This window comes from Magallana gigas, chromosome 4 (genome assembly GCF_963853765.1).
Source record: "Magallana gigas chromosome 4, xbMagGiga1.1, whole genome shotgun sequence".
Taxonomy (NCBI): domain Eukaryota; kingdom Metazoa; phylum Mollusca; class Bivalvia; order Ostreida; family Ostreidae; genus Magallana; species Magallana gigas.
The window spans coordinates 35,799,595-35,858,639 of record NC_088856.1 but is presented as its reverse complement, the minus strand read 5'-3'; the positions used below and the strand labels follow the sequence as shown (position 1 = coordinate 35,858,639).

General features: G+C 34.6%; 5 protein-coding genes and 1 long non-coding RNA gene across 6 annotated transcripts; 3 read left to right on the top strand and 3 right to left on the bottom strand.

The window, feature by feature from the left end:
- The first annotated feature begins 23,730 nt into the window (after window positions 1–23,730).
- LOC136274273 (uncharacterized) lies at window positions 23,731–25,209 on the top strand. The gene is made up of 3 exons (XR_010712547.1): window positions 23,731–24,174; window positions 24,536–24,702; window positions 24,898–25,209. It is a non-coding gene; the product is annotated as an uncharacterized lncRNA (long non-coding RNA).
- A 2-nt stretch (window positions 25,210–25,211) lies between these two features.
- Window positions 25,212–26,077, bottom strand: LOC136275054 (uncharacterized). Its single transcript, XM_066083331.1, has one exon. The coding sequence runs from the start codon at window positions 26,075–26,077 to the stop codon at window positions 25,271–25,273; it is 807 nt and encodes a 268-aa protein (XP_065939403.1). The 3' UTR covers window positions 25,212–25,270.
- A 3,530-nt stretch (window positions 26,078–29,607) lies between these two features.
- Window positions 29,608–36,570, bottom strand: LOC117685884 (uncharacterized). The gene is made up of 3 exons (XM_066082267.1): window positions 35,947–36,570; window positions 34,899–34,946; window positions 29,608–34,140 (listed from the first exon to the last, which is right to left on the bottom strand). Exons 1-3 carry the CDS (start codon window positions 36,548–36,550, stop codon window positions 30,335–30,337), a joined length of 4,458 nt encoding a protein of 1,485 aa, XP_065938339.1. The 5' UTR covers window positions 36,551–36,570; the 3' UTR covers window positions 29,608–30,334.
- A 7,486-nt stretch (window positions 36,571–44,056) lies between these two features.
- LOC105339633 (P2X purinoceptor 7) lies at window positions 44,057–45,704 on the top strand. Its single transcript, XM_011445259.4, has 3 exons — window positions 44,057–44,493; window positions 45,161–45,382; window positions 45,545–45,704. The coding sequence occupies exons 1-3, from the start codon at window positions 44,330–44,332 to the stop codon at window positions 45,702–45,704; spliced, it is 546 nt and encodes a 181-aa protein (XP_011443561.3). The 5' UTR covers window positions 44,057–44,329.
- Window positions 45,705–45,747: 43 nt separating this feature from the next.
- LOC105339632 (uncharacterized) lies at window positions 45,748–51,130 on the bottom strand. Its single transcript, XM_011445258.4, has 9 exons — window positions 50,493–51,130; window positions 49,059–49,220; window positions 48,631–48,929; window positions 47,892–48,432; window positions 47,478–47,664; window positions 47,140–47,382; window positions 46,776–46,947; window positions 46,461–46,609; window positions 45,748–46,281 (listed from the first exon to the last, which is right to left on the bottom strand). The coding sequence occupies exons 1-9, from the start codon at window positions 50,862–50,864 to the stop codon at window positions 46,109–46,111; spliced, it is 2,298 nt and encodes a 765-aa protein (XP_011443560.3). The 5' UTR covers window positions 50,865–51,130; the 3' UTR covers window positions 45,748–46,108.
- Window positions 51,131–56,619: 5,489 nt separating this feature from the next.
- Window positions 56,620–57,684, top strand: LOC117692445 (uncharacterized). Its single transcript, XM_034480231.2, has one exon. It carries the CDS (start codon window positions 56,620–56,622, stop codon window positions 57,682–57,684), a length of 1,065 nt encoding a protein of 354 aa, XP_034336122.2.
- Window positions 57,685–59,045: the final 1,361 nt, after the last annotated feature.

The window sequence follows — 59,045 nt, the reverse complement described above, 5'->3', positions numbered from 1 at the left end:
CTTATGTATATATGTTAAACCTATGAATCGTATGGTTCTTGGTAATAAACAATACAATACAATACACCTGGCACCTGTGAGCGTTTTAATTACATAATTTGAACAGTGGTTATTAACACTAATTATAATGATTGTTACCTGTTCGTTTCATTTTTATCCACGCCCATAAGTAATTAAATATCCAATTATATTTTATATTTCGGGATTAACTTTATGGGCGTGACTTTGTAATTATCGTCGAAATAAAACCAAAAAGCCAAACGCAAATTGTCACCTTTGACATTTGCGATCTAAATTAATAAACTTTATATTTTGGCCTTATTTCAATATTTGGTTTTATTTCGAAGGTAAATATATTTTCATTTTATGTTATTTTAATTGTCAATTTTAAGAACTGTTTATATTGTGAGTTTGACCTTTGACATTTGCGATCTAAATTAATAAACTTTATATTTTGGCCTTATTTCAATATTTGGTTTTATTTCGAAGTCCCCGAAGATCCCTTATTCCCCGGTACCTCAGCGAAGCGAGTACACAGGAAAAACCCTTATAACAGAAATATTATTTTAAAAATATGCATGAATCTATGTCACTGATTGCATACTTGCTATAAAAAGACTATATAGAGAAAAAACATTTAAAGTGGAATAACACACCTGGAAAAAGTCACTCAAATTAACAGGAATTTTTTTGATAATGAAAGATATTATGAAAAATAAACTGTACAAATGACAAATAAGCGAAAAATTTGCAGTTCGCGAATAAAAAAAATGAATATCTAAAATAAGTATTCCAGTAAGTAATAACAAAACCCCTGTGGGATTCGAACTCCGGATGTACGGATCACAAATCCGACACTTTATCCACTCAGCTATGGAGTAAATTGAATGTTTCAGTCCATTAAATTCTTTAAATAAAACGAAATGTCGTTTCGATCAGCGGTCAGCCATTTTCTGATGATGTGTTATTCCACCTTAAAATATATCGAATCCATATGGCAAAAATATTTATTAGAATGGAAGGCGACTAAAGGAGGGTTGTAAACATTTTTTTTTTAATTGTATTAACCACTGCAAAGCCAGACTTGATTTTTGAATAAAAGGTTTGTTGTTAAATTTTACATTATTAACATCAAGAACGCTGATTTACTTCATAAAATCATGCGACTTCTGGCTGTCGGTAAAATGTCTCTTAACACATTTAATATATAACGACCACATTTTGTCGTTTAAATAAATGGTCCAATTTTTTTATTCTTGGTATCATTCTGAAGGTTTATCATATAAATATATTGTTCCCTTGAAATTTACATTGAAGTCAATGATCAGCGCTTTTTTGTTGAATAATGTAACAAATGAATGTTACTTGATTTTCATACAAATCTTTTTGTGAATATATGCATAAACCCTTTCTTTTTCAAAATATGAGAAAGAATGAATCATTTACCGCAATATTTTTGGAGAAAATGGTAAAATTCATCTTTTCTTCAAAGAAGGTTAACACTTCAAAAAAGTCTAAGGTGTAAACTGGCCTGCTTATTAATATATCTTTTAGAAGGATGTCAACGTGTAATTGAGAACTCGACCATCATTTGGTTATGTCGATCATACACTAATATTTCTTAGTCGATTGCTCGTTATAAAATAGGTAAAAAATTAAACATTTCTTATTTAACGCATCTATTTTTGTGTTAAAAGTTTATATACAGCTTTATTTTTGGGCATTTAGATCCATAAATTAAAATGCGGTTTCTTCTTACCACTTTACCACTTACCGCACAATATAATCATTTCATATTTTATTTGATGAAAATCCTCATCCGGTTTTGACTTATTCCCCTTTTAGTTTAAAATTAACGACTTCTTTTGTCAGATGGGTTTAGCTTTAACGATGACTGGCAGAGTCTCAAAGATGGGCTGGTTTGAAAGCTGATACATTGAATAAGTGCAAAACATATTTCATTTGTTATTTAAATGCAAATAAAGGATTGCTATAGGTGTTGAAACAAAGGTTACAAAAAAAATGCAAAAATTTTTACGCATTTTCCGTTCTAGTTTTCTACCTGATAATAATTTGTTGTAAGATGTAATTTAAAAATTTATGGTCTTACCGAGACCTTTCATTCATACAGAAAAAGGGGCTGGTCTCTATAATTAGGGAGTTAGAGGCGTCAAAAGTTTTTTGTCAATAACTTGTAAAGGAATAAAAAATTTCTAATGCATTATTGAAGCAAAGTTGTAAATAAATTAAATCCAAATTCTTCCATAGTATTCATTTTAATGGTCTCGTAATTTATAGTCAGTATTTGAAGAAACAATTTTTGTCAGTTCGGTCCATTTTTGTGGGGGTGTGCACGTTTAGAAAGTTAGGAAAGGGCTTCTTGTAATGCACTACTGACACATGCAGCGCATAAAGATGATTCCACATTAAATTCCCAAATGTTTTTATTTATTTATATGTATATTTTCATTTCATAAAGATTTGACCTTATTTTTGTTGTTTGTTTAAAAACTGCGCCCCTCTTTATATTTAGATGCATTACGAGACTCAGGTAACCGATCGATAGCAGAGTCGCTAGCTGAATTCAGGTCGTCGCCCAGACGACAGTGCATGTGTTTGTAGAGCTGGACGTACACATGTTTAACGCCCCATTGTTTTACTGTCGCGGAGACATTTTGATTTGTTTCAGTACTGGGAGATATGTTAATAAAATGGTTCCAATGCATGGTAATTAAACTCAACTTTTCTACAATACACGGCCGTCATATAAAGCATAATGTGTACTACTGACATGCCAAATGTACGATGGCAGTTTAGACGAACACGGGGTCGCTTCCGATAGAACATTTCTTTTAAAGCAAAGCAAAATACTGATTTACGATGAAGATAATATTATCATCGTGGAGATGATTTTAAAAAGTGAACTTAATATTCGCATACGATAATATTTGAACTCAAAGCCGCTTTTTTTAAAGTTAAGGTTATTAGAGATATTAATTATGACTTGCCCCGCGTTTTGCGTTTTTTACTTTCAAAATATCTAAAAAATGAAAATATCAAACAACCTTCAGCAGCAATTTATTAATTTTTTATGACATACAGTGTACCCTTAAACAAATTGTGCTTTGTACTTATACTCGCTATCTTCCGTGTAAAACAATTGCATGGAAAAAATGTTCAATGTTATCAAATGCGCTGTAGCCTAAGCAATTGAAAATAATTCACAAACTGTATATTAATAGATTGACACATTAACAAACATTCAGACACGCAATGTGTTTTTACAATTTCTATCAAAGGTAGACTCAATGACTGAATTCTTTACCGTTTTCCGTTTGGGGTATTTTAAATAACGTGTGTACTCTATTTGTATATCCTTACGACCTATTAATTTAAGACGAATGAAATCGTCCAGCAGATAGAGAAAACAAATCTCCCTGGCAGTTTAGTTCTTCCAGTTAACTTTCCAGACTGCATGTTATTATGAATTTATGATTTTGTTTGTTAATAATAATTCGACATCAATTATTAATTAACAATGTACACTCCATTACGCTAGTACACAATCTTGTTGCGATGTCACCCCCTCCCCCCACACCGGCTATGATACCTATTTTTAAATCAGGATTACACACATGCTTGCATGTGGCAGAAGACAAGATGGAACTTAACTGTTAACTATTTTTTCCATGCAATGTTTCGGATAAAGCAATGAAGAGTAGTATCTTGAATTTTATACAAAACTTTATTAGACCATTAAATTGTAAAATGCTAACATTGAAAATTGTGCCCGATTGCTTTCCTTTTTTTTAAGGTTAAACTTTATTGATTAAAAAACTGACTCTTTGAGACAAAATAAATTGACATTATCAATAAGAGTTTGACAATCTCTAACTGCAGGTCTGAAGAATAGTCTGAAAAAGAATCGGATGGACGACCTAGGACCCAGATCGTCGATCCGAATTTCTTGAATATTGCCATTTCTTTCGTACGCGGACGCATGTTGGCCAAATACACAGAGACTAAATTGTTCGTATTTTAAGTTTTAACTGCGTTTAAAGGTAATATTGACATTCCGATAATTTTGAAAATGATTAATTAATTAAAAATAATAAAATTACTGTAAAATTACCGGAATCTGTCTCCTCCATGCGCGGTTCTTTAAGGGAAAGGGGATGGTTCCAGACACCACCCCATCCCCACCACCGCAAAATTTCTTTCAATTACATATACATTATAAAATTACCAAACATATGCCCCGGACATCCCCTTTCAAACTCTGATAACCGCTAGACTCTCAACCTCTACTCCCGGAAAAATTTTCTGAATCGCGCATGTTCCCCCTCCTTAAACAAAATAATTCTTCAAAACCCCCTATAAAATTTTCGGGATCTCTGCATATATATTTTAAGATTCACTGGCGCTTGCGTTCGATAAAAAATGCGTGTAAAATGTTTGGTCTTTTTACCTTCATACCGGGCATAACCACTGTGTGAATATAGTCGTCGTCCATATTCTGTCTACAAGTATATTAACTCAATTAGGATGATTAAACAAGTTTCTCAAAATAAAATGCACATGCTAAAAAAAAACATGCGACGAATCAAACTATAGACAACTCTTTGATATCTTTATTTGCTTATATACATGCTGTATAGTCACAAGTATGACGCAGCTACGACGGAAGACCTAATCGTTTCTTGAAACGAGCTCGTCTTTAGTTTTGAATACAATAATTGGGGATTCATATTTGCATGTAATTGAGGAGACAAATTTGATGTTTCTATTGATGCCAATTATAGATTCATATAGTTATAAGATCAAATGTTGGCTTGATTATCTAATTATGTCAATAATAATAACAAAGCATTTGTTTTTATGAAAATCAAACTGCAATTGTTGATTAGGCAGGAGACAATGAATTCACATAAAACGTTTGATTTGTTTTATATGATAGCTCTATTCTGTAACAGCGTCACAAGAAAAAAGAGATTTGCTCACGGATATTTAGATAAAATACTTCAATTTATATGAAAAAAAATACATAATATTATGTTTTATGTAAATATGATTTAGAGTTTAAGATACGGTGTATGTGTCCGTCGCACTAATTTGTTTGAAAAGACAGGTAGTTTCGAATAAATCAACGAGTACTCGACTATCGCGAGAATAAAGCCTCCGATTAATCGACTCAAACTGACATCCCTAGTTGTTATTTATGTGAATTTGATGAATTTCATTTTTATTGTTTTGTACCATGACTTTTTAACTAACTTATAATGATTTAAACCATTTATTAACACATTGAATAGCGCAAGGAAAAAAACGCAAGCAAAGGTTGTATTTAATTCTATTATTTAATTTTTTTGCCTAATACATGCAAACTTTTTTATCTTTTATTTTATAGACAAAATGAATGAAAATGTTTTTTTTGTCTTTGTGTCCACTTCATTGTATTTTTATCGATTCATTGCATCTGTACATTGCAATACTGTGTTTATGTGTCATTATGTACAATAAATATACGGTGAGTAAAATGTTGAAAAGAAGTATGAAACACATCATAAAATGATAAAGTGTATGTTTTCTGACAATAAGACATCATTTACACTTATTCATAGTGGTAGCAGGTTACCACTAATTGATAGCGCTGAACAAATAAGTAAGAGAATAGGAAATATATATTTTTTCTGAGCTAGACATTCAAAAATCGTGATATATTGATTAGTGAATTGTCAGTACCGCAGAACCAACGATCTCTCAGAAAATGATGGTAGTGATTGATCACTGGTTATAATAGATTCACTGAAAATGTGATTCCTCGTGAAGACATCGTTTTTACCGGGTGCATGTTTATTTTAACATTTAAATGTGCATTTTTAACTATATATCGAAAATTAGTGTTGTTGCTACCTGAAAGTGCACTTATTGGTTAATAAAAAAATCGTTGAAATTACACATTGCAAAATTAATTGTTATTTCATATAATTTGATTTCTTCATATTTACCATTTTTTTGTCATATTTTCTCACAGTTTACTGTAAACAAAGTAAGTCGTTGAATCGGGATCGACACTTTTCCGAATCTACATCTGTAAATACAAAAGAGATAGAGTAGTCTTTTTTTAACAGCATTGCCAATTTGTCAGTTTTTGTCAGACATTAATGAGTCCTCATTCTTTTCCTCCAAATTACACTATACCTATAATATTTCTAAATGTCAAGTAACGATTTCGATCGACAGTTTTGGGTTTGGGATTTGGTTTTATACACTTGCAACTCACTAGGAATCGGTGTATTGAGGCAAAAAACCGGCCATATGTAACTGGTTTGTAAATGTATGTTAACTTTGCTGATTAATGTAAACTATAACCCTTGTTAAAACTAGTTAAGTTAATATAAAAAACATTCCTTGATTTGTTTCTTTTTTCCGGAATGATGTTCTGAGTACTCAGGAATACGGCATTTCTATACCTCGTTTGTACTTTAAGTCACTGCGCCCAAGCATCAAACCCTATATGCCAACATTCATTCAACCCATTTGTTATGCACAATAGGAAGTAGTTACAACAAATTAAATTTGTTTTAAATATACTGATTTAATGTCATAGTGTGGACTGAAAGTATATCCTTAAGCGTAACGAATAATAGATAAGTGCACATTTTCAATAGATCTTTGACAGTGAAAATGCAATGGTTTTTATTGACTTATGCATCATAAAAATTACATCGTATAGAATAAAAAGATGAACGAAAATGGAGTACACATCAGGGCGAAAGTGTGGTGTACAAAATTAATATATCCATATTTGACTCATTTATCTTTTTTTGCGGTTTTATTAATGGTATAGATTAAAAAAAGTAATGGTTGACAATAGATTTCAATATCACTTTATAATATTTCTTATATTCTTCTTTTTTACGTTAATACAATTTTGAAATTAAGCCGATATTGTTGAATTGTAGTAATTGGAAAGGCCTATGTGATTTTAAGTCATCAATATTAAAAAACTACTGGGAACATCTTATCATAACTACTAAGCTAAGGTAGAATACTAACAGTGTTTCTGAACAATCCCACACTACATACCGAGTTGGTAGAAAACTATTACTTTTACGATCGACATTTCAATCTAATAACCATGAAACAACACAAGTCATGTATATCAAAAGTAAGTGCATGTGCACTGTACATGGCATGATAAAGGTGAGCAGGCCTTTTTATTATTTGAGCGAGAAGGAGACTCATCTGTGGGAATCCCTAGCTCCCGTGAAATTTTGCAAAGGTTTGTTAAGAATTTTACCGGAGACTCCAAAAAACTTCGCTATATCCGAGAATTCGCTATATCCGTGTTTCGTACTAAACGAGTTTTTCTGTAACCTAAAACGCATTGTAAAACATAACAATTGAAAAATTAAATTTGACTAAAGTCGTGACCATATATGCCCCTTAAATACAATATGCGAATGTTTTGTAGATTTTTTCATCAAGATTAGTTGGTGTGCAATCAACTTATTATAAATTACACATGTTTGTATACCACTACACCCTTGTCGCCTCAGCCACTTTCAATAATGCAACCGAAAGTAAGTGTGAAAACTTTCTGGCCATCTTTGCTATATATTAAAAGCTAACCTTCTTGAAAATAACGGAACAATTCGATCTCAATGCAAACATCACTATCCTAAGTTACAAGCACATCGATCCGTATTTTGTCAACCCCGTTCCCAATATAATTTAACTGTAGCACATGTAGTGTATTTATTTTTATTGTTGCAGCTTGAGTGACGATGTACCAGCTATACGGGTTTAATTGTGATTTTTACCTTACATTTTTGTTTGAATTGTTTTTATATTAGCAGTTTTAGAAAATTAAAAAATAAACTAGATGCTGTGATTAGACAGTAATACCCGCATCAAGTGTTTGCCTCTAAATAACACTGTTTTGTACCAGTTTAATTTATTAATGAAGTCCACATGCAAGACTTTAGTTCCAGTAATACACCCAAAAATTATAATTTTCAGAAAGGATGAGATCCCTTACCCTATGAAAATACACATGAGCGACACTTAATGTTCAATTTGGGATTGAACTGTTTGCATGTGAATTTTAAGTTAATTAATAATCCTAACATTACAAATTATACCAAGTATAATGGTCTATATGATTATTGCAAACGGTTACCTGCTTTAGATGCGCTTCCGTGTGCCTACATGTACATCATCGTGCTCACAGATTTAGAGAAGGTGTAAAAAAGTGGGGTCCAGACCCCCACCCCCAACAGTAATTCAGCTTTATCGTAACATAATGTAGTAAAATTACCAAAAATACACCTCGGATCCAAATGCCTTCACAAAAATGTAAACGCTCTAACCCATTGCGCTTCACTGTTAGGTAACATTTTTGGGGGAAAATATTATATTCATACTTTATTTTTTATTTCAATAGGGAGTATACGTCACAATATGCAGGTGTCCTGTACAACTTTAAAGCTGAAATGTGTGCTTTACAAATTTATTTACCCAATAAAATAGTGCAAAGGACTTTGAGGATAGGTCATAAAAATACATGCATGTTACAAATAACTGATACTTGTCTGAAGTTACGAACACAACACAAGTCTGCAGTTCGCATTATCGGATACTAGTTTTACCCAGCTCTTTGGTTAGATGCGTTTCACGTTGTGTACATACCGGTATATGTTTTCCATATGCAGAAAAGGATAAGTTAACATGCATAAACGTTTCTTTTAAGATGACCAGCTAAAGGAATTCATATTGTGCTCTTTCTGGATTATCATTATGATGTTGAACAATTATATAGACAAGCATAATACATGTATATTAGCACAATATTATGAGACATCGGTAGGTACATAACTCTTACTTTCGCTTTTTAACAAAGAAATCACCCGTTGTCAGCATACAGCTGTAACATCTTTTTTTAATATTGAAACAAGTAACAGTTTTCCAAAAAGCTTGCCTGACTAAACAAATTTATTCAATGGAAGCCTGCATGTTTCAATTAGGCTATCTTATAAGAAATGAATTTTAATTTTTCGCTTCTGATCATAAACGCTAGTGTATGTACATGTATATCACTAGATATGATATTAATTTATTAAATTTCCAACCATAGGAAATAGGAAAGGATATTCAAGCACATATTGTTTTTGAAAGTGTGTGGGGGCAGCTTCAACCAAAGCATCATGACAAGCAATTGATAAACGGGCAAATTCTCAAAATCATGAATAAAAATCCTAATTGTTACTTCAATTTAATTAGATTCCTTATTTTCAGTTTCATTTATTACATTTCCCGACAAAAGTACAGGGGGCAAATTAATAACATTTTCATGTAAAGTTAAGACAAGTGCTAGTATAAAAAAAGGGAATATGATATTTTCCCCCAAAATAATGTTACCTTACAGTAAAGCGCACGCAATGGGTTTAATAAGAGTGATAACTATTGGTCCGTAAGTAAAGAGTTCAAGTCCTGCTGGGGCTTTTCTATTTTTTACTTAAGTTTCAAAAAATTTAAAACCTTAATTTCTTTTGGGGCCAAATACAAATATTGTAAAATTTTAAAATTCTAATACATCGTCATGAAAGAATTTTGATTATAACGCACTTTTACCCACATAAATATTGGCATGTGTCTTATACCACTTTAAATCAGTAATGATATCTTTGTCCTGTCCTGTCCTGGCAGTTCTGCATTTAAAACCATTGCACAATATAATTACATGTATGTCATTTATATATTTTGCACTGTTTACAATCTTGCTTGTTGCATCTACATGTACAGGCTTTCGTTATCAAAATATTCTGATGTATATTTATTCATCCATGAGGAGTGTGGGGGAGGGGTGGGGGTTCATAGTAATACCTGGAATTGTGTTTGCAGTTGGGGGGATTGGGGTCCTCGGTGTATTTTTTGGTAATTTTACTATTACGGTAATATAAAGTAATTTTCAAGGGGGGGGGGGGGGGGTCTGGACCCCTCACTCCCACCCCTTCTCTGAATCAATGCAAACAATGATTTTGGCACACAGAAGCAAAGCTAAAGCCGGCAACCGCCGAGGGGAGGGGGCATAATTTTATTTGGCTTGTATTAATAATATAGACATTCACATTAATTTGCAAACAGTTCAACCCCAAATCGTACATTAATGGCTTCTCATGTGTATTATGGGATTGGATCTCATCCTCTATGAAAATTATAAGTTTTAAAATTACTGGAAATTGCATGTAGCCTTCGCTTCTACTGAAACTGGTACTTTTACAAAACAGTGTTGTCTTGGGGAAAACAATTGTGCGGGTATTACTGTCTAATGACAGCATCTAGTTATTAAGGAAAACATTCCTTTTATATCAGAAACTTTTTGGGTCATTCCCAGATCGCAATGATATCAAACTTGGCTTCGCATATTTTGCCCACCTCAACTCATTTAGTGTCCTTACGATATTAAATATTTAGTGCTATGTTTTATTTTATTTTCTGTTTCAAAATGTGTTTTTGATGTGCACCACTTTCTTCTGCTCTTCTGAAAATATCTATGTCGATTTTTACTTTTCTTTATCTCGTTGTATAAATGTATAACATTAAAAACAGGCATTTGTACAGAATTGATAAAAACGCCAGTTTTGGAGAGTGCAGGAACTATGATCATATTCGTATTTGAAAGGAATATTTTTTTTCTAATAGTACATTTTCCATACAGTTAACACGAAAGATGCAACAGGAAACATAGTTAACATTATGCAGTCAATGAACACATACAACATGCCGGCTTTAATTAAGCAGTTATTTGACACATACTATTATGGGTTTTTTAAAATTCTGTTTTGTTGCTGTTGTTTGTTGTTTTATTTTGTTTTCAATGGGAAATATCTTAATTACTTTTCTATTAACAATAAAGGATTTTTGCCTCTTATTGATGTCACTCAAACTGTCATTATTTATGCAAATCATCTTTCCGATCATAAACTCTTGTTCGGTTTAGTAAAATATAATTGTCCTGCAATTCCAACGAAGTACATGACAACAATGTGTGCAAGGGTTGATCCAAAAGTAATATCACTATGCACTGCACTTCTTGTAAAAAGGATACATCAAAAGTTTCGTATCAAAAACTTTAACTCGAATTAAAAAACAACCAAATGTCATTTAATAAATTAAAAGATATTAAAGTTTATGACATGATAAATATATGGCATCGCCGCGTCATGTATAACGTCTTTTAAAGCGGTTTTTTTTTATCAGAATAGAGATGCTCCAAAATTGAACAAGCTCTAAACAGCACACGACAGCGTTTTTTAAAACAGATACAACATAGATTTTTTTTAACTGTTTTTAAATTTTAAGGAACGTTACATATTAAGGAAAACTACGCAGTACCTTTTATCTCTAAAACAAGTAATAACGTGGCCGAACATGATGTTACACTTCGATAGATGAAAATAACTTGAAACTGTTATGGAATAAACATATCAACCTTAAGTGATTTCCGCGGTCAATAAATAAGTAAACAATCACTTATGTATTAAACAATGTATATTATGTATAAAACGACTACAAAAGTCACACACAATCACCAGCAGACCTTCTCGTGGCTTCTCTAACCCCCCCCCCCCCCCCCCAATACACTACATAATACCCCCTCCCCATTTTGTGGAGGAATGTCTCGATTTCGACTAGAGAAACCACGGAAGTTACAAAAATAAACATTATACAATATATACATTTAAAAAAACAATATACAAGACAATTAACACAGTTAATAAGAAAAGTCCAGGATGACCCCTCCAATTTCCGTCCTGTCGAAGTCCTAGCTCTTCTTTCTCCACACTGGTGTTCCATGGTGATGTTCCTCTGGGTGGCATTCCATGAACCACGGCACCTGAGCTTCCCTTAACTGTTGACCGAACATTGCATTAAGTTATGTTAGCATTTTCTGCCAGCCCCGCCAAACTCACCTGGTGGATCTACGTCACTCGGCGGTAAAAATACCTTATTTCCTCCTGTGGTAACTCCCCTGGGGCCTGCGCTCAAGAGAGTGCTATATACCTAACCTCAATGCTGAAGTTCTGAATCATTAATCAGCTCCCTAGACCCCAAAGCCTACGCTACTACCAGTGTGCAGTCAGGGCAATAGTATGTGGACAACTCCCGGACCTCCTTATCTCCCCTATCAACACAGATGGGGTGGAACCAATCGTTACACTGGTCACACTGTACCATAAGACCAACGGGGGTTTTGGTCTTACACACACAATACTCATATCATTTGCTTCCCTGTCTCCTGCGCCCCTGGCTCTCCGACGCCTGAAGCTGTTGCGATGTTTCAGGGGAAACCGGAGTCCGGCTCCTAGTCCCCATAAACGGCGCATTTATCGGTCTTTGACAATATGGATTCTTCGCCACGTTTGTCGTTTTTCTCTTGTGACGACTGTTTCGATACCTCCCCTGGTTCTTTGATGACACGCATACGGGCCTGATAGGCAGTTCGCGTGCCTCACAGATTTTTAGCTTGTCGTGGTGCAGAATAAGCACATCTCGGCGAGCTCGCACCTCATAGATGGTGTCAGACTTCACGGCTATCACAACCCCGGGGCCCAGCCATACCGACTCTACTTTCTTGAACTAAATCACAAACTTTATACTGCCGTTCGCGAATGTGAAAATCTTAGTCTCTCTTCATCGATTTTTGAGCGGCGCGCAATTTTGCCCTGGCCAACTCGTGGGACTCCCTGAGCATTTTTTTCTAAATTAGCCACATAGGTGTTCACCTCTCCCTCCCTCCTTATTTTGATCCGATTCCCCGGGTGAGGCTAAACTGCAGAGTTGAAGGGCTATTTACTTCGCGTCCTAGCATTAGGAGATTTGGGGTATGTCCGGTGTGTCTATTTATCGCAGACTGTAATGCACCCGCTAAGATACCCAAGGTGCTTGCTCAAGACTTTACCTGATTGTCTACGTAACAACGGACTGCGTCCATCAGGGTGCGGTTATATCGCTAGATCTGGCCGTTGCCGGAGGGTCTCGATGGGGTCGTACGCGACTTATGAATCTGCAGAAGACTACAAACCTTTCGGAACAATTTATTTTCAAAATTTCGTTCCTCATCCGTAAAAATTTATTCAATCCTGTGGTGTTCTCCATACCCTCTTGGCTCAACACCTGGCCGCTGCCCCTCAACCTGCCCCTGCCCAGGAGAACCACCCCCATGAGGGCCACCCTCCCCCATGCTACATGTACCTGGTGTCACCCGAGCAGTGCTCACAGTGTTTTCAGCCCTTGGAACGCTAGCATCCACTAGGGGGTGCCCAGTGGCTACACTCCCCTGACCTACAGACCGCGAGCTCACTCCTGCCTCTGGCGGCAGGTCATCTTGTGCTTTATCCCTGGGACTTGATCCCTGAGAGCGAGTTCCCCCCAAGGACCCTGACATCCCCACCAACAGTTGCGTAATCTGGGCTAACTGGGATTCTATAGCTCCAACCCGTGCCTGCAATGGTCCCCTCGGGTAGACTCTCTGGCTTTAGGCCTTGCCATAATTACAGGGTTCCTCTGTCCTGGCCCGACATTACCCTGTTCTCCCTCAGCTGTCTGCAATACATTTGTTTCCCTTACAGCCACATCTCTGTTCATCTCCCTAGTAAGATACATATATACTTCCGCTACCACAGTGCTATCTTCAACTGTCCGGGCCTGACGAGTACTGTAGACCGGTGGCCTAAATGGGGTCACAAATCCGAACAGTTGGTCAAATCTGTCAGGTACAGGGCCCCCCATGGAATCCATATCCTTTCCCTGGGCCCCAGCTAAGCCAGTCGGCTTAGCTCCCTTGCCCCCCGGGACACCCATGGCACTTCTTTTTCAGGAACCGCCCCTACCTAATCCAAATGACCCCTGACCACCCGCCATTTTCCCCCACAACCAATATCAACAAATGTATGAATAACAGCTAGTCACTGCCGTTGCCTAGCACGGCTATTTACATAAGCAAAAATACAATTTAACTTTAAAAAAATTAAACATTACATATAATTTACAGAAGTTAACACATGACCAAACCGCGCGGTCTCCCCTAGGCACCGCGCCGGTCCAAACTGACTGCTAGAAATCCTACCGGCGACACCAATGAAGTGATTTCCGCGGTCAATAACAAGCCAACAAATCAATTACATGTATGTATAAAATAATATATTCTGGTGATTAAAGACAAGGATTTACAATATCTGATTATCTCTGGTGGCTGCTTGTAGCGAACCACTCGGCACACCTCGGCCGATTCGTATCTCATCTAACCTCGGCTGTATCACGGGAAGCGCCATTGGAACTACTTTTCCCAGCAGTATAAAACCAAACTGGCGGCCTCCAGTACACCGGTGAAATGCTTGTACTTCTCTTCGGATATTCAAGCTTGCGTATTGTGTGCAAAGAAATTAACTAAACGATTACACTGCTTAGCTAAATTTAGATCAACAAAACTGAATTATGTCAAAATTATTGAACAATTCACAGGACTTGTACTTGATCCGTCTTTATTATATAAAATGTATGTATGCAAAACGTGTGTGGGCAAGTGTCAAAGTTTCATGGACTTTAAGCGAAAGTGTGTTGTCAGTATCGAGAATTTCGAAAGTACACACAAACGACTTAAACGTTTACCCAAAACTCCACCGTCGTCATTACGACATTCAGTGGCAGAGCAGATAGAAAGCTCTATTGAGAAATTGAGAAAGTTAGAGTTAGGTGGGACAAAAAAATCAAGACAAAAACTCTCATTTGAGTCGTGCGGTGACACCCAAGAATGTACTCAAGACTCCAACAATACTCCTGCACCCGACCATATTAATTACTGCAAGTTCCAGCCAATGCAGATTAAAGAAGACGATGCAGATACTGAGACCAACCTACTAGATTTCTTCAATAGCCAGGCATTATCGTCATCATCACCTTGCAGCATGACTTCAACTATTACGAAGTCCCTTGAAAATGTGTGCAAGGGAAGAAACAGTATTCTTTTCAAGAAAGACCCATTTATGTTGATGAACAAAAGCTGGATGAGAGAAGTTTCCTCAGAGATGAGTGAGAAGTGTTCAGAAATTTTCCAGATATTGTTTGCTGCTATTGGTATGTTTTGTTTATTATAAATTATATGAAGTATATTAAATTCAAATGCTTAAATATCAAGCATACTGTGGAATTGCAGACTTTGTGGAACAAATTTAATTGTGAATTAAGTCGATTAATGAGTACACTTTAGTGTCCTCACAGTTTACTTACTCAAAAAAATGAACTGTCTTCTTTTGTTATTTTGTGAAATTTATAAGTGCCAGTCCCAATAAATATATAACCTGTCAAAATAAGCAGCCCATGATATTAAATTGGACCCACAAATTGTCATTATTTGTAGTACATAAACAGAAATGTATAGGATTGTATTGTAATCATTATTATAGAAATAGATATACCCATTAATAGATATTCTTGTTTTTAGGTGACCGAGTTTCTCCAGCATCAAAGCTAGTAACAATCTCCACAATATATGGAATGATCCTACACTGCAGAAATGTGAAAGCCTGTGCTATACAGCGTATTTATTCTACCTTATGCATACGGTACCATGCAGACAACAAGGTATGCATTTTAACTTGTATGTTATTGTTTTTGTTATTTACATTTTACAGAATTTAGTTGTTCGTGTATTATGCAATCAGTGTTATCAACATTTTGATGTTGTCAACTACAGCAGCTGTACAGTGCATAGCGTTAAATTAAGTTTGTCACCTATTGTTATCAAGTTCAGTGTATATTCATCATGTTAGTACCTTTTATTTTATTTGCTCAAGTGTAAACAGTGTATGACCTTAAATTGCTAGTATTAAATAATGACCACTATGATATTTAAGTGTACCTAGGTACTGCGCATTGAATGGTGTTAATGATAATTAATAGAATGATCTCTGTGAATCTTGTAGCACTGCGTAGTATTCCTAATTGATGTTATAAAACCGGGCAAATGATACGGGCATAATAATATCCAAATTGAGAGTTTAAAAACAAGTAACATATTTGGCGATTCTGTGTCTGCAACGATAGCTCTGGTACTCTATATTGAGTCATGTATTGTGTATTCTATATATTAACCTTTGTAACCTTTTATGCCATGTATGAATGAACGTATTATGAGTAAGTGATGCCTCATACTAAGTGGGGGACTCCGATACCCAGGACTCGGAGACTCAAATCCTGCATCCGTACTCTTTGATTGGCAGTTTTGACAGTTTTGTTACTTTATTTAGAAATAAAATATTAATCTTAATTTGAACACTAAATGTTCACTCATGATCGTCGTAAATGGGCCGAACTAGTCAAAACTGTCCATCATATGTAAAATGTTATATATACCTATGTAAAATGATGTTGAGCAGTTAGATTCCGAGACTCTTGATTTGGGCTGCTTTAGATTGTTGTAATCTTAACTATACAATCACGATTAATAAACTATTGTTCAAAGGAGTACTGGACTTCGAGTTGAATATCATCGCCAGAAGAAAACAAAGTCTGAAGGCTTACAAAGTACATGCAGTGTTATTGAAAAAACGTGCTGGCCGAACAATAATTTCTCCATTGGTATGTTAAATAATCTATGTGTTTCAACAGTTACTGTAACCCTCTTTCGTATTCTAATCAAATAAATCACTTCAATAAAAGGATATTAACATTAACGAACATTAAATTATTATAAAATTAAAAACAAGCATTAGGATGTGGGTTAATTTTCTCGCACTGATCTTCTAAAAGTTCATATTGGTTTTGATAAACATAACTAAGGTATTCTTTTTTCACATCATATTTGTAATAAGCTAGTTGAAATTTATTATACATCGATCTCCATTATTCATATATATAAATCATATTCGTTAGGGCATAGCCCAACATACTAGATAAAAGGTAAATCTGCTGCATACTCAAAAAAAAGGAAAATGCAATTGCTAGGCGATGAAGTTTATGTCATATTGGATAATTCAAACCTCCCGATTTTTTTTTTCTGTGATAATTATTGTCTTATGAGAAAAGAAAAAAAATTCTCATCTAGAAAATCAAGTTACCTGAGAATGCAATGAGTTCTTTTTTATTAAATATATCACATTAAGCTAAACAAAGTTAAAACAATAATTTATTTACGTGTGTATAAAACTATCAACTATTTACACTAAACCATGAACCTTTTTTTTTCAAAGTGCGTTTATATCGACGATATCAACGCACTTTGAAAAAAAAGTATTTTTTTTAAAAGTGCGTTGACCTAGTCCCAAAAGTGCGTTGACCTAGTCCCAAAATTAATAAAATGCGTAATTTTTCAAAGTGCGTTGTAACAGAAGTTACTAGTATTTGACATAGTTATGTCTGTTCATGTTAAAATGAACTGAAATTTGTAAACCATTAAAAATATATTGAGAAAGTGATGATGTGTTCCGTTTATATTAAAGAGTCCTTTTTACCTCGTATTCCACAAAGATCGTATACGTAGTCAGCCGAAGATTATAAGTGGTTTTCAGAACGTATCAATTACTGTCAATCAAAATATACATGATACAAATAAACGATATCAGATTAATTTGGTTTGTACGATTCTTCATTCTGCGGAAAGGAATTTTCATGTACTTAAACTGTCACAATCAACGTTATTTCTTATTTTCTAACGATATAATAACGATGAAGTAAAACACACATGTCTTTTTAATTCAAGAAGAAAGGAATCTTAAATATACGATAAAAGTAATGTAGATATGCGAGTACTTAATTTTGCGACTCAATAGTTTTGCATCAAATCGCTAAAAAATGAAATCGCGACGCCAATTTTTTTTTATCATGGTTCCATTTTGCTAACTGTCAGAAAAAAGAAAAGCGAGATTTTAATAACCGCAAGTTTTCAAAGAACGTGCGTATAAATATGGTTAATCAGTCCAAAACTAGCGCACGTTTTCGTGCGCATTGAATACACATTTTTTTTTCATTGGGTGGCCCTGTAGTTTCCAAGTCGTCCATCCATTTTTTTTTTACAAATCGTGAACTACAGTATAATAGCTATTCTATGGTATGCTTTGGTATACGACGAATGAGAATCTATATATGAAATTACGTTTACAGAACCTATTTGTGCAGCGATTAGGTGATCTGATATTTCAATTACTTATGTAGGCTAGCAATGTACATGTACTGGTTCAGATTATTTAAAGCTAGCTTTGAATAAAAGTCCGTGCAAAAAATTTAAACAATAAGTATTTATAACTGATTAGATTTTATTTTTTTATTCAAATCTAAGTTAGATGTCCAAAGGTCTTGTACACACAATTTACATGCATATACAGTACTCCTTGTCAGGAACTTTTTCGGAAGAGGTGGGTCAATACCTCTCTCCCTCCAATAAAAATATATATAATTCACTATACAATATAGTACTTTTGTAGCAATTGTTAATTGTCATGTTTCACCATCAACAAAGTAACACAATTAATTTATACAGATAATTTGTGCCCCCCGATCTATTGTAAATAGCAATAAGAATATAACTTGCTCAGTCTGTTTTATAATACATGTAGATGCATTCCGGCAGATAAGATACTAGTAATTTTAGAGATCGCTAAAAACATGAAAGAAGTTTTTAATAATAAAAGTTAGTGTGCTCCCTATTTAAATACTCTGTGACATTTGAGCAACATACATGTAAATAAGCGCTAAATTGTTCAGGTGTCGACAAATAAAGCATGTTAACAAATGAGCTAACTAATTGTATTAACATGTGTGTTTAATCACGTGTTGACAAATAACCCATGTAACAAATAAGCCAACTCATTGTATTAATAGGTGTACACATTTTGAGTCATTATAATCTAATTAAATTTAGACGGAAACTATAGACCGTATGGCGCATCTTATTAAGGTACTTCACTACACCGAGACTTATACTTTTTAAGACACAACGTCACAAGATGGCGATTCAAATGTTTTGCTAAACTGTTTGTATCAATCGATTCAGATGTTTATAGTCATAGCTCAGTGGTTAAAGTATCAGGCTTGTGAAATGCAGGTCATGAGTTCAAATCCGATTGGGGCTTTTGTTTATGTTTACTAAAAGAAATTTTTGAAAATATCATTCTTCATCTAAAATTGCACATTTTTTCGCCTAGTTGACATATATACAACTTGTCAATCCTGCTCTCTATCATAATCAAGTAATTTTCTATTGATTTGAGAAACCATTTCAAGGTGTAGTGAGGCACCTTAAACACCGACTTGAAAATGTTTCGATCGGGTTTGGTATTATTGTACTATTCATAAATATATATATTAAACTTTCATAAAATTACAAATTCCCATCAAAGCAGTTAAATTATTTCATTAGAAATAGTAATTATTTATGGTGCATAAAAATATACATCGCACCCTGTTTCAGGGTTTTGCCTTTTATACTACAGTGTAACTCCAGCGTATTTATTATAAACAAAACACACGCATGGTTTGCAATGGCATGGACGATTCTCCTGGACATGGTTTTTGATAGATATATGTCTTCTATTAATCTATTTTCTACTCTCCCAGGTAATATTCAAATTTTCTAAAATAACCAGAATTATTATTTAATAGGTATGTAATTTGTCTTTTCTCTCTTTTTTTAAATTTTATCACAGAAGATGCCACAAACTAAATTCAATTTATAAGTGAGGCCCCTTGAGAGGTTACTAGTATTTGACATAGTTATGTCTGTTCATGTTAAAATGAACTGAAATTTGTAAACCATTAAAAATATATTGAGAAAGTGATGATGTGTTCCGTGTATATTAAAGAGTCCCTTTTACCTCGTATTCCACGAAGACCGTATACGTAGTCAGCCGAAGATTATAAGTGGTTTTCAGAACGTATCAATTACTGTTAATCAAAATGTACATGATACAAATAAACGATATCAGATTAATTAAGTTTGTAAGATTCTTCATTTTGCGGAAGCTCCTAATTATATTAATTAGGTATAAGAAAGGAATTTTCATGTACTTAAACTGTCACAATCAACGTTATTTCTTATTTTCTCACGATACAATAACGATGAAGTAAAACACACATGTCTTTTTAATTCAAGAAGAAAGGAATCTTAAATATACGATAAAAGTAATGTAGTTATGCGAGTACTTAATTTTGCGACTCAATAGTTTTGCATCAAATCGCAAGAAAATGAAATCACGAAGCCAATTTTGTTTATCATGGTTCCATTTTGTTTACTGTCAGAAAAAGAAAAGCGAGATTTTAATAACCGCAAGTTTTCAAAGAACTTGCGTATAAATATGGTTAATCAGTCCAAAACTAGCGCACGTTTTTGTGCGCATTGAATGCACATTTTTTTCAATGGGTGGCCCTGTAGCTTCCAGGTCGTCCATCCAATTTTTTTACAGACCGGGAGCTACCGTCTTGTAGCTATGCTATGGTATGCTATCTATGAAATCAATGAAATTACGTTTACAGAACCTATTTGTGCAGCGATTAAGTGATCTAATATTTCAAATACTTATGTAGGCTAGCAGTGTACATGTACTGGTTAAGATTATTTAAAGCTAGCATTGATTAAAAGTCCGTGCAAAAGAATTAAACAATAAGTATTTATAATTGATGAGATTTTTTTTTTTAATTAAATTGGATGTCCAAAGGTTTTGGGAGCCTGATTTCTTATTATATATTTTTAATGGAAGGAGAGAGGTATTGACCCACCTTTCGAAAAAGTTCCTGAATGACAAAGGGTATATGCATGTTAATTGTGCGTACAAGCTCTATTGTACATAGCAATAAGAATATAACCTGCTCAGTCTATTTTATAATACATGTAGATGCATTCCGGAAGATAAGATACTAGTTATATTAGAGAACGCTAAAAACATGAAAAAAACATTTAATAAAAAAAGTTAGTGTGCTACCTATTTAAAAACTCTGTGACATTTGAGCTACATACATGTATATAAGCCCTAAATTATTCATGTGTCGACAAATACCCCATGTTTACAAATGAGCTAACTCATTGTATTAACAGGTGTACACATTTTGAGTCATTAATCTTATAATCTAATTAAATTTTGACGTAAACTATAGTTTTTATTAAACCTAAGAGTATGTAACTTCCGCCCGATTTTATTCTATGACTCTATTTGTCATACATGCAGTACACTGTTGTCAGTTAAATTACTGAAAAACAATGCGGGAGAGAGGTATTGACCCACTTCTTGGGGAAAAGTTTCTGAATGACAAAGGGTATATGCATGTAAATGGTGGGTACAAGATCTATTGTAAATAGCAATAAGAATATAACTTGCTCAGTCTGTTTTATAATACATGTAGATGCATTCCGACAGATAAGACACTAGTAATTTAAGAGAACGCTAAAAACATGAAAGAAGTTTTAAATAAAAAAAAAAGTTAGTGTGTTACCATTACAAACTCTGTGACATTTGAGCTACATACATGTATATAAACGCTAACTTATTCATGTATCGACAAATACCCCATGTTAACCAATGAGCTAACTCATTGTATTAACGTGTGTTTTTAATCACGTGTACACAAATAACCCATGTAACAAATTAGCCAACTCATTGTATTAACAGGAGTACACATTTTGAGTCATTATAATCTAATTAAATTTTGACATAAACTATAGTATTTATTAAACCTGAGAGTATTTACCTTCTGCCCGATTTTATTCTTTGACAAAATCACATCATAATTTATTGCTTCAGGAACTTAAAAATGTAAATAAAGAACAATCGTGTCTTGACAAAAATAGTGGATGCTTCAAAAACATTAAGAAAATGCTATGAGAGAAGAAAGTCACAAGCTTTAGTGTTTGTATTGAGATTTCAGTATGAGAAATGTCGAGTGGAAGGGGTAAATAAATCAAGGTTCACGATTCCAATCCTCTGCAATTTATCATTTCCATATCACTCCCATTCAAATGGAACCACTTTTTGTTTTTTATTCCACTACGCTTTTATTTGTCATACATGCAGTACACTGTTGTCAGTTAACTTTATGAAAAATATTGTTGCTCGCGATTTCCATGATTTCATATTCTTGCAATTTCTCACAAAGCAGAAACAATGCGAAATACACGCGAGTGTTCGCGTAAAGTATGAAAGTCTATAATATCAGCAACGTTACACATTGATTAAAACATAAAAAGAAAACAAAATTAACAGTATGCTGTAGAGTTTTAATTATTGCAATAAGAGTGAGATAAAAGAAACATACGTTTCGATCCTGGACAAATTTAATTGAATTCAAAATAAAGCATATCTCTTTCATATTTTGACTATATAAATATCATTTTTTTTTTTTAACTTTAATTTTAATTCAAACACATTTACGAATTAATTGGAATGTACAATTATCTGTCTCGCAAATTATCATGCTTACTTTCAAGATGAAGTCCCCATTTAGTTTTGCAGAATTCTACGCTAATTTTCAGACTATCGTGATCCATGCCAAACTTGCGAAGATGATAATTATCATTATATGGATATAAATAAACAAACTACTTTAGAACTTAGTGAACTCGGTGTATCTTTTATTGATGCACGTAGGAGCAAAATGACTGGCGCGAATTGTCTCTCTAAAAGCGAAACGTCTCGATCTTACTAAGCTTGCTGCGCATTTTCATCAACCGGAACGGGGGAGCAATTGCAGCAAATACACTAGTTCTACCGCTTTGCATAAATATGCGACTTTTCATTTAAACGACTTGATTGAATTCATGTTTTTAAGAAAGACACTTTTATGTGTATTAATGTAGTAAGGAACAAGTGAGAGTAAATATAAAAGAAATTAATTCAAATTATTATGGATTAAAAAATATTAAAGCAACATAGAATTAAGCAATTTAAGCCATGAAGAATTAAAAACAAATCAAAGTAAAATATGATAAACATTGACATGAAAACACTAAAGTGTCAATCATGTGTAAATGCAAAGAAGAATAAAGAAATTAAAGCAAAATAAGAAAAAAGAAAGATCGACTTTTGGCAAAGTTTTTTTTTCCATATAGCATGCTTATATTGGCACCATACATTTTACAAATGCCATGTTCATTGTACTTAGTTATTGATAATGAATAAATTTAGAAACATTCTTTGAATTGTACATGTAGTTCTTTACAAGATTAAGATATGATTTATTCAGAAAACATGAATGTGCGCTAAAAAGACTTCAGAGTTTTAGTGACAAATACATTTTCAATGTGCACGAATTGTATAAAAATGCATTGATATACCGGTAAATGCAATATTATTATTTAAAGTTCTTAATAAGTTATCAAAAAAAGAATTTAGTAATGATATCTTCAAAAGCAAAGATAATATTATTAGAGAGGTTTAGCAAACCGACGTGTACGCGTACGTGTAGCAGGGGATTCCCCCCGGAAATGTGCGCATTACGTCATCAATTTTACGAAATTCTACAAGTTGCTGTAAACGTGTGAAACAGCGAGTACCCGTAAGTGCAAATTTGTAGCTTATATTTTCTTTAATATTATATATTGTGATAAAAGTGTGTGTTTTCCTTAAACTTGGAGACTTATTACGAGATTTTTTTACAAAAAACTTTGTCTTTCATTAAAAATTTTGTTTTTATCGAGTGTTTAAAACACCTCTATCGTCTTTAATTAGGCCTATAGGCTTCTAAAACACACTGAGCTGTGACTAATCGTGTATAATTAACTTTTCAAATTATAGAAAAGAGTTATTAAATGTAAATAAAGTTATGTTAAATAAAAATAGCATAGCTTTTTAAGAGAGAGAGAGAGAGAGAGAGAGAGAGAGAGAGAGAGAGAGAGAGAGAGAGAGAGAGAGAGAGAGAGAGAGAGAGAGAGAGATGCTCTGTTTATGTTTTCACTTCTTCTCTTTTTACAGTTAAACATTTCGGAGCGTAAAAAGCAAATACGATTTTCGGAGAATGATGATTTGTCACTTTTGAAAGAAGTGTTAGCAAAAAATCCATTTAAAGACCGGAAATTAGCGATACGGTCAGCAGGGGTAGCTTTGTTGTGGATGGCAGACGGGTCAGGGAAAGGACGAATCTAATGTTGGACCATCATAAGAAGAGCAATGCCGAAAGCAAGAAAAAGTAAAAACAAAATTAATTGAATATCAATGTAGTGTAGCTAAATCTTATTATAATTATACTATACTATAGAGTTCTCAAGTTAATTTCATGAATATGAATTTCTAAATAATTTTAATTGTATTTTAGCTGTACATTAATTTTCATGACTTCGGTGCCGCATAATGTTTAAAAACTAAACAATAAATTCTGTTATGATTACAATACATGTATATGCATGAAGCACTAATCTAAGATGTGTTGAGGAGGCAGGGGTAATTACACTGACGGAAAATTTAATTATAAAAGTTTATATGAACCAAATGTATACGTTTATCAAACCAAACCTACAAGAAAATCTAAAGATTACATGTGATCTATTTAGGTCAGGTGTTGTTGAAGAATATGACGAGAAAACGGCGTTATAAGACGACATTTTAGAATTAAAAGAGGAGGAAGAGAAAGTCAAGGAAACTGAAAAAGAAAAGAAGTCGGCGGATGATCAGAAAGGAAAGGACGTACGCAAAAGAGCTCTTGAAAATTTGAGCAAAGGTAAATAAAACAGAGAAAACATGGGCGTACCTTGAGCTTTATTTTAATGAGATAAATAACACCGAATCTTAAGTCCGATTTTGGAATAGAATTTAATTATTAATTTTCTCATGCCAACACTGTTCTAAAACTGTTTTATATGTTCTGTGTTTCGTTGCTTTCAGTATGATAAACTTTTCAACTTTTTTATTTTAGATGAAGAAGAAAACCAAACTCCAAAGAAAAGAACATCTTCTACAAATGTCATGGAATACTTACAAACAAAGGTCAACATTGAGAACGAAAATAAGAGAGAAGAGTTGAAGTTAAGGAGCGAGGAGCTTAAACTTGAAAGAGAAAGATTTGAGTTAGAGAGAGAAGAACGCAGGGAAAGAATAGAAACTGAGAACAAAGAAAAAGCTTTTATGTTACAACTTCTCGAGAAAGTATTGAATCAAAAATGAATTTCAAATATGATGAGATAAAATTGTTAATCAATAAATATCAAATTTAACATTACATTAATAAAACATGAATAAAATTAAATACTCCTGTCTCTCTGAATTACATGTAGCGTTTTTGTAAAAAGTCAACGATGCAGATATTCCTGTAGGGATGGGGGATTTAAACCGAAAAAGGAACCTATTTCACTCCCATACAAGCATGTGTGGCAATTTGCAAGTAATGCGGCTACTTTATAGTATTTTCCGATGGGTTGAAAATAGAGTTTGTGGTTTGTTTTGTAATCAAGAAAAGCAAACAGATTCAAGAGTTTTCCGAAACCCCACTCCACACAAATTCTGACGCTTGACATGCGCTTGTTAAATCGCCTTTGGTTAGCTGATAGAACTGCACCTTTAAATGGGGGAATGATGTATGGGGTTAAGGGATATGCAGGATCTCCATATACACAGTAGACTTCGTTGTTCGGAGTAGTCATGTGTCGATGCATGTCAATTTCTACCCTACTTTCTCTTAACAGACCAGCATCGTGTCGTCTCCGTTCTACTGGTCCATAAAAGTGGGCAATGATTCCATTTGGGGCCATGATACTTTGAAATTTTAGGCCATGGACCCTTTTGTGACCATTATAAACAATTCGTTGATTATGTGCTGGGCGACATATTGGACGCACAGTTCCATCGATAAAACCCCAGCAATTTTCTAGAGGACTGTTTTTATTTTTAATAGCGGTTGCCATGACCTGGAGCTGATTAAGTGATAACCAGGGTCTGTCCGATGTATCGAGAAGATATGAATAGTTCTCGTAAATATAATCAAGACTTGTATTAAATATGTTTGACAGTTCGAATTTTGTTCTTCCAAATAGCGGTGATAAATCATCGAGACGATTTGGATATGCTAGCCGCCGAATCACAACGCACAACCCTTCCATTCCAGAACAAACTGTACGATAACTGCATCGAAAAACCTGTGGAATTTCCAGCATGCATCTCAAATCATTTAATCCTCCTTTATCAAAACGAAATAAATGCTTACACTGAGTATCTGAAATGTCCTCTAACTATAGAATTGATGGATATTTTTGGGATTGCACTGTGTCCAGAAGCAATATATCATCATCATCTAAAATTGCTGCCAATGTATTTGAATTGAGCGCCATGTTGAGCAAAATTGTTTATTAAAAAATGATTGGCTAACACATTCAAATGTATCCAATCATAAAGACGTTTGCATGTAAAATACTTACACGTACACGTTACAATTGTTAAACAAGAAAAAAAGAAAAAACGTGTACGTGTAATTCTGACTTGTAAGCTACACGTACAAGTACGCGTACACGTCGTTTGCTAAACCTCTATATTATAAACAAATAAAACAATTGGGCTATATACCTAACATGAAAAATGACGTTGAAGAAATCATAACGTAACGTTGCAAGGTGGACAACGTCATCAGTAAAAAAAAATCCATAACTTTAAAAGCCAAATAAACTAAGATATTTAGAGTTTTTCAATCTTCATGAAACTTCATAACTTTAATTTTCTGACAAATATAGGTATAAATCTATAAAAATCTGAAATTGTGAAATTCTCATGGGCGCAATCATGTATATTCCATACATAGTCAGTGAACATTTAGGCCTATATAGTTGATAAACAGTCATTGATTTTTAATGAACACTGCAAATTAAAAATAGTTAACCAGCCTTAATGGATTTGCTAAACAGGGAACTATTCACTAAATGAAACAAAAGAAGGCAATTTGTATAATTATGCCATTTTCTATTTTACACGATAGGATAGGAGGCAAAGTTTTTATTTGTCCCCCGCTAACACTGATAAACATAAGTTTACAACAGAACACAATGACAAGATGTTGAAGAGAACATTTATAGACATGCTTTTTTCTTCAATCCTTTTTCTTTTTTCCATAAGCGGGGGGCACAAATTATCTGTATAAATTAACTGTGTTACTTTGTTGATGGTAAAACATGAGAATTAACAATTGCTACTGTACAAACGTGCTATATCGTATAGATTCAGTGATTGTTAATTTTTGAAAATTCAGTTTTCAAGCGTATTGCTTTTCAAACTAAACACAGGCAAATCATTTGAGTGCTTATAGGTTATGAAAAAAATATTTTGATAGAAAGTTGCCATATTATAATATATCAGCATCAAATAATTTTTCACTCGGGTATATCCATTGAATCGGTAGGACAATGAAGTAGTCTTTAAGAAAACTAGTTTCTATACTTGCAGAGTATATTTATTGGGAAAATTAGAAAAGAGGATTTGCAATTGTTAAGCAAGTATCAAAATTTGATTATCGTTTGAAAGAAAGAAATGAAATTGTTTGATGTACACCCTTTTCAAACCTGTCAAAATTCCCTATGTTTACTTTTATTTTCATAGTTTTTCAGTACAGACAAATTTTGCCGGATAACGAATCTGACTTTACACCATGAATTTAATGAGCTTTCATTCAAGAGGTCCTTCGTTGCTGAACGAAAATTAGGGCCAGAGCTAAGAACCCTTAGGTTAACATTACCGCTTGTGATGCATTACTTGACTTAACCATACAGACCAATTATTTTAGAAAATTATAAACTTTCTCCTATTTACAGCAGCCTTCAAAGTTTTACTTATTTAAAGTAAATAATAAGGATTTATTATGGGCATGAAAAAAAAACCCAAAACAAACCAAAATGCATCATGTGAAGTAATAGGATAGGGAACCATTTTGTTTCGTTCCCCAAATGTTTGGAATTATTCAACCCTCATGTTATGCATCGATTATAAACAACACAAACTTGATAGTGGAAAAAGGTACACGTTTATTTTTGATTTTCCAGAATATCACTCATATTGAGGCTCTAGCTAAAGCGATGTCGAAGTCGTTATTCAATAATCCCCGCCATGACGGCAGGAGCGAATTTCAACATGAGGCGAAATAACGCGATACCAATTTTAAGTCGTTTGTTTTGTAAAAATAAATTGTACATCATTATTTTGTCCATTAAAATATATTGACCGGGATAACTACTGCAATGATTTTATTATATATATTCTTTAAGTTAGCATAATCATCATTTAAAAATATACACAAAATTTGATATAAACTCGGACCAAGAAGCTTTAACAACCCAATGATATGATCGATTAACGAATGTACTTGTATGAGGACTTAAACCGCAAAAAAACCGAGGTTTTGTTTTCGCACCCTTGCTGCTCTAAGACACAGAGGATGCCGCAAAATTGCAGAGATGTTTATACACAGAATTGCTGAAGAACTAAAGCAACAACAAAATAACATTTGTATTTGTCTGCAGTTTATTGACGTCTTTGCTATTAGAATTTTTTTTTTTTTACATTTTATCAAACATACATGTAATAATGAAATAACTGTAAATGCAAAAAAAAAAAGAAAATAGTAAAAAAAAAAAACACAATTGATTATCATTTTTCAATTTTTGTGATCGGCTTCGGCCGACCACTGTTGTGTCTATATGAGGCATCTGGCAAATGCTTCCACGTGCGCACACATTTCGCTTGCATAAGTAGTTCTTATAAAAACTTGAAGTTTGGTTTAGTATTTATATAATATTTTACTCAGTTTTATTTCAATTCATTTACCTTAAGAGATGCAAACATACATACAATACAGTTCGACCTCTTAATTCAAGAATGCACATTTTGTCTCACGCGTAAGAATTTCGATCGAAAGATTCATTCAGTAATGCAGTTGACCTCGATGAACTGACCTCAATCATAAGAAGATGCTCCATGAACTGACCTCGATCTATTGATGTTGCATAATAGTAGCTAGGAAGACGGCTTGATTTATAAACAAGGTTACGTTATAATGCGACCTCAAACGCAAGTTATGATGGCATTCAATGTTTTTCCGTCGCATTGAATTATTTTAATACAACTCTTTCTTTGTATACGTATTAATGCTCTTTGAAGAGCCCTAGCTACTCAGTATTCTGAAGAGGAAGATACATTAACATTTAATAATTACGTTTAAAATATAAAACTAGACGGAGTTTACGAACGGCGTTTCGCAAATTTGTTTCAAAATTAAATTTGTTGACGGTTTATAATGATGAAATTATAGTGTACAGATTCAAAATATTCTTTATTTTGTAAAAATACAGTACTTTTTAAATTATTTTACATCAAACTGATCATGTTGATTGCTTCTAGCTATCAATATATCATTATTGCCGATTATTCCTTTAAAAGGAATACTTGTTTTAATTCTTTTTAAATACTCTATTCATTATATTGTTACAAATATTTGCTCATATATGGCTTTATTTTTAGTTTTTCCATACCAATTGGCAATTAATTCAATTATTCTACATTTGTAGCATAAAAAATGATATTTACACCAGAAATGTAATACATTTTTATAAGCTTTACACAGACTTAGTCAAAATACAAGGCTCGTCGATAATCCATTTGGATAGATATGTGTATTATCATAGTTATCCAATCATATGCTTGGTCACACTATACGATGACCAAAGTAAAATTGCATGATGTTGCCTCTGACATATTGTATCAAAAACATGCAGTAATTGTTAAATGCAAAACAAGAAGAAAATAATTGATAATTTTGATTTCTCGCCATTTCATTTCAATATTATTTGATCAATTAAAGCAATAAAAGCTATAAATTCGTTGTTAGCTTTGCATACAACTAATACAACCAATTACTAACAGCTTCATCTATATTCTGTTTTTTCTAAATACAAAATCTAAATCAAATCAAAGTACATGTATACATCACGTATTCATAACACTACTTAAAAAATCTGCCAATAACCGTATGTTTGCGTCAAAAAAGTATACAAATGTAAAATGATATTTTCATTCAGCAACAGTGTATAACTGTGACAACAAAGATACAATCAGCGTATCTCACAATAATAAGAAAATATATTTAACTAGACATAGGTAAACAATTCCAGTCTTGGAAAATACTAAAAGCTATATTCATTCATCCAATTATATCATGATCAGAAGTATTTCATTTGCTTTATCTGGATAGTTCTTAGTTCCCGTTTCTATCAACTCAGAAATATTATCTATTTTTATGAATGCCATGTTCATAGCTAGCTCTAGCTCTTTTTTAAACTTCTTGTCTTTATTAAGTTATGAACACTATCTAAATGATCTAACTAACATGCTGTTGTCAATGGTGCGTTTTTTATATTTGGTAGACTGGCAACACCACCCGCTTTTGTCAACTCTTTGAGGATATTAATATCTCTTCTATGAAATGCTATTGTAAGTGGGGCTCCAAATCTATCACTTATGTTGACATCAGCCCCACTTTTTATTAGTTCTTTGACAATACATGTATCCCCATTATTGCATGCAGTTGTCAGAGGCGTTCTATTCCCATCGCTTAAATTTACATCAGCCCCCGATTTTATCAACACTTTTAAAAAATAAATGTTTCCAATCGCACATGCAACTGTTAGAGGAGTTTTCTTTCCGTCGCTTAAATTAACATCAGCCCCTGACTTAATCAACATTTTTACATCATACAATTCCCCCCTTTCACATGCAATCGTCAGAGGTGTCCCATTTCCATCGAATAAGTTCACGTCAGCCCCAGCCTTTATCAACTCCTTCACAAACCCTTTCTTTTTTATTCCACAAGCAATTGTCAAAGGTGTTTTATTTCCATCATTAAGGTTGACATCAGCCCCCGCCTTTATCAATTCTTTTACAATACCCAAATCCCTTCCTACACATGCAGCTGTTAAAGGAGTTCTATCCATAGACTTATGATTAACATCGGCTCCAAAGTTCAACAACTCTTTCAATATATGCACATGTCCCATAAAACATGCATCTGTCAGACCCCCATCAGTATGCACATCAGCTCCATTTTTAACCAACTCTTTAACAAGATCTAAACTACCTTTAGCACATGCAATTCTTAGGGGCGTTCTATCTCCATCGCTTTGTTTGACATTAGCTCCCGCTTTTATCACTTCTTTCACTACATCGATGTCTTCTACTTCACATGCAACTGTTAGAGGTGTTTTATTTCTTTCGCCCTTATTGACATCAGCCCCTGCTTTTATCAGTTCTTGTACAATACCTAGTACTTTGTTTTCACAGCCAGCTATTAGAGGTGTTATTGTTCCATCGCTCAAATTGACATCAGCTCCTGCTTTCAATAACTCTTCAGCTACACTTGATTGTTTGCTATTACACGCAGCTGTTAATGGAGTTTTGTTTGCATACCTTATGTTAATATCAGCCCCGGCTTTTATCAATTCTTTGCTTATACACAAATACCCTTTTTCACAAGCAATGGTGAGAGGATTCATGTTTTGAACATTTAAATTGACATCAGCTCCTGCTTTTATCAACTCGACTACTATTTCCAGATGTTCGTTTTCACATGCTGTTAAAAGTGGGGTGATGTCTCCACTATGTAAATTGACATCAGCCCCAGAGGTGATCAATTCTTTAACCACATCCACATGGCCAATTAAACATGCAGCTCTTAATGGTGTTATAAGTTCTTCAGTTTGGTTGACATCGGATCCTTCTTTAATGAAATCTTTAACGACGCTCAAATACCCTTTATAGCATGAAGTCGTGAGTGATAATTCTTGGTCAGGCTTAAGATTGGCTTCAGACCCTGCTTTAATTAGCATTTCGACTATATCATACTTTTTATTTGACCAAGCAACTGAAATTGGATCTGTTTTCAGTGAATCACAACGTTTATCTGATTGTTTAACATCAGCTCCTGCTTTTATTAGCACTTCAACAACATCCGAATGTCCCATTTTACATGCTGATGTCAGTGCTGATGGGGATTTAGCCGCTGCACTTCCATACTGTTGTTTATGTAAGTTGACAATAGCCCCTGTTTTTATTAACAATTCGACTACCTTTACATGTCCCATTTCACATGCAAATGTTAGCGGTGTATATATATGAAAAAGTAATTGTTTGTGTAAATTGACATCAGCACCTGCTTTTATCAACATATCAACTATATTCAAATGTCCTTGATAACATGCAGCCATTAGAGGTGTTTGTAATTCGCCACAATTTACATCAGCCCCAGCCTTTATTAACATTTCAACTATGCTAGCATGTCCTTTTGTACATGAAGAAATCAGAGATGTGTCCATCACATATCTACTATTAAAAGGGACAAGATATTTTAACAACTCGTCTGTCATGTTTACATATCCTAAACTACATGCGATTTCTAATGGATTATCACGCATACGAAAAACAGTTTTGAAATCTTCCTCAGCCAGGCATTTTAATAACACTTTCAAAGTGTCCGTATCTCCACTAAAACAGCCAAGACAAAGCAGTCGATTTTTGTCGTTATCTGAATCGTCATAGTCAATAACGCTTTCATTTGTCATGCCATAATCGTCATCAGAATCATAGCTATCCATGGTTGAAGGTCGTTGACCTTTAAAAAAGGGATTTTGAAAAAGAATGTCGGTCTTGCCTTTTTCCTTTACTAATTGTTCTGTAATGTAGTGTAAGATTTGATGGTGCCCATGATATATCACCCAGCTGATGGCATTTACGCGCGTGTAAACAGCGTAATTTACTTCTATTTCATTGAATAGTAAGCCAATTTTGTCGCAAATAAAAAGTTGACTTTTTTCATGTTTCTTTTTCACATACTTATAATCGTGTATTTTGAGGTTTTCCAGAAATATAGAATATAGTTCTGAATACGATTTCGTTTTCATCACTTTCATAAACGCTTGAAGCACAGATTGCGCTTTCAAAGCTTCATTTCCAAAAACATTGAAAATTTCTTTATTTTCTACGTCCCTAAACAAACGCTCACCTAACATTTGCAACAGAGTGTTTTCTGTCAATTTAATAGATAAATCGATCACATTTGTTTCAGCTTCCGGTTTATGTTGTTGGTCATCTTTAGGCATTATTATACTTTCACCTTCCATTTTATCAGCATCGAATGTGTTTACTTTGATGTAATTGGCTATATAGTCACTGCTCATATACTCCAACATAAGCTTTCGACACCGATGACCAAAATGATAAGCAACGATTTCGAACATGGAGTCATGAATAAAGGTAAACTCACTTTCACATTTCTTTGTGTAAGTTCCCTCCATTTCTGACAAAGCATCAATGAACTCGAAGCTCTCTGTGTTTGTCTTTACTTTACATTCCTTAAGGAATCTGCATTTCTTTTCACTAATTATGTTTCCATTGTAAGTACTATTGCCACTCTCTAAAATTTCTTCTGACAATTTGTTTTGATTTGCCATCAGTAAAACTAATGAGGCATACTGTAATTTGTACAAGGTTTTCATACCATTAAGTTCATTCAATATGCAGGGAATTGGAAGTATAAAGAACTTCGGACCATAAATGCTATACCTAGTTGAAAACAATTTGCACAACAAAGGAAACATATGTGATGATGATGCCAGATCTTCTTGTGACAAAATATTTGTATCCAACTGATATTTAGTCATCAGATCGCGTTTGTCCTGATCATTTAGCGCAATTCCACTACTATGTAACAATACGATATTATCTTCATTGCTCAGAAAACTTTCTGCAAGAGTTTCGTGTTTATATACTATCTCTCGGCATGTCATAAGGACCTTGGTTTTTGACACGGTAGGGTTTACCAAAGTATCTTCATACCTGCTTAACAAACTGAACGCTGCGTTGTCTAACCCTAACTTGCCTAGCACATCATCAATGACAAACACTTGTGGATTGCGGGGATCACAGTAAGTTTCTATGTCTTTGATGTCTTTAATGTTCAAGATTTCGTATCCTTCGTTTTGTAGCTTTAGCGCTATGTGACGTGCTGTAGCCGTCTTTCCTGAGCCCGGAACGCCAACAAACGTCACGTAGGACTGGGCTCTAACTTTATCCAGCATTGAAGGGAAGCTGTGAGTTTCTAAAAACACCTTTTCATCTTCTTTCCATTCGGAAATATCTAGAAAAACGAAAGAGAGAGAGAGAGAGAATAGACTAGTAGATATATCGTTTTTTGTTAAGTTTACCAATATTTTTGTTGGGAGAGCTCTTTTAATATTGTTGAACAACGTCAGCAAAACTAATTAAAATCTTGGAAGCGTAATTAATTTTATCGCTGTTATTAATTAAAAGGAAATTATATCAAGGTTTGCACTGGACCATGATATAAATGCATGTAACATTTTAGCAATACTGTCTTATATTGTATTTTTTGTGGAATTCAACTAAAAAGTCTGATTTTCTTTACATCGTAATTGATCTTTTAAATAAAAGGCACAATATGGTTTAAAAATTATATTAAGGCATATTGTGTTTTGGAATGGAACACTCTAAGTTTTACAATGCCTAACTTTCGAGAACTGGAACAGAAGGAATAAGAAATGGTTTTAAAGGATGGCACATACGTGTTAATATGCCAGTTCTTTTAAAAAGGTTCAACATCGCTAGTTCAAAACATAACTTAAAAATAAACGATCGTTTATTTTTTCTCTATAATTACCATACAAAAATCCTGTACTTTATAAAGGAAAGAGTTGATGATGAACAGATGCATTTTATCCAAACTAACGCCGACAAATAGCGTTCTGCATACATGTTGTTTTAACAAGGCCAGCACAAAGGTTCTATACATCTTATACAAACCAAATATATTTACGCGCATGGGTTACATTTTGTAATAATTTCAAAAGCTTAAAACATTAATATGTGTTGCCTTACTTTTGATTGCAAATGGAACTTTTGCATTTTCCAAAACTTCGATTTTCTCTGAAAAGAAGAATGAACATATGTTTTACAAAACCCCTCGAAAAGGGAAATTATACTGTTAAAACTTGCACCTATTGGCAAGTATTTCATTAGAACAGAGTATATATACGAAAGCAAACAATATTCTTCCATGGACAGCATTTACAGTAATCAGATTTAGGATAAAGAACTGATTAAAAAAACAAAACATGTGCCTTCAAGTTAAATTCATATGTTACATAAAAATACATTGATAATGATAAATCAACCATTGTCCATGATAAGAACAGCTATGAAAACATGTTGGTCATCCAAATATATTCAAAAGAAAGTTTGTTTTCGAATCAATAATTGATATGCCTATTGAAGTGCTTAAGAAGATTTGATGAAATTATCAATAATTTTATTCGAAATTATTAAGAACATTACACTATATTTACATTCTACTATGTTTTTCCATTAAATTCTGTGATGTTTAAATGCGTCTAAATGCAACACCTATTCACTGCGTTTGAATTGACAAGAAATTTACGTTAGTAGTTCTCAAACAGTGATTTCTATGTTATCGATGAAAAAATATATTTCTTAAATGTTGTCAAAACACCATGTTTAACAGTTATTCAACAAAAAGTTGATTTTATTATTAAAAACAAAATTTTTAGAGTTATTTTTCATAGATAATATTTTCATGCTCGTCATCTCAACAGTCTATTAGATAACCAGTTTAAACCGGTTTAATAAAACAGCTGTTCTTGCTCTTACTAAAATACTCCCTCCGTTATATGCAATTTATATCGATTTCATTAAGTAAATAATTGATTTCATCAGTAAGAGAATGTAAATATAAGCATTGAATGGTTTATTTTTGACGTCGTCGTGTCTGCTCACCCGACGGCAGTTATTGACACGACGACGTCAAAAACAAATCATTCAATGCTATAGTAAAAAACATTTACTGAACATTACAAACATTACAAAACATCGCGTTGGTTTCCAGAATATAAAAATATTTAATTCTTACGTTCGAGATGTTCAACAGTTTCTTGTAGTTTTTCAACAACCAACAATTTGTCGATATAATTCTGTTTTACTTCAGGGTCCATAGAACACGACTTGAGCTGTGTCACAGCGTCCTGGTGATCAGTGCAACTTCCAATGTATGACTCTAATTCCTTCACAATCCCAAAAAGGTCATTCCATTGGTTTATGAAATCAGGATCTGGGAGAGAAAAACTCGCTACATGTCCGTAATAATCGTTTCTGATCAAACGAATGCGCTCTATGTTTGCTGACACACTCCTGTCTGTTGGACTTGGTTTATTTCCCCATTTTAGTCTATGTTCAGGGATTGAACAAATGTTACGTAAAAGAAAGTAGAGCAGTGTGGTGTCAAAATGTGAAAAGTTCCCGCCATAAACGATATGTTCTTGTGTTTTGCTTATTGGAGGCTTCTTGTGTCTTGGGAGATTGGCAAGAAAAGTCTTAAGATTTTGTGACAAGGTAGCTGGAGGCATTTCTTTTTTGAGAACAGCACGTAATACATCAGTGCAGGGACCAAGGATAATCCGGGCTATACGAGCAAGGTTGGTGGTTTCCGAGGTAGAGTCGTAATTTGATGTAGCCATATCGATCTTAAAAGGCACTATTTCCTGCAAAAAAATAACATCTAATGTAAAATGCATAATTTAAAAAAAAAATCAAATATGACATATTAACTCTGGTATTAAGTGATAAGATCTACAAACTTGTGCAAAGGAAATGTACTTCGATGTAGCCTCGTGTATCTGATGTGGCTCTTTTTTACGATAATTGAAGGCCAAGAAGTAAAGTACGACTGTCGTTTCGTTAAAGCAATATGAGCTGCAATTTTCATGATACATTTTTTTAACAAAAATGTTATTTTCTACTAAACTGAAAAAAATATCATGATTTTTAAATTTCTTTTCGCCATTTTCGTGAAAAGGGCCGTTAAGGAGCTTTAATCGGAGCGAAATAGAATTATTGTCGTCCTTTACAAAAATTGATTTGCTATATGTTCCTTAGAAGAGTTATCTCTCCTCTGACAAAGATTAATAATTTTCCCAACCTTTTTTATTATAAAAGTTTAAGATACATGCTACTTAGCATACTAGCAGGTTTTTACAGCAAAAAGAGTTATAAAAAATACAGCTCATATTGCTTTAAAACATATAGTCAAATTAAAACAATTTGTACTATTTGATATTAACCAAATAATTTCGAGCAACTGATTAGTGTCTGCTAAATATCTCTGTCTCTCTGTCTCCCTCCCCCTCTCTCTTTGTCTCTCTCTCTCTCAGTGAAATTCTCTCTCTCTCTCGTTCGCTCTCCGTCTTTTTACAATTTGCCTCCCAAAATAATGATTTCTTATTGATGTAACATAGTGATTAATTATGTCGTATATAAACAAAACAAAGTCACCATAGGTCACAGTACCCAAATTACAAATATCTGGGCTCACTTGATGAGTATTGGAACCGTTTTCATAAAATAGCAATATATCAGGGTCTAAATAGATGCATACAATCATTATTAATGAATTAACTGAGTTTTTAATTGTGTTAATGCATATTGTAAACATAAACAATAATAGAAGGCTCAACTACCTAATATCTCAACTTAAATTGACTGTTGTACACGTTGTTAACAAATTCCTGTAACAATTTCTATTCGATCTTTCTTACCTTGATAGAGGGATCTCTAATTATATAATGGCATAGACTATTAATAAAAACTAGATGTTTTTTACCGCTCATTAACTTTGTCTCGCAAACTTGAGGTATTCAGAATGTAATAAATCGCAAGATTACCTCGTAATCTCTTTAAATATTTGTTGTAGACTTACAATGATAAAATGAAACACTGTGTATTATACTCTCTTTTATGTTTAAACTACACTTTTGTGCAGAAAAAAAACGTTTTATTTGTTGATAAGTCAACATTTAGTAAACCGTGGTTTGTAGCTATAGCCTGCCAATTGCTTACTCAATGAGCCCGGATTGAAAAAAATATATTTAATTTTTTTCATTAAAAATGAATATATTTAGAAGAATATCAAGTATGGGCAACCGAGAGTTGTATTTTAATCGTTAGGTTTAAAGTGAAATGCACTTTTCCCGTTTTTAGTAATGTGTGAAAACGGCCTTTTGCCATGTTTAATGTCTGGAAAATACCAAAAGTTAGGACAAACAATGGAATACATGTATGTTATAAGGGTTTTAAACGTAACTTGCAAATTGAAAATAAGAATTCGTAATGTTTTTACCAATACACAACCAATTGCAACAGAAACATATATTTATTTATTTTTTTATGGAAAACTCGACTATCACTCAAATAAATTTAAGAAACTGTAATAGTGAACTTGAACTTGTAATAGTAAACCTGAACTTAATATTGATTTTATGTTAAAGAGCAATCTGACTATGATCATTTCTTTTTCCAGACGCTTTAGTCATTCACGGTAGTTATTCTCATTTTACCGTTGCTTCAACTAAAAAAGAAAAACCAAGAGTTTTTGTTCACAAATAACAGAACACACCGACCGGAAGTATTCCTTGTAAAGAAAATGCCCTACATTCAGATATCGTTAAGACTCAGGGTACTCAAATATCATAGACTGTCGCATAGCGCGCTCTCGTCAAGCCGTGTTTACATGTCGTTAATGTTAAGGTTGAGTGATTCTGAATCGGCCATCTAACATCCAGAACAGTCTTTGTCTATTCAGATTCTAATTTTTTTTCTTCTTGTTGATATTTTGTTTTAAAATTATGACAACAACATATTAAACTGATAAAAAAGATCAAATTATCTTAAGAAAAACTAAAATCTTTCTCAATATAAATAACGATTCAGGTAGAGGGCTTAATAAGTTATGGAACTTGTGCCCAATACCACTGTGTAAATATACAATCAAATATGTTCAAACTAACGATTCTAATGAAACAACCCCTAACCCCAAACGTGTACGATTTTAACATGATGACAAGTGAAAATATAGAAAAAATCAAGTTAGAATTGTTTATCATGTCTATGAAGATTAAATCATAAATCCGATTCTTAAGCTGCAAAATATTAACATGTCAAATTAAAAATTCGATAGGAATACATGCACCCGAAATCCAAATACAGTTATTTAAAACAACAAAGCTTGAGAGCTTTCATGGAACATGTACAATGTTAAACAGTTCTAATGTCTACAGTAAACAAATTGTCACACAAAAACAACAATACAGAGAATAATTTATCAATTTGACAACTTTCGATTTGGCATTTTACCTTAATTGCAGATCCAATGCTTTAAGACACGCATTGTGCACTTACAGCTGCACCGATCCAATGAAATGATTGTCATAAGGTCTAGTGAACAGCTAAAGTCTTGATTTACGTATTAGGTAACGGTGCAGTTGTATGAAGTGGAAGGTCATTAAAACAATCAAATCAATTATGCGTGTGTTCAATGATTACAAAATTGAATTTTAAAAATATGAACGTTGCACGAGCTCTCTCATACGTTGCACGAGCTCTCGCATACGTTGCACGAGCTCTTGCATTCGTTGCGAAGGTCATAAGATGAATTGCATTTGTTAATGCGCGTATTGTGCGATCATGAGATTTGCTCAACATGTCTCATGTTATCTTGCAACGTTTTACTATCATTGCACGACTTATCAGTAATATGCTATGCTTTGCCACAATAGTATATATACCCTGTATAAGCATCTCTGTTTCAGACCACAATTCAACAATATACATTTATTGCATGTTGGTGAGGGAAATTTGAAGATTTATTTCTCCAAGAAACAACATATTTCCCCAGGGCATCGCCCGAGGGAAATTTGTTTTTCTGGGTGAATAAATCTTCATATTCCCTGAACATAAAAAATTGTTTGATTGTTTGATTTCCTTTGTTACTATCTCTCTTTTCTCTCATAATTTCGAATCATAGATAGTTAAGTTGGTTTTGTGATATACAGAGAATCACAATGATTAAATAGTTTTGATTTAATCATACTTGTCTACATCATATGCTCATATCCCTATGAAATCGCCCTGTCGAGTGACTTTCTAGACCAATCAAATATAAAAGCGAGCACAGCTCGCCGGCGCGCGGCGCCGGAGCGAAGCGAGCTCTACCGACAAAGCGTGTGTGAATAGAAAATTCGGACTAGTTGCACATTCATTCAACGGATTTTTTTGGCGTCAGTAAATCGGACCAGTAATGCATTGTTTTAATCGTCCCAGTAGTTCCCTGTAATTATGGCAATTTTTATCGATTCACACTCTCACGAGAATCAGCATGACAATATAAAAACAATAACGATGTATACGACATACAGTCAATACTACCTCTAAAGTTCACCTCAGTTCACTCTCAATCAAAAATAATCGAGTGACGTCACAAAGGTTTACACATTGATCCGATAGATTTTTTCGGCGTCAGTAAATTTTGACCTTCAATTCATGTAGTACCAATGGTTTCCAACCTCAAGATGTAATTTTAAAAACATCATGCTTTTTAAGTAAATAAAACAGTATACTTCGCATACTTTTATTTCTCAGGGGAGTTTTAAAGAGTAATTAAGGCGACACTTAACCAACGTCAGCTTTGACGTCACAATAAGCACTGATAAGGGGAAATTGCTCTAACCGAAGATATTGTATATCTGCTGAAATGACCAAAATCCTCTCAAAATCTTGCAAAGGCTGAGCTAAGAACAGCTGACGAATAAGGAAATTTCTTCAGATACAGGAAACAGTTGTAAATTGCACTAATTTGGATGAATGCTCACATTTATTTTATTCACTATAATTACAGTAATTTCCTGAAACGTATACGTAGCGGCGCCTTTTTTAAAGGGGGTGGGTGGGTGGGTGGATGGCAGCCTCATCCAAAAAATCTTTATAAGCAAAAAGAAAAAAAAAACATGAAAATTCTAATCCTTCAGCTCTTTAGCAGTTCAATGGTTTCTTTATTTTCACTTCCATTTATTACATGCGGGGGGGGGGGGGGGGGGGGGCAACACCATGTTCTTTTAACATGATAAGCAAATATTTTTAAGCGTAAATAAACAATATTTTTTTTTAAAAAGTAGAGGGGGCAAATCCAAAAAGTGAAATATTTTTTTAGCATGGGGGGGGGGGAGCTCTTTGATAAGTCAAGTTTTATATGTAAGTTAAAGAAAAAATGTCTATTGCAAAAAAAAGGGGAATGAACTGACGTTACAATCACTTTAAAAGAGGAGAAACAGTGCAATGAATATTTATATATTAAAATCTTTATAATTTAAGAACATTGTGTCTGAGATTAAACTACTGTTCTACATATAAATAAATAAATTTTAACAAATCTTATAAACTATGAATAATGAAAATTTACTGAAAAGTAGGTATGTTTTATTTTTTTGCATTAAAATTTCACGTTGTTTATTTTCTTGATTTATCATAATTCATTGTTTGATCACATGCTGTGCTCGCCCCAACGGTCGCACCTTAAAACATATTAGAATACTCATATTAAAGTATAATAATAAATGCTGCTGCATATCTGTTTCTTCTTGGGCGGCATGTTCTCTCGCTTTTAACTATGTATACTTAAGAGTGTCGGAAATGGGCAATATATATATCCCCTCTGACTCGCACGAGCATTCGTACCATGGAACGCATGATAGCACGTCCTATCGCATTGGCGCACCTTCAATCGTCCGATCACCTGGTCTCTCGCGCAATCCCATCGCATTATCTTTCAAGAGTCGCATCATATATCGCAAGATTTAATGCGTTTACATCGCACAACGCTCTCTTAGATCGTGCGAATTTCGTACGAATACCTTTTGGAACGGCTTCGGCAGATCACTGTTGTGTCCATATGAGGCATCCGGCAAATGCTTCCACGTGCGCACACATTCCACTTGCATAAGTAGTTCTTATAAAATTTTGAAGTTTGGTTTAGTATTTATATAACATTTTACTCAGTTTAATTTCAATTCATTTACTTTAGGAGATGCAAACATACATAAAATACAGTTCGACTTGTTAATTCAAGAATGCACATTTTGTCTCACGCGTAAGAATTTCGATCGTAAGATTCATTCAGTAATGCAGTTGACCTCGAAGAACTGACCTCGATCTATTGATGTTGCATAATAGTAGCTAGGAAGACGGCTTGATTTATAAACAAGGCTACGTTATAATGCGACCTCAAACGCAAGTTATGATGGCATTCAATGTTTTTCAGTCGCATTAAATTATTTTAATACAACTTTTTCTTTGTATACGTGTTAATGCTCTTTGAAGAGCCCTACTCAGTATTCTGAAGAAGAATAAGATACATTAACATTTAATAATTACGTAAAAAATATAAAATTAGACAAGGAGTTTACGAACGGCTTTCCCCAAATTTATTTCAAAATTAAATTTGTTGACGGTTTATAATGATGAAATAATAGTGTACATATTCTGATCATGTTGATTGCTTCTAACTATCAATATATCATTTTTGCCGATCATTCCTTTAAAAGGAATACTTGTTTCAAGTGCGATTATTTCGGCAACAGTTTACGATTGATATCTATTTTAATCGGTCGTACGAATATTCAGTCGCTTCTGCTCGTGCGCCAATTGTGAAAGGGGCTTTAGTGACAATCATTGTTCTAAATACTAGTTTTGGCCGAAAATAAAATCAATGTCCTTAGCTTAAAGGTATATCGACATTGTATTCTGTAAGCCATGTGTGATCATTCTCAATTTCTAACACTTCATTTTGAAGAAAAAAACAAATCTATAAAAAAAATCGTAATGATGGAAAAATTATATTGATATATGATAACTTATTTCTCATGCAAAACAACGTTATGCACACATGATGTTCAAAAAAATATTGGCTTGAAAACCAATTCTGTCATGGTACATTTTTTTTTTTTTTACACAAAAAGCAGTTATTTGATGTTTATTTTTTTATTGTTATTGGTCACCGATATATTGTGGTAGATCGGGATTTCATTCATATTTTATTATTATTAGTTTTTCGATCGTGATGTGATTTAATTCTATTACTTCGGTAACGCCCACTTTATACGATAGCCAATAACTTTATTGACAGTTGTCTTTGTTATCTTTTCCGTATATAAACCCATGTAAGTCCATATTTGACGAGGGAGACAGCTGGTTTCGCTAGCTACTTTTCTCCTTAGTCCCCGTCTCGTCTGTCTATTTGAGGTCCCTGTTAAGGTAGTACAAAACAGAGAAGCTAAATTTTTCCTATAATTCATTTTTCCTGAAATTTTTATATATTTTTTTTTCGTTGGAATGAAATCTTTTTATACGTAAAATTTGAAGAAAAAAATCTGACCTCACAATTTTTGCCCACATCGCCCCAAACCTACCAATGGAATCTCCTTTCAGTTGAGTGTAAAATGAAATAGCCATTGTTATAATTTTCAATGCCATTAAGTCATTTTTCAAGATATTACAAATATTTGTGCTGCTATATAAACAGGAGACCTTCTTGTTACTGAAAGATACTGAAATAAATTCTAACTGGTAACTTAAGATAATTTCTCATGCGATATAATGTAAAACTAGCGCTTATGAATACTCTTTTAAGACGAAAATTTGCAGCACTTAACGGTATCTAAAAAGAAAAAGTATCATTTAAATTTAAATAAAATTTAACAGAATGATTGCCATGACCCTGTAATTAAAATTCATCAAAATAAAGAAAATTTAACCATTGGTTTTAGATCAACTTTTCAGTATGTTTGACGGAGGTATAAATTGATAAAAATCCTAGATGACGTCATCATATTTGACATTTAACCTGTTGATATGACCTTGAAATTAGTTCGACATAAAGCCTAAACGCTGGTAGTGGTTGTTTTCAAATTTGAGGTCTTTACTTTGAAAAAAAACACGATACGCATTTTTAAATGAATACGGCTAAATCGCACAAAATCAAATAAACACCATCCAAATAAATGTTCCAAAATTATTGAAATACGTTGTAGGCTATCTCAGGTTTTTTTTTAAATTCAAACTTTCATGTACAATTTAATCACATTTTCTTATATATTTAGTTTACAGTGCATACACATCACACATTCACTTCATTTAAAGGTCACCGGCAATAAAAATTGAACTTAGATTTTTCGGTGAAAAATAGTAGTTTGTACCTTAAATAAAGCGTTTACAAGTTTTCAGCGCGGTATCTCGACTACACGCGGTATGAATTACCTGTAAAAACTCGAAAGGTATCCAAAAATAGAAAGAGGAGGTGTGTCTGATTTGGAGCGATCTGATTGGTCGTTTAACCTGTGACGTCATATCTACCATAACCTAAACTGGACAATCGTGAACGAAGGCGAAACAGCGTTAATTTTATCGTTATCATGGCTGGAATCGACTTGAACCCCGACGAAATCCAGTTTATAGTTCAACCTTACCAGTTTGAGCCACATCGAGGACCAGAACAACCCCTGTCATCGTCAGAATCTTCAAGTGAGAGCGACTCTGAGCGAGATTCTGACATCGACGATGTTGCGACTGATGAATGGTATGTATTGTTTCTTATTTATTCGGCAATGAAACTTTAGAATAATTATACATTTAATAAAAACCTTTCATTGACTTAAACAAAAAATAAATAAATCGGTTAAATGAATCAATGTAAACTGGTAAAGGAGCTATTCAAAATCCCATTTTTGGTCCACATTTCGCAAAAATTCCCAATTGAAAGTTGAATTTAATTTCAAAGTACAATCAAAGATCTATTTAATAAGTCAATGGTTGTATTTGTTTTGACAGTAATAAAACTGATAGTTTACATGCTCAAGCTAGTTAATTACTTTAATTATACCAACCATGTGTGTAAGATAGATACGCTGATTGTATAATTATGGACTAATTATATTTGATAAAAAAACGGACGGAGAAATGAGCAGTTGGAAGTGGCTAGAAAGAAATAAAATTATTACATACCGCCAATGTTGTTTGTATGGGTTTTGAATATTGTCAGTTGTTTTTAGTTATGTATTAGTTGCAAAATTGGTCAGAAAAAATAATTACCGAACTTTAACAACTGTAACGCAAAGTCACACCAACTCATACAAATTGTTTAAAGAACATTGCACATTTGTTTAAAAGATTATACCATTTTGTGTGATATTGTGTCTCAACCATTTTACTCTTTTCTTAATTTTTTTTACAATTTTTATTTTCAGGTGCACCTGTAATAACTGCGTTGCTATGCCTACTGCAACAGAGAGAAGATGCTGCCAGAGCTTTGCAGTTTGCCAGCCAAAACTGGATGAAGCCAGGATAACCTGCATCACAATGCATGAAGCCTTTCAAGTCAACTGCTTGAACCACCACGTCCTTGAGCTCTCCTTCTACGAGTACCTAGATTACAATGGGCCTATTGGAGATGAAGAACCAGTCCATGAGTAAGTTTGATATTTACTGATTGTCAGTATACAAGATATCTCTGTATAATTAATTGGTAAATGATAAGTAATATTTCCAAGAAAAATGTTCTATAATATTAATGATTTTACAACAATAATCTATATTTGTTAAACTTATTCAATGTCATTGTATTTTTTCAGACTCTACCGGTACATTGCTTATCGCAGATACACCAGATGGTTGTGGCATCGCCTGGGGAAAAAGACTAGGAAGGTTATTCCCTCATGTGTAGTGAGTGCCATTCGCACCAGATTTCCATCTGACGAGTACACAGGATTTAGGTATCCTAGAGACTGCTGAGTAAGAATTCATCGTAAAAGACCAAGAAAGAAGAAATGTGACATGTCTCAATGGATTTATTTTGTTCTGAACAATATTAACTATTGACTACAATATGTTTGTGCATAAAAATCTAAGTATATCAGGACATTCAAAATGTCTATATGCATGAGTTGTTAATTTAAATAAATATGAAAAACATCAACCTTGTTGTAGTTTTATACATGTAAATACATAATATTGATATATATAAAAACATATATAGACATTTAAAGGCAAAATACCCGGTACTGCATCTTATTGAACCAGATGGCATTTATAGACATAAATGACATACAAGTTTGCAAACAGGTCAATGGTTTACAAAACTACAGATATTTACATCACTTAAGTATCACTCATCAATGTTTTCACTGTTTCTGATGTCAGCGGTTGAAACGTGTCCGGTATCTCCTCACTGCTTCACCTTTGTCCACTCGATTCCCAAAAGCAGCCATAGGTGGTGGGCATTCCTGACGGAAGGTCTCTTGAGCAACTTCATATGAAGGATATCTTCTCCTTAATCCAAAGATTTCCTCCATCAATCTGTCGACATACTCTAAAAATAAAAACATAAATAAATTACAGAAAATATTTATTACGCAGAACTTATTTCATCTTTTTGTCAAAGATTACCTTTTTAGTGTCTGTGAGCATTACATGGAATTTTTTTATATGAATGATTTTTTTTTTCATAATGAAACAACTATTACTATAATTCAATACAACATTAATTACCATATGAGCAGGTATCAAACACAGCTTTTAGGGTGTGGTCCCCCTTCTTTGCCTTTGGATAAGCCACCTTCCAACGTAGATCACCACCTTTTGTAATTGCCTGCCTTCTTTCTGTGTTTTCATTTTGATGAATAGCAGCCAGTAGTACTCTAAAAATAATATTTATAAGTTAGATCGAGGATACAAAACACTTTTCTTCTGGATAATAGAGTATAGACTAAGATATGAGACCAATGAGATAATGTGTAATGGTTCAACTTCAATAACTAAGAGCAGCTTTGTAATTTTTATAAAATATATATGGAAGAAATTTACCTTGCATTCATGGCATCGTAGAAGAAGTGGTGAAACTTAGGTGCAAAGTGGCACACGGTCTTGTGGTAAGCCTCTAGCTGTGATGTCTGCTGTGCTGGTGATAGTTTCCTGACATCCTTCACAAGTCTCTTGTTTCCTACGATTAGTTGTAATTCTTTGTCAGCTTTAGAACCTGCAAATACAAATTGATGTTTTAAATATCTATAACTAATGTGATGAAAAAAATCTGATCTTGATAAGTAAATTTGTCTATTTATATAGGTTAATAGTTTAAAACACTTGCAAATATGTTTCAATAATTTTTTTGTTGTTGTCATAATGGAACAATCTAATTTAAACTAAAGGTGTCACTACAAAATTTTACCTTTGGTGATCCAGGATCTCTCAGCTAATGGGGGGTGTTCACATGCCTGGAATCTATCACCATGCCACTCATGGACATCACACACATGATTCAAAATGGACAGCCATTTCTCCTCCACAAGATCACCATCACCATCACTTGTGGCTGCAGCCCAGTACAAGTGGTTCGAAATGGAGTGACACCAGTCCTTAATCTGCTCGCACCCTTTCTTCTTTGATAGCAACTGAAGTTTCTTGAAAATACCTGTAACAGAGATAAGATATATCAATGATGAATTCTATAAAGCAACTACATGTTACATAATAATATACAACTTCACATTTCAGTTGATGATTTACCTTTGGCAACATGCCAGACATCGAACCAATGTCTTATGGAGGTTTCTTCTTTCGCCATATAGCTCTTTACTTGCACATGTCTGTCTGTGGTAAGATCTGTGATGCGAATGTTACGGTCCTTCAGATTCTGGAGGCAGCGCTTCAATCCCTCTATCTCCATACGATATGAGTTTTCTGTTTCTGTAACCTGAAAAAAAAGGAACAATAATATTTTTGGATCCTCCTTTTTTGATATAGACATTTATATCCCATCATTTAAGTTAATATAATTTTTTCAATTATTTTAAAACTAAATAATAATAATTTATATGACAGCCAGTATTATCTCTTCCTATCTAAAAAAAATAATTTTGAGAAAAATTGTTTATCTAATACAGTGTATATATGATTTGATATCAAAATATAATTATTTACCTGGACTAATTTAACTGCCAAGATCATTCCACTTTCAAGGTCCATTAGCGAGTAGCTGCCGTATTTCGCTGAATGTCCAGGACTGCAACATCTGGCATCACCGCCTACTTTAACATCCCTACCCTCACACAGTTGAAGAGCTGCCGTCTGATATTCCATCCACACATTCCGTACAGCTGGGATGAGATACGAACACTGAATGTTCCTGAATGTCCTTTCACTTATGCACATAATGTTCATGTTGCTGAAAAGTTGAAGAGCTTTTGATGCACTAGCTCCTGTAAACAAAATGCTGCCTGCTACTTCCAAGTTCCCTGCAGGAAGTCTTGAAGTCAATGGCTGGCTACCCCAACTGTACTCCATTCCACAAGCTTCACAAGAAGACAACATGCGCACAAATGTTCCCAGTCTGCTCTTAATAATAACTCTACACTGTTCATGGCAACTCCTACATGATGACAACAGCTCCTTTAGGCAGCTTTCATACACAATGTACTTCCTCTCCCGATGGACTACGTCCTCTTGGTGGTCTGTGATATCCCTGAAAAATAGCAAAAATTTGTCAAATTACCTTTAAAATTATCTGGGGTCTGACTGAGAGTATTTGTTAACCACTTTTCATCAACCAGAAATAGAATTGAACCATTTAGAAAAATTTCAGGTTTAAGAAACAGCTTTCTCATAAACAGAATTTAGATCATAGCTTGACACATGGAACCAGTATGACTGTTATACTTACAGTTCACCAATTGTATCTTCACAGTCATCATCGGACTCATCAACTGGTGGAAGCCAATCTTCATCCTCATCTTCTGTACTGTCATCTGAGTCTGAGTCTTCTTGGTCTTCATCGTGGCATCTGATGTTTACTCCTGCAACATCAGTCATGGTCTCCACAGACTTCTGGGCTACATCATCTGTCATAGTTGCTGATGACTTCAGGGTTGGCTTTTCACAAAAGTCTGTCATGGTACCGATATACCTCTGAATTGGTTTCATAACAATCTCATCTGTCTGGGTCCTCTTCACAAGAACTTTCTAAAATGGAAACTTACTCTATGACATGTGCTGATATGTACACAGGCATTTTATATTTCACGATTATGCTCACACAAATAACTTCTATTGTCATTGTCAATTTTTCATTTTAATGAAATTGGTATATACCTTTATGTCAGTCTGCATAGAGGCATCTTTCTTCTCCCCTACTGTTAAGGCTTCGGTGTTTTCCTCGTGAGTGTCATCATCAGAATCAGGTTCAGGAGGAGGCGTGTTCAAATTCTCTCGCTGGTGACGGATGATGTACTCGCTACATGCCTCTGCTAAGACCTACAATTCACACGTTAATAAAATAATGGAAATGTAGAATGCATAATAATACAACATAAAAAGGCATAAAGTATCTGTTACAGGCACGTAGCATCGTTTTTGAAAGTGGGGAGGGGGGGGGGGGGCAGAATTGTCCAAAAAATCTTGACAAGCAAAAAAAAAGGAAAATTTTAAGTTTATACCAAAATCTTCATAGAATTTTACCCATGAAATAATTATTTTACAATGCTAAATTCAGGGGGTGGGTTGGGTGATTGAATATAAAATTCTCCCGCCTTTTGAACTTTATTTTTTTTCCTATCAAGTGTCAACATAATGTACACGATCAACTAAAATTTGACATCAGGCAACCCATTGTTTATAACAAACAAAGGTGTATAATATACAACCAAACACTTGCAGGAAATCAGTTTCCGCTTGAACACACACAATACACTGGGTATATACCTGGGTCTAGACAGGTGTGAGAGGGGGTTGGTGGTGTTGTTTTTGTACACGCAGCTACACAAGTTAGAGACATGACACAGCTGATTGGCATTCAGTGTTGCACACTTTGGCATGTCAACAGTTTAGAATACATAAAAACATTCCCACAAGAAATTATTTATAATCATTTTGTTAATGTTGCTAGTTCAAACAAGAAAATTTATTATAAATTTTATGTTTAAAAATGATTTCTTATATATGCCCTATATAGTATTATTTAAAACTATTCATATTTATGTTTTATACAATAAATGGTAAAAAAAATAGTAAACAAATGACAAATACTGTCAATTTGTGCATTTTGGTAGTATTTTACATTATAAAAAGATACCTCTGTTTGTAAAAAAAAAGTAGAACTACAGAAAATTATTCATAGAACATTAAAACTGGTTTTCATTAAAACACAGTGGTTTTTATAACGATGATATCTGTACTATATTGAAACACTGTTTTAAAAAATTTCTTGACACCCATGGACCCACCAAGGAAAAGACCCAGTGACACCTCCCACCACTTTTTCACCCCCTAGACTTCTCGATCTACTATTGTCTTATTAATAAATGTGAAACATTTGGCGTATACAAGTTATGAATCAATCAGAATTATTTTATTAGGGCCTAACAATGATGCAAAAATTCTGTTATTCACAGTGGGCATGCTGAGGTGTCAACATTTGCTACTCATATGCCTGCATTAGATTATATTGTAGCGATGAGAGCAGGGTATAAAACATGTTTCCGACTTCTAATTAATCCAAATTTTAAAATTCATATGTGTAATACATACTCTTTGCGTTTCCCTCTTCTTGAATGCTGGCTTGATGCATTGGATGGCAGCTCGTTGACCAAGAAGAAGGCTGGGGTAGGCATCGGGCTTTAGTCTCACTCTAAATCCCGTAAGATTCATAGAGTCCACTATACACGGATTCTTTGTGAAGGAGTCCGGCGTAAAATGTTCGGAACAAACGACAGAATGGTAATTTGGTGTCCATAATTTGTCAATCGTGGAAGAAGTGGAAACGGGGTTCACTCTGTTCACTGCGTGTATCCACTTCGAATAAAGGTCTTTCTTCTTCTGTGCATTCGGAAAACGATGAAAACTCACACCGACGGTATTGTCTGGATTGTTCTTACAACTCACAACCGCACAAATCACCATCTTTTGCTTATTTTAACGGGATCCTTCTCAATGTCTTCGTCAATTTCTCTTTCCGCGCGACTTTCTATGGTAGATATGACGTCACTTCCCTTTATACGACGGAAAGTTACGAGCGATTCCGATAACTGCCGGAAATTTACTTGTATGTTTTTTGGCTGTTTACTACGCTAAACGAATGAGTTTGAACACCGTGTTTTTTACTGTTGATCTTAGATTTCAATTTATTGCCATTTTATGTAAAGTTGTTATACATGTTTCCGGTGACCTTTAAGATATAAGTATAATAAAGAAACAGTCACGTATCGAAGGTTAAAAACGCACATGTACAGACAAGTGTATACACCGACAAACAGACATATATATGCACACACAATCTCGAATATTTTCTTTTATCAGCCATGAAAGTTTGAGTTTTTTAGTTATGAGGTGGGGGTGAAAGAGGTGGAGAAAGAGAGGGGAACACAATCTATCAAAAAGTAATACATATGCAAGAGGATACATAATAGTAGACTTATATATTCTTTTCCTATTATTTGCTTACAATTTTCTTTGTAGCTATTCGTTTTATAACATTTTATAACAAATCACAAATAGTTTCCCAATACTTTTCATACTAGCAAATTTACAATTCTTCAGCAACAGTTGTTTCTCAATATGTACTCTATCAGTGACAGTTTGTTTAAATATGAGCGTCGAGAGGTTTGGGACATTCTTATATTTACTTGCAAAAATAAATTGTTTTACTGTAAGAATCAATATGTTTTGAAGTCTATACATATTTCTGTTTTTGAATTTACCAAAAAGTAAAGATTTTTTTAATCAAATGTCATTAAAAATTAAACTTGCTTCTTAACCATTCTTCAAAGTAGAGCCATATTCCTTTGACATAAAAACAGTCCACAAATAAATGTTCTATAGTTTCTATATCTTATTACAGAAAGAGCAGACTGGCGAATCAATTATATTGAGTTTGAAAAGGTACTCATTTGATGGCAAACTTATATGTAAAATCTGGAATTGCAACCATCGAAATTTGGATTGTTTTTAGGTTTTAAATGGGAGAACAAAAATATTATTTCATTCTATTACTGTATAAGCAAATCCACTTCCTGTCCACTTCTTTACTGAACGAACTGATTTTTTTTTGTTATCGATGAGAACATAATACATATCCTTACATCCTTTGCTTTGTTTGTAAAAAATTCTGAGGGAATTAGGAATAAATGGTCCATATTCTACATTATTATTATTTGAGACTTTTAATCTTTCATAATATCCTCCTTTCAAACTCCTATATTCTATATATTCTATATTTTGAGTTTTCAAAAGTTTCAAGGCTTACAAAATTGCCTTCTTCTGTCATCAAATCTTAAATAAATTTATAACAACAGTTGAAATAATTCTTAATAAAAATTGATGAGTTATTAATTTTAATATTAGGATTAAACCATATATGTTCATTAAGTACTTTTATGTCATTTTGGCTATATGACATAACAATTTTAACCCAATCTGATAAAACTTCTTTCCAAAACTTGTTACGTATCTTATTGCTAATATTGGTAATAAAGTCTGAACCTTTTTCCCATAGGGTTTTTATTTTTTAATCCTAATTCTGATTCAAAAAGTTTTACTCACTTTGCATTAGAGTGGATTAGTCTTCTTAACCACGTAGATTTCAATTCACAATCAAATTCCATAGAGTCTTTCATTTTAACCCCCCATATCTATAATCTTGAATTATAATGTTTTTCTTTACCTTATGGACCTTGCCTCCCCATAAAAAATGTAAATTTCTTTCTCAAACTGTTGAAGGTATTTCTACACTAGGTGTTGGTATCATAGCTAGGATAAGGTGGTTAAGTTTTGGTATTATCAGTGTTTTAATCACAAACAATCTTCCGACTGTTGTAAGATTTCTTAATTTCTATTGCTTTATCAAACGGGTTACTTCCAAAAATTTTGATGGGTAATTTAGTTCTACCATTTCATTCAAATTAACAGAAAATTTAACACCAAGTAGATAAAAAGTGGGATTGTTCCAATCAAGCTTCCATCGCGAGTGGTGAAAAACTTTTTTTGAAATTTTTTTTACTTCCGATTCCAAACCATATTAGTTTTAGAGAAATTAATTTTTAGACCAGATATGAATGCAAAATAATCAAGTTCTCTTAAAATACCATCCATGGACTGAGGTGATCCATCAAATATTATTGAAGTGTCGTAGCATATTGCGAAAGTTTGTGTTCTACACCATCAATTTCAATTCCACGAATGTCTTTATTATTTCGAGTCAAAATTCCTATAACCTCAGCACATAGCAGAAAAAGATATGGGGAAATTGGGCCAACTGTTTACATCCTCTTTGAGTCTGTCCAATGAATATGTGTCATACTTAAAAGGAACTAGAACAGCAGCTAGCTTAAGGGAAGAGGCCTCACACAGGCTAGTTGCATCATCAGTTCGTGGTAAAGTTGACTACATGATAACTGAGATTGAAAGTAGATTTACGGATAATGTGCCATCCTACAAACAATTTGCAGAAAGTGACGGTCAAACTGAAGGATTACCACTCCGTGTTAAAGAAGAAGTGGTGAGAAACTTGAGTTATATTTCTCTCAACAAAGAATCATCTATAGGAAAGCGTAGGTGTAGCGTTACATCTCAAGTCCCCTCAACAACTGGCTCAAACCTCAGCACTATCATCCAACGCCAAGCAGCTAAATTGGACCTGCAAACTGCGAAATTGGACCTGAAGTTTGCAGAAGAGGAAGCGGAGCTCCTAAAGAAGCAAGCAGCCATCGAAGCAGAGCGAATATTTTGGAAAGTCGTAAGGCAGTTGCTGTAGCCCAGACTACATTTGAAACATTAGAAACACTCGCTAATAACACAGAAAAAGGAGATAACCTTGAAGAGTGTGCAAAGAAGGAACAGTGTCAACAAGACACCTTAGAACGGACAAAACAGTATGTACGTAACTTAAGAGAAAATCGGGAAGACCAGGTTAGTGTTTCGTCCATAAGAAGTTTCAAGAACTTTTGTAACCCAAAACATTCCACACCGTGGGAGAAGAATCAGGATCTTACATCCAATCTGAACCCATCAGCCAAGCCATTCTCCCCATATGGGTTCGATCACCTCACGAGGTATATTGCCAAAAAGGACCTGATATCTTCACGTTTTTCTACTTATGATGATAATCCAACCCACTACTCATCATGGAAAGCGACATTGCAAAACATAGTCACAGAAGTACAGGCATCACCTCTAGAGCATCTTGATTTGCTCGTCAGATGGCTGGGACCAGATTCCACAAAGCAAGTACAAAACATCCGCTCAGCGAACGTAGAGGACCCAGAAAAGGCATTACAACTTGCATGGGAACGCCTTGACACACGTTTTGGAAGTCCAGAAATACTTCAACACACACTTCAACAAAGGATCTTAGATTTTCCAAAACTTCAAAATCACCAGAGGAAAGAATTCTTTGATCTAGCAGATCTTGCAACTGAAATTGAAGGAATCAAGAGTGATGATCAGAACGCAATCACACTAGCCTACGGTGTAAACAAACTGGTGTATAAACTACCATTTAATATACAAGAAAAATAGACTCATAAAGCAAGTGACTTGTAATTTGCACCATAACGGAAAGTTTCCACCATTTACTTATTTCACTTCTTTTCTTCAAAACATTGCAAAAATGAAAAAATGACCCAGGATTCGTATACGAGTCAGATAATCAGAAGCGAACACAGAGAAGTGGTGGACGAATTGTATACCAAAGAATCCCCCCTCCAAGAAATGTGTCAACTAGAAAGACAGAAGTAGCTGTGTGTCAGTCAGAAGTGACAATCTGCCCATTGCATGGAAAAAATCACTCCCTAAATGAATGCAGAGCCTTTTGACAGAAACCTCTAGAAGAAAGGATGAAGTTCATTCGCATGAAACATATTTGTTTTAAGTGGTGCGCAGACTAGCGTCACCTTGCCAAAAACTGCAAATCCAGGGTACAATGCAGCATCTGTAATGCTTATTCACATCCCACAGCATTACACCCCAACTCGATCCAGGATGAAGGGGAGTCGAGCGCTCCCAAGGTATCAACATCCTGTACACAGATATGTGGAACTACCCATTCCACCAACAGATCATGTGCCAAGATACTGAAGGTTCGTGTACACCCTAAAAACAAACCGGAGGAATTTCGGATTGTTTATGCCATAGTGGATGATCAGAGTAATCAAACTCTGGCAACTTCTACACTCTTTGACTTTTTCCATGAAAGAGGCCCAGAACATAACTACATTTTAGTGCCATGTGCCGGGAAGAAACCTGTATTTGGTCGACAAGGTGTAGGATATATTGTGCAATCTATGGACAAGACTTGCTCATTTGAACTTCCTACCTTTCTGGAGTGTGATGAAATTCCAAACAACAGGGATGCAATTCCGACCCCCCAGATAGCACGTCAATTCACTCACCTGCAAGATATTGCTTCTTCTATACCACCGATAGACACCAAAGTGCAGATAGAACTGTTGATCGGCAGAGTTCTTTTGGAGGTCCACCACGTGATGGAACAGAAAATAGGAAAAGTTTCCTTACCATTTGCACAGAAGCTTCCACTAGGATGGGTTATACTTGGCAGAGTATGTTTAAATAGCACTCATGTCTCAGAAGTCGTTAACACAAACAAGACCTTTGTACTCTCAAACGGAAGACATACCCTTTTTGAGCCTTGTGAAAATCAGCTATTTGTAGTCAGCAGTGTTTTCCAGAAAACAGAACACGATGAAAAACTAGGACCATCCATGGACGATCAAAAGTTCATTAAAATTATGAATTCTTCCTTCAAGAAAGATGCAGATGGGCGATGGACTGCACCCCTGCCTTTTAAGGAGAATAGAGCCACACTACCCAATAACGTAACTCAAGCCCTTAAACGAGCTCTGATGTTAGACAACAACTTTCGACGTAACCATACGAAGCATCGTCATGCTCAAGATTTCATGCAGAAAATCTTTGACCACGGGCATGCCGAGGTAGCACCACCAATTTCAATGGATTCTGAATGCTGGTACCTACCATTGTTTGGGATATATCACCCTAAAAGCCTGACTCCATACGTATGGTCTTCGACTCTTCGGACAGGCATGAGGGATGAGCACTGAATGGTGTTCTCTTCAAGGGGCCAGACCTAAACAACAATCTCTTAGGAGTTCTTCTGCGGTTCCGCAAGGATGAGATAGCCATCACTGGAGACATAGAGCAGATGTTCTATAATTTCAAGGTTAAAGAGAAGGACAGGGACTTTTTGAAATTCCTTTGGCACCCCGATGGTGATCTTGATACACCGCGTAAGGAATACAGAATGACTGTACACGTATTTGGAAATACACCTTCTCCTGCAATTGCGACGTAGGGACTACACAAGGCTGTTCAACATGCAGATGCAGATGTACAAGATTTTGTCAACAAGAACTTTTATGTTGAAGACGGTCTTACAAGCTGTACCAGTGAGGAAGAGGCCGTCAGTCTGATGAGGAGAACACAACAGGCGCTTAGCATAGGAGGACGACTTCGACTGCATAAGATTACTTCCAACTCAAAGGCCGTTTTGCAGCAGTTTGTTAACGATGATCTCTCCAAAGACCTTAAACACCTTGATTTCGGATGTGACACACTACCAGTCCGGAGAAGTCTATGAGACTCCTGGGACACTGAAACCGATTTTATCATCTTCCAAGTTTCAATGGACCTGAAACCCTTTACCCGCAGAGGGGTACTGGCGACAATCAATAGTCTGTTTGACCCGATAGGATTTACGGCTCCTGTCACATTGCAAGGAAAGCTGTTTCTTCGGGAGGTAATGTCAACAGTGAAACAAGTAGGTTGGGATGACCCACTTCAAGAAAACTTCCTCATCCGTTTAGAAAACTGGGTAAACTCGCTTCAGTGTTTAGAGGACATCAGAATTCCCCGCATGTATGGCAAGACCTCAGTGACTTCAGCAGACGATGCCAGTGTCCATATCTTCTGCGATGCTTCAAAGGAAGCCATTGCAGCCGTAGCCTATCTTAGAGTCAGTACAGGCAATGTTACAGATGTAGGATTTTTAGTGGGAAAAGCAAAGGTGGCTCCAACACACGGTCACAACATTCCCCGTTTGGAGTTATGCGCGGGAGTCCATACTACTGAATTGGCAGAAACTGTAAAAGAAGAATTGGACATTGCAAAGAGTGCATTCCGCTTTTATTCAGACAGCAGAGTAGTTCTAGACTACATCTCAGCAGAGGCGAGACGATTTCATGTCTATGTGTGCAATCGTGTGAGTCGCATAAGATCCTTTTGTGGACCTGAACAGTGGGGCTACATATCTACTGAATCCAACCCAGCTGATATCGCCACCAGAAGTTTTAAGACTTCAAGTCTTCATCATAGTGTATGGCTAAAAGGACCAGAATTTCTTGTCAATGAATTTGCTAATGTGAACGAGTTTTTCCCTGTATTCGAGGCGGATGACGATGTAGAGATCAGAAAAGAAGTTGTGAACCTGAAGACTGAGACATCAGATTCTCCAGAGAAAGTATTATCCTTGACTGACAGATTTACAAAATTCTCATCTTGGAATAGTCTCAAGAGAGCTATCACAAACTTAAGGAAGATTGCTGTGCGTTTCCAAAGAGAAAAACAAAATCATCACTTACCTGTAGAGCAGTTCATCATAAAGGAAGTCCAACAGGAAGTGTATCAAGAAGAGGTGCAATCAATCATGAAGGGGAGTAAACCACCTAAAACAGCTCACTTATTCCCCTAAATCCTGTCTTAGATCCAAACGGAATCCTTCGAGTTAGAGTACGCCTGCAGCACATCTCCACTAATCGACCATATGAAGACGATCATCATCCAATCATCATACCCAAAGGCCATCATATTGCACTTCTCCTAGTACGTCATTTTCACAGTAACATACAACATCAAGGACGTCACTTAACAGAATGTGCTATACGAGCAGCTGGCTTTTGGCTTGTGGGTGGAAAGCGACTAATCATTTCTGTACTTAGAAGTTGCGTCACATGCAAGAAACTTAGAGGCAGCTTTGGCTGGACAAAAATGGCTGACTTACCTAGAGACTGTTTAGAGACCGGGCCACCATTCACATTTGTGGGCATCGACACCTTTGGACCCTGGCCTATTGTTTACAGGAAGACACGAGGCATGCAAAGAAACCACAACCGCTGGGCCATTCTGTTCACATGCATGATGTCCAGAGCTGTCCACGTCGAACTCATTGAGGAGTTAAGCAGTCCTTCCTTCATCAATGCTCTTCGCAGATTTATGGCCATTCGTGGACCTGTTAAACAAAAATCAGGTCGGACAGAGGCACCAATTTTGTTGGTGGTGTGAAAGAGCTAGAGTTGGATGCCCAATTTATTGAGAAGGGCCCTGTAGCCAATTACTTGAAGAATAACAGAATTTCTTGGATCTTCAACCCACCCCATGCCTCGCACTTCGGAGGAGTTTGGGAACGTATGATTGGTTGTTGTAGACGGATCCTAGATGCCTTGTTACTACAAAACAAACATAATCTAACACATGAAGTCCTATCAACGTTTATGCTTGAAGTTGTGCCATTCTAAATGCACGACCTTTAGTGCCAGTATCAACGGACCCAGATAAACCAGAGGTATTATCACCTTGTCAGCTGCCTACTCAAAAGAATCCTTTGGGTGATTTGGACCTACCGAGCTGCGACCAAAAGGATGCTATCAAGAACCAGTGGAAGAGAGTACAGTATCTTGCCGACAACTTTTGGACCCGCTTGCGCTCGGAGTACTTTCACCTTCTTCAGACCTGACCAAAATGGGAATCGCCAGGAATCCACTTCAGTTAAGGTGACATTGTGCTTCTGAAAGACAGTGAATCCCCCAGAAACCATTGGCCGATGGGAATAGTCGAAGATGCCTTCAAAAGCGAAGATGAACTCGTTCTCAAGGTCAAAGTACGGGTAATGCGAGGGGATACGTCCACTTCCCATGTTCGTCCGATCACCCAACTTGTGAAGCTCCTTGAGGTTAAGTGAGTGTGCCACCATAATATGACATAAACGTTTGTATTCGTGTGTGCGATCGGATTTATTGTATTATGTACTTTTACATGATATCTGTACCAGTTTAG

Coding starts and splice junctions, on each gene's coding strand:
- LOC136275054 (XM_066083331.1), bottom strand. CDS start 26,077: ATGGAAGGGTTGTGCGTTGTGATTCGGCGGCTAGCATATCCAAATCGT.
- LOC117685884 (XM_066082267.1), bottom strand. CDS start 36,550: ATGGCTACATCAAATTACGACTCTACCTCGGAAACCACCAACCTTGCT. Junction 34,947..35,946: donor AACTGTTGAACATCTCGAAC/GTAAGAATTAAA, acceptor TCTTCTTTTCAG/AGAAAATCGAAGTTTTGGAA. Junction 34,141..34,898: donor AGTTCCATTTGCAATCAAAA/GTAAGGCAACAC, acceptor TCGTTTTTCTAG/ATATTTCCGAATGGAAAGAA.
- LOC105339633 (XM_011445259.4), top strand. CDS start 44,330: ATGGCTGGAATCGACTTGAACCCCGACGAAATCCAGTTTATAGTTCAA. Junction 44,494..45,160: donor GATGTTGCGACTGATGAATG/GTATGTATTGTT, acceptor TTTTATTTTCAG/GTGCACCTGTAATAACTGCG. Junction 45,383..45,544: donor GATGAAGAACCAGTCCATGA/GTAAGTTTGATA, acceptor GTATTTTTTCAG/ACTCTACCGGTACATTGCTT.
- LOC105339632 (XM_011445258.4), bottom strand. CDS start 50,864: ATGGTGATTTGTGCGGTTGTGAGTTGTAAGAACAATCCAGACAATACC. Junction 49,221..50,492: donor AGAAGAGGGAAACGCAAAGA/GTATGTATTACA, acceptor TGTGAATTGTAG/GTCTTAGCAGAGGCATGTAG. Junction 47,383..47,477: donor TGTCTGGCATGTTGCCAAAG/GTAAATCATCAA, acceptor TCTCTGTTACAG/GTATTTTCAAGAAACTTCAG.
- LOC117692445 (XM_034480231.2), top strand. CDS start 56,620: ATGGACCTGAAACCCTTTACCCGCAGAGGGGTACTGGCGACAATCAAT.